Source organism: Nicotiana tomentosiformis, chromosome 1, assembly GCF_000390325.3.
Source record: "Nicotiana tomentosiformis chromosome 1, ASM39032v3, whole genome shotgun sequence".
Lineage (NCBI taxonomy): Eukaryota > Viridiplantae > Streptophyta > Magnoliopsida > Solanales > Solanaceae > Nicotiana > Nicotiana tomentosiformis.
The window spans coordinates 111,791,309-111,863,397 of NC_090812.1; the positions used below are offsets into that span (position 1 = coordinate 111,791,309).

Here is a 72,089-nt window from a genome sequence, read left to right on the forward strand (position 1 = left end):
ATGGTGTGGGGCGAAAGTCTCAAGAGGCGTACGCCCAGCAATTCAGATTGTACGCCCGGGCGTTCGCTAGGCATTCGGGGCGTGACTGTGAGCGTTTGTAACGACCCGGCCGGTCGTTTGAGCGTATTGGCCCCAATCCCTTATTTACTGTATTCCCCGTATCTGTTTCTACTTATGTGACTTGTCGGGAAGTCTTATTTTGGTTTCGGAGTGTTTTGGACACTTAGTCCCTAAAACGGAAGCTTAAGTCTTAGAATTTTTTACCATAGTCGGAATGATGTGAAGACGACTCCGGAATGGAGTTTTGTCGGTTCCGTTAGCTCCGTTGGATGATTTTTGAATTAGGAGCGTGTCCGGACTATGAATTTGAGGTCTGTAGCTAATTTAGACTTGAAATGGCGAAAGTCAAACTTTTGAGGAGTTTAACCGGTGGGTTGACTTTTTGATATCGAGGTCGGATTCCGATTCCAGAAGTTGGAGGAGGTCCGTAATAATGAATATGACTTGTGTGCAAAATTTAAGGTCAATCGGACGTGATTTGGTATGATTCGGCATCGTTTGTAGAATTTGAAAATTTCGAAGTCCATTAAGTTTGGATTGGAGAGTGATTCGTATTTTTGATGTTATTTGAGCTGGTTTGAGGATTCAACTAAGTTCGTATAGTATTTTGGGACTTAATGGTCTGTTTGGTTGAGGTCCCGAGGGCCTCAGGCGAGTTTCGAGTGGTTAACGGATAATTTTTGGACTTTGGTTGATGGTTGATATCTGTTGGTGTATATTTTCTGGTTTACTCTTACGCGTTCACGAAGGGTTAATGTGAGGTGGGAACATTTTTGTGCTTCGCGTTCGCGAAGAAGCAGACGTGAACGCGAAGGTGTGGTATGCGTGTGCATCGCGAACGCGTGAGTGATGTAGCGTTCGCAAAGAGAAGTGAGGCAGCTGGGGACCCCACGTCTTTGGTCTACGTGTTCGCGAGGTATGGCCGCATTCGCAGTGAGTTGAGCTTATAAAGCTTCGCGTTCGCGAAGCGTTGATCGCGTTCGCAAAAGGTAAACTGAGAGGCAGTCTGATTTGGCCTATGCGAACGCGAGAGGATGGTCACATTCACGATGAAGGAAATCTTGGCAAACGGTATTAATTTCAAAACGAGGGTTTGAACCCATTTTACATATTTTGAGCTATAGAACACGGAATTGGGCAATTCTTGAAGGGATTTTTGTGGAGTTGATTGGGGTAAGTGATTCCTACTTGGTTTTGGTTAAGTCCCATGATTTTATCTTTAATTTTATCATCTAATTTGTAATTTGAGGTGAGAAATTGGGGAAAAAGAGAAAGAACTCTTGAGTTAGAATTTTGAGGTTTTGAATGGGATTTTGTTATCGGATTTGAGTAATTTTGGTATGGTTAGGCTCGTGAGTGAATGCGCTTTCGGTTTTTGTGACTTTTATCGGATTTTGAGACGTAGGCCCGGGGGCCGGTTTGAGTCTATTTCGGATTTTGGCTTATACTTTCGTATTTTTCTGGTGGAATTGATTCTTTTAGCATATGTTAATTTTATCGTACTGCTTGTGGTTATATTCGGGGCGTTTGAAGATTTGATTCGAGGGGAAAAGGCATTGCGGAGGAGGATTTTGTGCGGTTTGAGGTAAGTAACAGTTTTAAATCTGGTCTTGAGGGTATGAAACCCCAGATTATTGTATTATGTGAGTATTTTGGAGGTGACGCACATGTTATGTGACGGGCGTGTGGGCGTGCAACGTGAGAATTGGGACCTGGTCCATTCCGTGAAACTGAAAAGTTGAATAAGCTTGTTAGCTATGTGCTCTTTTTGTGCTATAGAAATTTGACAGTGAATCATGTTAGAGATCATGCTTAGACTATGTGTTGGTGCTGTAAAAAACCCCAGCGGTCGTGATACCTATTGAACCTTCCTACTTATTATTACTTGTACTCAATCACAGTTTACTTATTTATTTTATCTCAATCTCTATTGTTCATTATTGATGCATCATATCATTGTTGTTTGGGCTGATTTCATAATTATTGAGATCCCGAGAGACTGGAGAGATTTATGACTTAGTGAGGCTGAGGGCCTTATTGTGAGATATTATATTATAGCACGTGAGTTGTCCGTGCGGATCCAGATATTATACTATAGCACATGTGTTGTCCGAGCAGCACGTGAGTTGTCCGTACGGATCCAGATATTGATACTATAGCACGTGAGTTGTCCGTGCGGATTATAACGCTTGGGTTATAGGAGCTCCTCCGGAGTCTGCACACCCCCAGTAAGCGCAAGTACCTATTGAGTGTGAGTACTGAGGTCTGAGAGCCGAGTAATTGAGTTGTTGTGACGAGTTGAGTAACTATTGTCTTGAGAGGTTGTACTTACTTTTTCATTTGTTGATGCACTTAGTTCTATCTGTCATTGTCGTGAAATTTTTGAAAGACTTTATATCCGGATTTACCTGCACTATAATAGTATAAAACTGATTTGATTTGAACTTTCGGATTTGAAATGATGTCTATTCTTTGGTGGAAATATTGATAATAAATTGTATTTGTATAGCTCGTCACTACCTTCTCAGTTCCTTATTTATTTCTATTACTTATTGAGTTGGTTGTACTCATGCTACACCATACACTTCATGTGCAGATCAAGGTGTGTACGGTTCTGGCGGTCGCTGAGTTCGTGCGCGAGCTGATTATCGGAGACTTACGAGGTAGCTACCGGCGTCCGCAGTCCTTGTTTCTCCTTTCTTACTATCTTTTCTCTCTTGTATTGGCATTTGGCACAGACTGTAGTAGACTCTGTTTCTAGATTAGTTGTTAGATGCTCATGACTCTGTGACACCCTGATGTCGGGCTATTTTTTCGCACTTATATTTTATTTGGCTTTTACCCCCATTTTTATGAAAAACTCCAGTTATTTTAAATGTCTGAATTCATTTTTGTTAAATTTTGAAAGTGTTTTGGAAAGTTCGTCTTGCCTAATATCATGATATGCGCCATCACGACGGGTTAGATTTCGGGTCGTGACAAGTTGGTATCAGAGCCTAGGTTACATAGGTCTCACGAGTCATAAGCAGGTTTAGTAGAGTCTTACGGAATCGGTACGGAGACGTATGTACTTATTTTCGAGAGGCTAGCGAACCATTAAGAAACTTCACATTCTTTAACTCTTGTCGTGCAAATCTTTTGATTCTGGTAACCAAATTTCTATTTTTCTCGTTCTCTCACAGATGGTGAGGACGCGTACTACAGGGCAGGATGGACAGCCACCAGTACAACCAGTCAGGGTCGCGGTAGAGGCCGCAGTAAGGGAAGAGGTGCAGCTCGCACCGCAGCTAGGGCAGCACTTACAGACCCACCAGTTGCCCCAGTTCAGGAGCAGGCTCCAGTTGTGGATGACCCTGTGGGACCAGCTCAGGCACCACCTGTGCCCATTGTGATTCCAGGCCTTTAGGAGGCCTTAGCTCAAATTCTGACCGCGTGTACCAGTCTTACTCAGGCGGTATCTGTTCCGACCGCAGCAGCCACTTCTCAGGGTGGGGGAGGCGCTCAGACTCCCGCCGCCTACACACTAAAGCAGGTGATACAGGGATTCCAAACATCGGGGGCACCACCAGCCCAGCCGGTTGCCGCTACTCATGATTATGTGGTTCCTTTTATGCCTGAGGATGAGCAGCGTAGATTGGAGAGGTTTGGGAGGCTCCAGCCTCTATCTTTAAGTGGTGCAGAGGGAGAGGATGCACAGGGTTTCATGGACAGAGGATACTCCGTACGGCAGGTATTCTAGAAACCAGTGGGGTCTCGTTCACTAATTTTCAGTTCTCTGGACCTGCCTTCAGTTTGTGGGAGGCTTACGAGAGGCGTAGGCTGGTTGGCGCATCACCCCTTACCTAGCAGCAGTTCTCCGTTCTCTTTCTAGAGAAGTTCGTGTGTCAGTTCCGCAGAGAAGAGCTGCGCAGACAGTTTGAGCAGCTTCGTCAGGGTGATATGTCTGTGACGCAGTATGAGATGAGATTTTCAGAGTTGGCCTGTCATGTTATCTGGTTGGTTCCCACAGACAGGGAGAGGATCAGGAGGTTTATAGATGGCCTCATTTTTCAGCTGCGATTGCTTATGACTAGAGAGAGTGTGCCTGGTGCTACTTTTGATGACGTTGTCGATATTGCCCGTCAAATTGAGATGGTTCGCAGCCAGGAGCGGGTCGCGAGGGAGGCCAACAGGACTTGTGGCCAGGGTGACTTCATCGGTGTTCCTTCCGGGGTCAGTTCCACCACGGTAGGGGTCGTCCTTTCAGACATGCTCAGACGGCTCGCCCAGTTCACCGTGGTGCATCATCTGGCCATGATTCACACAGTTATCAGCATGGTCAGTCTTCATTCAGTGCACTACTAGTGCAGAGTTCTCACCCTACCTCATCAGCTCAGGTGTCTACGGGTAGTTCTTCGGGGCACCACTCGGCCGATGGAACTATCACCAGCAGCCCCACCACCCGTCCAGCCAACTCGAGGTGGGGCTCAGTCAGCTAGGGGTCGCCCGAGAGAGGGAGGCCGATCAAGGGGTGGCCAGGCCCGTTTCTATGCTCTTCCTGCCAGACCAGATACCATTGTTTCAGATGCTGTGATTACATGTATTGTCTCAGTTTTCCACAGACATGCCTTTGTATTATTTGACCCTGATTCCACTTACTCATATGTGTCTTCGTATTTCGCTCATTATCTGGATATGCCCCGTGAGTCTCTAGTTGCATATGTTCGTGTATCCACTCCAGTGCGCGATACTGTCATTGTGGACTGTGTATATAGGTCATGTGTGGTGACTATTGGGAGTCTGGAGACTAGAGTAGATCTCTTATTGCTTTGTATGGTCAATTTAGATGTTATCTTGGGTATGGTGAGTTATCAGATGTTTTGTTATATGGCTTTGAGCCAAGTGGGGAGTCTGCTATCTATGATTTGATTGCACGATTTCGTACGGTATTAGTTTTTGTGCTGAGGCATATTTGTTGATTGGTTATGACTTGCAGAGGTTGATATCGGGAATGACTTGAGTAGAAAAATTTCTTGAATCATGAAATGATTAAATTGTTATTTTGAAGGATGTAGTGCGCACGGAGTGAATTTGATCGGTGGTGTTAAGGCAGGGTTACCCCCTTCGAGCGTTGCTGTGCTAATGAGGCACGTGTCTTTCAGTCCATTTGGGTGGTGCAATTTAGAGTCTGAGATTACATTTAATGGTGTCGGGATTTGCGGTAATCCTGTATGATTATGGATTTTATATTTTAGTATAATAAAGGTAAGAAGAATAATTTTAAAATTTACATAAGGCATTTTCAGAGTGAGCGTTACAGTTGTGATATTTATGGAGATACTTAAGAAGAGTGCAATGGCTTACAGGCCTTATGGTGGTGTGGTGTGGTGTTATGTTAGAATGTCTTATAGTGAGCTTTGGGTAAGGATCGTGGAGTTCTGACAAGGAGAAGTATCAAATTAAGGTCAGTTCATTCTTGAAGGCAAGTTCACGAATTCTGGGCAGAATGGTCAGTATTACATATTTAGATGAATGTTATAGTTGCTCGGTAATCCCTGAGAGGGGTACGCGATTGAAAGGGGCATTGTGTTTTTGATTTACAGATGTTCATTGGTATTGCAGTACTCTCCTGGTTGATCGACTGCTGATATTCAATTTTGCTACATGGAACGAAAGAATTTTAGAAGTATTCCTAGTGGGATGATCGTGTATGAAAGATGTGTTAGACCTTCTGACGGTTGAGTTAGGATCAGATATGGGATTCGGGTGTTATATGGATTTGGAGACTGGGAGTTCTCAAGAGCCGGTTATTTCCATGGTTGTGGACTGTGAAGTCATTGCCGAAGCTAGTTAGACGATAACATGTGTTATGATTCAGTAATTGTGGGCTTTGGGAGGGTTATTTATCCATGTGTGGGTGCCTGGAGTTGATTCGGATTTCGAGACGTAGGCCCAGGGGCCGGTTTGAGTATATTTTAGCTTATAATTTCATATTTTTCTTAGCCTATGTTAATTATATCGTACTGCTTGTGGTTAGATTCGGGGCATTTGGAGATTTGATTCGAGGGGAAAAGGAATTGCGGAGGAGGATTTTATGCGGTTTGAGGTAAGTAACAGTTTTAAATCTGGTTCTGAGGGTATGAAACCTCGGATTATTGTATTATGTGAGTATTTTGGAGGTGACGCACATGTTATGTGATGGGCGTGTGGGCGTGCAACGTGAGAATTGGGACCTGGTCCATTCCGTGAAACTGGAAAGTTGAATAAGCTTGTTAGCTATGTGCCCTTTCTGTGCTATAGAAATTTGATAGTGAATCATGTTAGAAATCATGCTTAGACTATGTGTTGGTGCTGTAAAAAACCCCAGCGGTCGTGATACCTATTGAACCTTCCTACTTATTGTTACTTGTACTCAATCACAGTTTACTTGTTTATTTTATCTCAGTCTCTATTGTTCATTATTGATGCATCATATCATTGTTGTTTGGGCTAATTTCATAATTATTGAGATCCCGAGAGACTGGAGAGATTTATGACTGAGTGAGGCTGAGGGCCTTATTGTGAGATATTATATTATAGCACGTGAGTTGTCCGTGCGAATCCAGATATTATACTATAGCACGTGAGTTGTCCGTGTGGATCCAGATATTGATACTATAGCACGTGAGTTATTGTGCCGCACGTGAGTTGTTGTGCAGATTATAGCGCTTGGGTTATAGGAGCCCCTCTGGAGTCTGCACACCCCAGTGAGCGCAAGTACCTATTGAGTGTGAGTACTGAGGACTGAGAGCCTAGTGATTGAGTTGTTATGACGAGTTGAGTGAGTATTGCCTTGAGAGGCTGTACTTGCTTTTTCATTTGTTGATGCACTTAGTTGCTATCTGTCATTGTCGTGAAATTTTTGAAAGATTCTATATCCGGATTTGCCTACACTGTAACTGTATAAAACTGATTTGATTTGAAATGCCGGTTTTGAAAGAATATCTATTCTTTGCTGGAAATATTGAAAATGAACTGTATTTGTATAGCTCGTCACTACCTTCACGGTTCCTTATTTATTTCTGTTAATTGTTGAGTTGGTTATACGCATGCTACACCCTGCACTTCATGTGGAGATCCAGGTGTGTACGATTCTGGCGGTTGCTGAGTTCGTCCGCAAGCTAACTATCGGAAACTTACGAGGTAGTTGTCGGTGTCCGTAGTCCTTGTTTCTCCGTTCTTACTATCTTTTCTCTTGTTTTGGCATTTGGCACAGACTGTAGTAGACTGTGTTTCTAGATTGGTTGTTAGATGCTCATGACTCAGTGACACCCCGATGTCGGGCTATTTTTCTACACTTATGTTTTATTTGGGTTTTACCCCCATTTTTATGAAAAACTCTAATTATTTTAAATATCTTAATTCATTTCTATTAAATTTTAAAAGTGTTTTGGAAAGGTCGACTTGCCTAGTATCACGATAGGCGCCATCACGACGGGTTAGGTTTTGGGTCGTGATAGCGTTTGAGGGGAATTTTTTTAGTGAGACGTAAGCCCCAGAAACGTTTTCAAATTAAAATAAAATTTGTTGAATAACTCCTTCATATAATACCCAAATTCTCAAAATTCGGCTTGGTAATTACTCAAAAGTTTTAAAAAGGAACTGAAATTTATTAAATTTAAAAGTCAAGACCTTTTTTATTGATTAAAGCTCTAATTCATGGTCTTTCCCAATTCTTTATCTTGTCCGCTAATCTGCTAATATCTCCCAAAAGCAACGAATATTTTATTTCTTTTTTACAAATACAAAAAGAACTACATTCTCTTTCATAGCAGCAAGTTCAAAGTTCAAATTGCAGGTTAGTCATCATTTCTGTTCCTCCGTGTATAAAACTTTATTCTTTTCGACTCAAGTTACTTGTGCTTCTAAGTAGCATATAATAGATTCTTTTGACTAGTTTTTTTGTGGGGATGAATTTATATATATATATATATATATATATATATATATATATATATATATATATATATTTCACATATTTATAAAAAAATTTAATTTTTATACAATTTTACATGTTTATAAATATTTACTGTAATTATATTATTTTATAAAATATTAAAAACTAAATACATATGGAGCTTACGCCTCGCTGAGGCATATGTAAAATGCCTCGCCTTACGCCCACACCTTTTAAAACACTGGTCCGAGATGGTCTAAGTGTGAGATTTAGTAGGAGAATGGTATGCTGTGCATGACGAAAATGTAATTATATTTCCCATATCCAGGACCTAAAGGAGGTAAAGGATCAGATTCCAATAAACTGTTCCTCAGCAAACAACTTAATCTAATAGCCTTTTGGCCAAGCTTCTCTCAAAGTCAAAAGTGCTTCTATTTTCTAACAAAAGTATTTTTTTCTCAATTTGAGGTGTTTGATCAAGCTTGTTAGGGAAAAAGCATTTTTTTGGAAAGAAGCAAAGACAGTTTAGAGTCTATATGGAAACAACTATGTAATAACTAGGCTATGTAATTGTTACACTAGTAATTACACAACCTAGTAATTATAGTATATAATAATTACAAAGTCAGGTTTGTTTGTCATAACATAATTACAATGTAATTACACATGTTATGGTTGATTCCACGAGTGTAATTACATAGTAAAATATTTTTTATTTAAAATAAAAGCTAAATTTAAAAGTTAATTTTTTTTTCCAGATGAACATATAAGTAAATTTTAACATGTAACAAATATATGCATATTTAATTATAAATTGGTAACTAGTATTGTGAAGAATAATCGGTATCCTTCATATAAATATTACTATATTAACATGAATATATTAAAACCCAACAAAAATCGAATATTTTACCAACTATATGTCTGAATATAATATGTAATTCATGATGTGTTGCACTTTTTAAATTTAAAAAAAAACATAAAAATTTATACTACTAATTAATACATTAGAAAATAAAATATTTATTTTAAAAAGTATAAACACTACTTATCAATCTAGCTACAACATAATTTATACTGAAACTTGTTATTATAAAGCTAATAAAATTTCAAATTATCAATAATCATCAATCAAAAAATTTCCGATTAACTAATTATTTCAACAAAATAAAAAATGATAGAAATAACAGTATAGCAGGCCATTGAGTTCATTACTATGATCAAGACATCAACCTACAAAGTACTCCAATTAGTAGTAGTATAATACGATTGCAGCAACAAAAGAAGAGATTTAAAAGGGAAGAAGAAAAATGTCAGGATATACCTCATACCAAACGACCCCTAAGAATATGGCTTCACGTTGAAACAGATTTGAGAAGATGACAGAAACGGAAGAGGTCTTAATAGATACATATTTGAAAAGAAAAAAAAAAGAAATATAAAAAATCATTTGGTAATTACATGGTGTAATTACCACCAATTCTCACATCTCCCTTGAGAATGAGAGATTGTAATTACTCCCTCTCAATTACACCTAATTTCACACTAACCGAGTAATTACTTGGCCAAATAAACAAGCCAAACTGTGTAATTACACCCAATGACACCCAAATCCAATTACATGGTGGCTTAACAAACATGCTCTTAGAGAAGCAAAAAAAAGTAAAGTCTCTCTGGTAGCTGACTTTTCTTCTTACCAAAAATACCCTTAGCAAAATATAGTACAATACACAGCATTAGAGATTATATTCTTGAGAACTCTCTTAATGTATAAATATTTCTTCTTATTTTTAGGATAGTTTTCTAATATATACTCCATCCGTTTTAATTTAAATGACACACTTTCTTTATTAGTCCGTTCCAAAAAGAATGACATGTTTCTATATTTAAAAACAATTTAACTTTGAACTTTACATTTTACCTACTTTACCCTTAATGAGAAGCTTTTATAAGAAGTTTTTATAGCCACACAAATATTATGGTCCTACAAAGCTTTTACTCCTTAACCTTTTAGGACCACATATTTCAAAAGTTTCTCTTCTTTCTTAAATTTTGTGTCAAGTCAAATTAACGCATCTACATTGAAACGGATGGAGTAGTAATTTTTAGTGTGAATACTTTTGTATTTGTTGAATGATATTTTGATATATTGAAATCATCTTGAAGGAATTAAAATACTTTTCAATTGTATTTTCTTATTTTACTTAAATAAAATGAAAAAACTTAACTATTATCTTTAATAATAAATATTTGAGATTATTTATTAATTCATATCATATTAACTATTAAGTAAATCTCTTCATGTCATTATTCGTAATTTGATACTTAAAAGCACTTTTTTAAAAAGTTTGGCCAAACACAAACTATTGCTCAAAAGTGCTTTTCAGATTGATAAGCCAAACACAAACTGCTTCACTTTCTCCACTAGTGTTTGTAACATCTTATGGTTCATCGCTTCAAAATCTCTACTAGATATTTAGTGTCACAACCCAAAAACACCAACCGATCGTGATGACGCCTAACGTACTTTTGAAAAAAACACTTTTCAAAAGAAGTGATTTTTTCAGCTTGGTCAAACAGGCTATAAAGCTTGTTACGTTTATTCCCAGAAGCCAGAGAGATAACAGACATACCAGTGCTCAGATAATGTAATATACCTAAGTTATTCTTGAAACATACATACTTGAATGCTGACAAATCAGCAGAGCATTATGCAGTTCCAAGCATTTTCTAGCACCATTCTGCAAGATGCTTGCTGCATTTAGAACAGCACCCACTGAAAAAGATTGACTTTTACAGCGTCCCGCTATCACACCTCCACCTCAACCCAAATCAAGGAATCTATCTGTCAATCAATGGGTTTCTATCTATAAGGATCCATATCCTTGTTCGATTGGATGGTCTTGATCTCTCTCTCTCTTTCCCCTCCTTATTTGACAGCGGAATTGGTTCTCTTATCTTAGTAGTCCATAGAATTTATTGAAGAGAGGGAAAAGAAAAAAGAAAAAATCATGTAAATCATGAGATGTCTCACTCATAATCGTAATCTTTCCTAACATAAACTTGCTATGCTGTCAGTTACAACGACGGCGACGCCTTAATTCCAAACAAGTTTAGGCCGACTCCATTGCTTTGTTGTCAGTTGCTAAATTAATATTTAACAAGAAGTACAAAGCATGTTGACGCATTCACATCAAGAGGATGCACATACAAATGCAAGTCCAAGAGACAACTTCTACTCTCTTCTTGGGTCCTTTTATCAAGTATTTTATGTCTTGATTGATATTGTAATCCATCTTTCGTCATATACCCCCACATTCTTGTTCAAGAATAAACAAGAAACATAAGTAAAGGCACAATGAACTAACAGATCTTCAGATTCAGGCATCCAACTCACAAGGTAATATCCATGAATACTTTAGCAACTGTATAACCAAATGCAATGGACATTTTCCAATACCCGGGGCCTAAAGGATCAATTCCAATCAAATGTTCATTGGCAAAATCCTGTTACCTTTAGTCAAGAGCCTGACAAATAATGGAGGACATTCCTGTGCTCAGATATGTAATATACCCATGTTAATCTTGAAAGGAACATACTTGAATTCTGATAAATCAGCATACAGCATTGTCAACTGAAGCAATTTCCGTCAGTACTATGCCAGATATTTAGCATATTTGAAACAAGCACCCATTAGAAAAGGCTGAATATTCCAAATGCAAATTCTCCTTACTGGAATAATAGAGCACTAACAAATGGAAAATGAGCATCTGAAGCACCTTTTACAGTGCTTCAGTCCTCCACCTCCACCTCTACCCAAATCAAGGAATATATCTATCTACAAATAGGTTATTCTATCTATGGATATCTATAAAATTATTCAAATTGAATGGCCTTATCTTCTCTATTTCTCTCCCTCCCCCTCTCTTCTGCTTATTTGACAGGAGTATTGATTCTCCCAACTTAGTTTCCCAAAGAACTTATGGCCCTAAGGTAGGAGGAGAATAACTAACTGACACATATGTATCTAGGAAAAAATTCCACAGACATCTAATTTAGAGGTCTCGTCATCACCTGAACAACCTCATCTCAAGAAATCTTTCTAAAATTCCTTGGTTTCACACGCTAAGATCATTTTTTTTTTTTGAAATGGTAACAGATTTCATTGATATATAAATAACAGATTTCACACAGTAAGCTCATGCCTTAGAGTTAGAAGAAACAAAAGTTCACAGATTCAACCTTCAGGCAATGCTAAGGACTATGCTATTGAAGTAAATAAAATTGATATTGATAGTACAGGGTCATTGCAATCTGTCAATAAACTTTAGGTTACTAAATTAGTGATCGTACTCCCTTCATTCCAAGTTATTTATACACTTGCCCTTTTGGGACATCTTGACATGTTTGGTATACATCAAGGAAAGCACAAAAACTCAAATTCTAAATTCTATTCATAGAAGTGGTATCAAAATGATCTTAATATTCAAACTACGAATTATCTGGCTCCAATATTAGTAGTTCATTTATTCACCCTAAGAAAAATTAAAGGCAGAGGTTGTGCATTGGCTTGTTTCTCAATTTAATTGTGAGAAGTAAAAGACCACGACATGACAGAGATTTAAAGTTTTATACTTTAAAATATAAGAAAGTCTGGCTAGGACCTATACTTTCAGTTTCAAGTAAAAGAGCAAATTCAGAACACAACAAATATCTTAATCATGTTGAATTAAATGAAGCAGAGAGCCATTACCGCGGATATTTGTAACTTCACTGCATTTTTCACTCTTGTTATGGACCACAAATACAAGCAAATGAAGCTTCAAAGTATAATTGATAAAAAATCAAAAGTACAAGATTAGCACTTCTCACCTTGAACTTCATTGGATACACCCAATTTTGAGTGGAAGTGCATAGAAATTCAGCTGAGATCCATTAAAAAGTAGATGGGAGATTTGCCACAAACAGCATTTTGTTCACTACGCATTTAACTTGCAGATTCTAACAGGACACCTTTTCCATCTCCTCTGGTTATAGCAGCTATAAATGTAAAAGGTTGGTTCCTGGTTCTAGAGAATGAAGACTAACTGGAGTGAACCAGATGCAAGGTTCAACTAGATCAGTTTGTTACTTATGATGAGACTGAAAAAGGAAATATTTTATACAGGGATAGACTATAGAGTGACAACTTGGAGCAAGTTCTAGGCTGCTAACACATAGTGTTGGTGGGAGGTAGAGGGCCTTTGACACAGACAGAGATTTGCCCATGGATGAGTAAAGCATAGTGGAATACAAGGGTGTACACCACTGAGTTATTAGCCTCTTGTGCCAGTGTGATGGTCTAATCTATTCCTATTTGGGAAGATATGTCATCAGAAAGCCATTTGCAGATTGCGTGGCTACTCCCTTTCTTTTACTGCATACTCAGGGGCGTAGAAATAAACACATCTACATAACAACATCTTATTAAAATATACAGTTCGAATCATATTTATTTTTAAAACATTCAAACTATTACTACAACTCTCCTCGTTAAGCTTTTATTTTTTAAGTTGAATTCGTTATTTTTTAATTTTATTTAATATCCTCATTAAAACATGACAACTATGGGACTAGCATCGTAAAAGTTATTATAAGAGTAATCTTTTAATAAATAGGGCACAAAATTTATAAAATAAACAACACATGCTGCTGCTAGGGCTTGAACCCACGACCTAGAGAAGCAAAAGAGCCGCTTGACCAGGTGAGCTAAGGAATTGTTTGCTCTAAGCACTGTCATTTCTTTATTATCTTTCTTAAGTTATTTCTGCATATTAATTACATATACCTATTTAGTACATTTTCCCGACGAAAGCCAAGGTGCATCCGCCCCTGTGCATACTCACTTCACTCTTCTCAATAGCGACACAGTTCTTTCCTGTTACTAAAAGATTATAATTAACTAGTGGTCCCCACATAAACCTCAAAGCTACCAATTCACACTTTAGAAGACATATAGATCATCTCATTGATTATCATATCGTGCCGCAGCAACTCAGGAAATTGAATTTGGATAAAGCAGTTTAAATTTTGGCAATTCACTGATGTAAGCACCAAAAATTACAAAAGAAAGGAAATTAAATAGAACTTTAGATAAAGCCTAAGAGTGCTAGTCATGGAGGAGTTAGATTTATTGTCTGATGTGTACACTTTCACATTGCAATACAGTGGGCACCTTATCTCTTCTCTATGTGCCTTGATTTTCTGCTCTTCAGGATGATCCTAATCTCATACAGTTCGTAAGTGAAATCTTCTTTGTATCCTCAAGTCTTTGCCGTATTATTCTGTCTAATTTAATAGACGAGGTGTACCTCCCCTTTCTTATCATGCATATAATCATTTCATTAGCCCTAAGAAGTTAATTAAGATTCGTGATAAGAAATACAATAACGTAAGCAGTTATTTTGGCTATTCGAAAATTATCATATCAGTTACATAACAAATATTACTCTGACTGAAATGGGTCACTAATATATTATTGAAAGCAAAAATGATTCTTTCAGCCAATCATCAGAACTAAAGATGATCTGAGTTCGAGCGACATCGCGTGATCAAAGATAACAAGAAAAACCCTAGCCGTATTCTAGCCTTTGTTAAAAATGGAACAGAAAAGTCACTCAAGTAAAATACTGTAATAGAAGGGTCAATGAGAACAAGAAGACAAGAAGTTACATTTCGATAATGTGATCAATTAATAATGATGTGAAATAATTGGCTTACTATTAACATTTGCTTAACAATGTAGCAGCCTCGTCTTGAAAAACTTTCCAAGCTGCAAGAATGTGCCTCTCTTCTGTTAGTGGGGCCCCTATTGCAAAACGTAGTACGTATCTATTTGAAAGAACCTGCACAACTTGTTGACAATCAGTAAGATATATATTATAAAAAAATTAATGAAGCAACCTATTTAATCCCCCAATTCTGAATCAAAAACAAGTTGCTCAGGAAATACTTGGCAAAATTCAAATATACCGTGTGTGAAATAAACAATTTCCCAGTTGAGTTAACAGCATCTAGCAGGTCATGGTTCAGATTGTTGGCATAATCTTCACTACTCTGGGGTGGTAGCAAGCGAAAGCAAACCAAAGAGAACTTCCGAGGGGTGACAATCTGCAGGCAATGAACTTCTCAGGGGACAGATTTCTTATATAAAAGAGATATTAGGACGCTTTAGATAAAAACAATAATAAGTGTCTATCATCCCCCAAAGAAGAAAAATGCTAAAAAATATGAATCAACAAAGGAGCATAATGCTGCACAACAATATTTGGTTTAGTCAAAAAACAGGAGGTCTCCATTGCACAATCATGTTTTCATTTAGTTAAAACCAGGAGTTCTCATTCTAATGATCATCGTTACAGCTTTCTTCACGTTGGTAAATAGAGAAGACCACCCAAAGTTTCTGTCATCCACATTCTGCATATACGGGATAAATTTGATAAGGATAGCAGCCCCATAAGTATTCCCGGACCCAAGATTTTAGTGAAGGGGATCCAAAGCTAACGAGGCTTGAAAACGAGATCTTATACAAAGTTTGAAACCCCGTAACCGTTATTGTAAAGATATTTCTTGTAGCAAAGCTGTTTGTGAGAAATAATACACGGGAAAAATATTCTATTATGATGTACCCTAACTATAATACAAGTACCCCTATTTATAACAATACACAATACCTACACTACTCCTATTCCAAGTAGGACTATGTTTATTTACATAACAACTAACTAACACTCCCTCTCAAGACGGTGCATACAAATCATATGTACCGAGTTTGTTACATGTATAACTAATACGAGGACCAGTGAGGGACTTGATGAAAATATTTGCAAGCTGATCATTCGATTTCACAAACTTTGTAACAATATCTCCTGAGAGTATCTTTTCTCTAACGAAGTGACAGTCAATCTCAATGTGTTTAGTTCTCTCATGAAGGGATGTGACGCAAAATGAAGGGCAGCTTGATTATCGCACACAAGTTCCATCTGGCTGATTTCACCAAATTTCAACTACTTGAGCAATTGTTTTATCCAAACTAGCTCACATATTGCCGTAGTCATTGCTCGATATTCTACTTCTGCACTAGACCGAGCAACTACATTCTGTTTCTTGCTCTTCCAAGACACCAATTTGCCTCCTACTAAAACACAATATCCAGAAGTAAAACATCTATCAGATGTGATCCTGTCCAATCAACATCAGAGTATCCAACCATCTACTCATGGCCTCGATCTTCAAACAATAACTCTTTTCCTGGAGCCGATTTTATATACCGAAGAATGCGGACAACTGCATCCCACTGCCTATCACAGGGTGATGAAATTGAGAAGAAGAGAAGGCTTCTTTGTATTGCAATGTATTTTACATCCTACTGATACATGCCTTTATACAAAAGTTCTATAGCTATTCGAGGAAAGTAAATAAATGAAAATAATGAGAGAATATTCAACTACAATACAATTTTCCTACAATCAAGCTATCCTACAATCAAGCTATTAATTACATATTTGATTCTCTGATTTTTCTCCTATAATTATGTTGGTCAACACTCCCCCTCAAGTTGGTGCAAAGATGTCGCACATGCCCAACTTGCAAACCAGTCTATGGAAAGTCCGTTTGTTGAGACCTTTAGTAAACACATCTGCTAGCTGCTTTTTAGATGACATATGGAACAAACTCAAGACACCACTTGTAACTTTTTCGTTGAAGAAGTGTCAATCAATTTCAACATGCTTTGTTCGGTCATGTTGGACTGAATTATGAGCTATACCAATGACAGCCTTGTTATCACAATACAAGGAAAGTTTCCTTTTTTCATACAGTCTCAATTCCTCTAGTAGCCTTTGTAACCACAAAAGTTCACATACACTCTGGGCCATAGCTCTGTATTCTGTCTCTGCACTTGATCTAGCGACTACATTCTGCTTTTTGCTTCTCCAAGTAACTAAGTTTCCTCCTACGAGTGTACAATAACCGAATGTAGATCTTTTGTCATCTAGAGATCCAGCCCAATCCGTATCTGTAAAGGCTTCTATATGGAGGTGGTTATGTTTGGAGTTCAACAGACCTTTTCCAAGAGCAGACTTCAAATACTGCAAAATGTGAAAGACAGCTTGCATATAAGGATCTCGGGGATCATGCATGAACTGACTCACCAGGCTGACTGAATAGGCTATGTCTGGTCTAGTGTGGGAGAGATAAATGAGTCTTCCAACCAGTCTTTGATATCTTTCCTTATCAACTGACTTTCCGCTTTGTAACTTGTGATTACCTTCAATGGGTGATTCAATCGGTTTGCAACCTGTCATACCCGTTTCTTTCAAGAGATCCAAAATATACTTCATTTGAGAAATAAAGATTCCTCTTTTTGATCTAGCAACCTCAATTCCCAAGAAGTATTGCAACTTCCCTAGATCTTTGATTTCAAATTCCTATGCCAACATCTTCTTCAATCGGGTCATCTCCTCTTTATTTTCTCCTGTCATTACTATGTCATCAACATAAACTATAAGAAGAGTGAGTTTACCCTTTTGATGTCTTATGAAGAGGATGTGATCAGCATTGCTTTGTTGGTAGCCGAATGAGATCATTGCTTTGCAGAATCTGTCAAACCAAGCTCTAGGAGATTGCTTCAGTCCATACAAGGCTTTCTTCAATCTGCACACTTTTCTTTGACTTTGTTCGGTATCAAATCCAGGCAGGATCCCATATACACCTCTTCTTCTAAGTCTCCATGAAGAAATGTGTGCTTCACATCAAACTGTTGTAAGTCCCAATCAAGTTAGTTGCGCAAGACAAAATGATTCTGATAGTGTTCATTTTGGCAACAGGGGCAAATGTCTCTTGATAATCTACTCCATAAGTTTGAGTGAATCCCTAAACCACCAATCTTGCTTTGAATCTTTCAATTGAGCCATCAGCTTTGTGCTTCACAGTGAAGACCCATTTGCAGCCAACCAACTTTTTGTCTGGTGGTGAAGTGACAAGTTCCCAAGTATTATTTTTTGATAAGGCCTTCATTTCTTCAATCATAGCTTGCTTCCATTTAGGATCTGCAAAAGCTTCCTTCCAATTCTGGGGAATAGACACAGAAGAAATAGACAAGGCAAAGGCTCTATAGGAGGGGGACAAAGAATTATAAGAGACAAAATTAGATAAAGGATGTTTGGTGGTGCAAGATCTGACTCCTTTTCTGTGAGCAATAGGTATATCTAACTTATTAGGAAATGTAGGTAATTCAGCTTCGGCACATTGCATGATGACTTCTTCTACTCTATTTTTCCTTGAGTAAGTTTTCAAATCAGGTCTATCCAAACGCCCAATAGTCTCCCCCTGTATTATGTCTTCAATTTTACTTTCCCCTCTGGTACTGTCAGTGGTTTCAACAATAGAACTCGCGAGAATCATCTCTTCCCTTTTATAGTTCTCCCCCTGAAAAGGTGATGATGTAATACTGAAATAGGGCTCAGATTCTCGAAAGGTAACATCCATGCTGACAAAGATTCTCCGAGAGGGAGGATGATAACATTTGTACCCTTTCTGCGTTGGAGAATACCCAATAAAGACACACTTAAAGGCTCTAGGATCAAGTTTCCCAGAGTTCCTTGTATGAACAAAGGAGACACACCCAAATACCTTCGGAGGAACAGTATAATCATTCTTACCCTTCAATACTTCCAGAGTAGTTTGAAAATTGAGGGTTTTTAGTGGCATTCTATTGATGAGATAGGTAGCTACTAAAATGACATCCCCCAGTAAGGTTTTGGTAGATTTGTGGTAAACATAAGAGATCTTGCCACTTCTAACAAATGCCTATTTTTCCTTTCTACAACCCCATTTTGTGCACTAGTATAAGGACTACTAGTTTGATGGATTATCTCATAAGACTCCAAATAAGCACCAAAATTTTTATCCATGTATTCTGTGCCATTATCAGTATGCAAGATTTTATCTTAGCCTCAAACTGAGTGCAAATCATCTTATAAAATGACTGAAACCAGGAGAAAGCTTCATTTTTGCCTTTAACAAATACAACCAAGTCATTCTAGTGCAACAATCAATAAAAGTAACAAACCACCTACTACCAGATAAAGAAACTGTTTGAGTAGGACCCCACATAGCAGAATGATTAGTCGAAAAATGAGTTAGAACTTTTATTACCACTCAAAGGATAAGAGTTTCTAGTACGCTTGGCAAATTCACAAGCATCACAAAACAAAGATTCAAACTCAGTTCTAAAAAATAAACTAGGATATAACTTCTTTAAAGCAAAAAATGATGGGTGCCTCAACCGTCTATGCCATTGTATTATTTCTCGGTTGACATCCTTATTTCCTCCAAAAAAGGCCTGACTAAAGTCTCGAATTTCATCAATCCAATATAAGTCATCATGCAATCCACCACTGCCAACCATCTTCCTTGTTTGAAGATCCTGAAAAACACAATGATCAGGAAAGAACTCGACACTACAGTTTAGTTTTTTGGTGATGGCGCCAACAAATAACAGGTTAACAATAAACTCAGGAACATGGAGAATATATGATAATGTAATATGAGGTGTACAAACAACAGAACTTGTTCCAGAGACAGGAGTTAGGGAGCCACTGGCTATTCTGACATAATCCCCTTTGGAACTGGGAGAGTAGTTTTTAAAGCCTTTAGAGGAGCTTGTCATGTGTTTATTCGCACCAGAATCAACAATCCAAGAATTAAGGTGAGCATTAAAGGCAATACCTGACTTCACGTAATTGGAAGTGGCAACATTGGAAGAGTCAAGTTTATTCAGGAGACGGCGAAGATGTTGAACTTCATCCGAAGACAAAGCATCTCCAGAAGCAGTTTCCTGAATGTCTCCACATTTTCTGCAATATTAGCCTGACCTCTAGTTGGTTTACCATGTAGTTTCCAGCATGTCTCCTTCGTATGCCTTGGCTTTCCACAGTAATCACAGTGCAGGTGATCTTTATCAGAAGTGAACGCCTTTGGTTGTTCATGAGACACAGCTAACCCAGACTTCTCTATTGGTGCTGAATAAAGCATGACCCCTCGTCGACTCTCTTCCTGTTGAACATAAGAGTATGCATCCTCAAGAGAAGGAAAAGGAACTTTACCGAGAACTTGAACCCTGATCTGATCATATTCTTGGTTCAAACCGGCCAGAAAATCATACACCCTTTCCTTTTCAACCGATCGTTGAAAGAGAACTGCATCATCAGTACACTTTGCTTGGAGATCCTGATAGTAGTCAATCTCCTGCCATAACCCGCTTAACTCGGAATAATAATCAGTGATAGTCAACTCACTTTGTTTAGTCGCAAGAATTTTATTTCAAATTTCAAAAATCTGGGCATCATTTCCCTTGCGAGAATAAGTGCGCTTGGCTGAATTCCAGATTTTTTCAGCAATGTCAAGCAATAAATATTGTTTAGAAATTCGATGGTGCATAGTATTCAAAATCCAAGTCATAACAAGGGAAATATCATAATCCCATTGACTATAAGTAGCATCAGTCACAACAGGTTGTTTCTTTTCTCCAGTAATATAACCAATCATCTTCCTAGATTTAATAAACAACAAACAAGCCCTTGACCACACAAGATACGAACCAGCACCATCCAATTTTACCATACTAATACCATGTGAAACAAAATTATTGTTATCTATTGTTTTTGAGTCCCCCATATTTTTGAACAATCTGAAGCACAAAAAGAAATTTCAGAATATAAATTTTAAACAGAAGAACCTGGTAACCCAAAAACAGCCTTCAGAATCTGAAAAAAAAAAGGCTTCTGGAGCTAACTGGTTACGCCGGACTTGTCTTCTAGTGTTTGGAAAAATCTTAAACTTGTTTGGGTAGGTCGTACAGTAGGTATAATCCTTCCAGTGATACCAGTTTTTGTACACAACTGGCGGAGGGTGAAAAAAAGGCTTCGGACAGAAACTTTAGCAAGAAAACTAAAAGAAAGAGGGAGAAAACTCAACCTATGGAACCCTAGTGTTGCAGAGGGAGAAAACTCACCTCAAAAGGGCAGCAATGGCTCTGATATCATGATGAAATTGAGAAGAAGAGAAGGCTTCTTTGTAAATCAATGTATTTTACATCATACTGATACATGCCTTTATACAAAAGTTCTATAGCTATTTTAGGAAAGTAAATAAATGAAAATAATGAGAGAATATTCAGCTACGATCAAGCTATCCTACAATCAAGCTATTATTACAGATCTGATTCTCTGATTTTTCTCCTATAATTAAGCTGGTCAACACAGAGAGAATCCATAAACTGACTTACATCTAGTATCCAACGATTTGCTCATGGCCTCGATCCTCAAACTATAACCTTTTTCCTGGAGCCGATTTTATATACCGAAGAATGCGGACAACTGCATCCCACTAACTATCACAGGGAGAATCCATAAACTGATTTACAACACTCCCAAAACTGACTTACAACACTCACAGGAAAGGAAATGTCAGGTCTAGTCACTGTGAGATAATTTAATTTACCAACCAGCCACCTATATCTTGCAGGATCGCTAAGCGGCTCCCCCTGTCTTGGCAGAAGTTTAGAATTCGGATCCATCGGAGTGTCAACAGGTCTACAGTCTGTCATTCCTGTCTCCTCAAGAATGTCTACGGCATACTTCCGTTGTGAGATCACAATACTTGAGCTAGACCGAGCGACCTCAATACCCAGAAAATACTTTAATCTGCCCATTGCCAGTAATAACAATATCGTCAACATAGGCCACCAAATAAATACAGAGACTTGAAGCAGAATGCCGATAAAACACGGAGTTATCAGCTTCACTCTGAGCCATGCCAAACTCCTAGATAAGTGTGCTGAACTTACCAAACCAGGCTCGAGAAGACTGCTGTAGACCATAAAGTGACCAGTGTAAGCGACATACAAGTCCACGAGACTCCCCTTGAGAAACAAAACCAGGTGGTTGCTCCATATAAACTTCATCCTCAAGGTCACAGTGAAGAAAAGCATTTTTAATGTCCAGCAGATAGAGAGGCCAATGGCGAACAACAGCCATGGATAGAAAAAGACGGACTGATGCTATTTTAGCCACGGGAGAGAAAGTATCACTGTAATCGAGCCCAAATATCTGAGTATATCCTTTGACAACAAAACGGGCCTTAAGTCGATCAACCTGGCCATCCGGACCAACTTTGACTGTATAAACCCAGCGACAACCAACATTAGATTTACCTGAAGGAAGAGGAACAAGCTCCCAAGTACCACTCATATGTAAAGCAGACATCTCATCAACAATAGCCTATCGCCATCCTGGATGAGACAATGTTTCACCTGTAGACTTACGGATGGAAACAGAGGACAAAGAAGATATAAAAGCATAATGGGGTGATGACACACGATGATAACTTAAACCGACATAATGGGGATTAGGATTTAAGTGTGGTCCGTATACCTTTCTGAAGTACAATCGGTGTACTAGGAAGAGACAATTTCGTAGTAGGAGCAGGGTCAGGTGCAGGACGTGAATCAGCATGGACTGATGCTGGGCGCGGACGACGATGATAAGTCAAGAGTGGTGTTCCTGTGGCTGGGGATCTAGGAAAAACAACACTAGACTTTTCAACGCTCTGTATGGGTAAGACTTCTATGGCTGAAGGTGGAGGAGGAGCAATAGTAAACTCCTCAAAGGTAGGTATAGGTAAGACGGTAAGACCTCAGATATATCAAGGTGGTCAGAAGAGGTAAAGAAAGGTTTAGACTCAAAAAATGTGACGTCAGCTGACATAAGGTACCCACGATAATCAGGTGAGTAACAACGATATCTCTTCTGAACACGAGAATAACCAAGGAGGACACACTTGAGAGCACGAGGAGCTAACTTATCTTTCCCAGGGGCTAAGTTATGAACGAAACATGTGCTCCCAAAAACACGAGGAAGAAGAGAACACAAGGGTGACTGGGGAAACAATACTAAATATGGAATTTGAATCTGGATGGGAGATGAACACATCCGATTAATCAAATAACAAGGTGTGAGAACTGCATCGCCCCAAAAATGCAACAGAACACGAGATTCAATGAGAAGTGTGCGAGCAGTCACAATGAGGTGCATATTCTCTCTCTGCAACCCCATTTTGTTGAGGGGTATAAGGACAAGATGTCTGATGAAGTCATAAACAGCTAAAACTGAGAGGATAAATATTCTAAGGCATTATCACTACGAAAAGTGCGAATAGAAGCACCAAATTGATTTGTGATTTCAGCACAAAAATTCTGGAATATAGAAAACAACTCAGAACGATCTTTCATTAAGAAAAGACAAGTACATCTTGAATAATCATAAATGAAACTAACAAAATAACGAAATCCCAAGGTTGAACTGACTCTACTAAGACCCCATATATCAGAATGAACTAAAGAGAAAATAGACTCTGCATGACTCTCGACACTAAGCGGAAAGGAAGATCGGGTATGTTTCCCAAGCTGACACGACTTACAATCTAATGTAGACAAACTAGACAAACTAGGCACCATCTTCTGAAGCTTGGATAAACTCGGATGTCCTAAACATCTGTGAATTAGGTCTGGAGGATCTGTAACTAGACATGTTGTGGAGCGATTGAGTGAGTCAAGGTAGTAAAGGCCTTCTGATTCACGCCCTGTGCCAATCGTTTGCCCCGCACTACGGTCCTGCATAATAAAAGAATCATCAATAAAATATATACCACAATGGAGGGCACGAGTCAAATGACTAACAGATGCAAGACTAAACGGATAGCCAGGGACATAAAGAGCGAAATCTAGAGTGACAGAAGATCGGAGATTAGCTTGTCCAACTCTTTTTGCTTTAGTTTGAAACCCATTGGCTAAAGTAACAGTGGGAAGAGACTGTGAATACACAATATTCGACAAAAGTGATTTATTACCACAGATATGATCAAAAGCGCCTGAGTCCATGACCCATGGTCTAAGAGTACCAGACTGGGAAACACAAGCAAAAGAATTAACAGCAACGGAAGTATCAATCTGAGCAACCGACGCTACTTGTGGAGATTTCTGCTTACTTGATACTGAAGGAACTCATTATATTCCCCTTCAGATAAAGAAAATCCATGTTTACCTGTCTCGGTCTGAGCAACATAAGCATTTTTAGATGGTCGACCATGTAAAGAATAGCACACTTCACGAGTGTGTCCAAGTTTATTACAATAAGAACACTTGGGTCTAGATCTTCCAAAACGACCTCCTTTTCCAGTGTCTGGGATACGAGAACAGAGGAGTCAAGTGTCTGTGATGAGATCATTGGGTGACCTGGTGCTACAGCAAGGCGAAGTAATCGAGAGAATAATTCATCAACTGTAGGGAAAGTGGGACTAGCCAAAATCTGGTCACGCACTGAATCAAGGTCATTAGGAAGTCCAGCGAGTGTAAGAACTAGAAATATCTTTTGCCGTTGCTCTTGTTGCTTTTCAACACTAGTAGAAACTGGCATCAATTTCTCAAATTCCTCCATGACTGCCTGTACTTGTCCCAAGTAAGTTGGCATATCCAATTCCTATTTCTTCAAATTCATCATCCGCGATATCACATCATAGAAACGAGATATGTCATTAGTATATAAAGTACGAGTCTTTTCCCAAACTAAATGACATGCCTAGAATGGACGAAACAAAGGCATCAATTTGGAATCAATAGATCGCCCTAAGATACTACATAACTGAGCATCGATCTTTTCCCATTGTGCTTTGGCCTTTTCATCTCCCTCACTAGCCTTTTTGGTTAAGTGATCTTGAACACCTTGACATTTACACCACAACTCCACAGACGAAGCCCAAGATAAATAATTTGAACTTCCAAGTAGGGTTCAGAAGTAATCATAAAGGCTGAATTTCCAACTCCACTGTTTTTGGAACCAAAAGCATCAAGTCCGAGAGACATGATTGGATCAAATAATTACGAAGTCACAAAATTGGTGGCAGAGTTGGTCCAAATTTGTGTTAGGTCACAGAAACAATTAAGAAGCAGCAGAAAAAATACACTGCAGCCGCCGGAAACTGGAACAGTTGCCGGAATATGCCAATAGTCGCCGGAAAATAAAAAACAATTGTCGGAATGTGATGAAACTTGAATGGGTAGAGTCAGAATTAGTAGATGAAGCAACTGTCCTGAAGGAACTTTTTCAAAAAAATGGCCTGAAGGGGTCATTCTCGCCAGCGCGTGGACTCACGCGCTCGCCGGGACCCTAGCTTCTGCCGGCACGTGAGGCTGCTTCTGCCGGAGAGGTTGAGTAGGGTTTGGTCGCCGAACGATGACGGATCTTGTGGTAGTGTTGGATTTTGCACAACACTGACGGAGAGAGAGATGACGCAAGACAGCCGTGAAAAGTCGCCGAAAAATTGAGGCACAGTGACTTTCTGCTGTATTCTGGTTCCCGGATGTGTTTCACCACCACGGCTCTGATACCATGTGAGAGATAATGCACAGGAAAAATATTCTACTATGATGTACCCTAACTATAATACAAGTACCCCTATTTATAACAATACACAATACCTACACTACTCCTATTCCATGTAGGACTATGTTTATTTACATAACAACTAACTAACTAACAGTGTTCAATAGCATAAATACATACATATTTTAAATTTTTCAACATGTAATTGGCATGTATAAAGAAATTTATCAATCAAGGGGAATCCCCTTTCTGAAAGGTAGATACGATCTGTGCCTGTAAACATCCTACTTCAGTTAGTCAAATATTCCTTATTGGTTACTTTGCATTGATATGAAATTTTTACCTCAAACCTCTGGTCTTGAGCAACGAGTTCCTCAAAATGCCTTGCTAGTTCTATATGGTTTCTTATGTAAGCTTGAAGCTTTTCCATCCCATAGAGTCTCAATACCATCCACAACTTCAATGATCTGGTTAATAAACTAAATTAGATATGAAAAAGTTCAACCCTAATGCTGCAGTAAGTCCATATGAACTTCCTAAAACAACGTTCTTTGAGTACCCAAAGCAAATTGAAATGATGTTGAATTACAGAAAATATGTAAGAATTCAAGCACTTTATCTTATGAACCATTAAGCTGGTATCGCTTTATTTTTTAAAGTCCAGGGTACTCCAAAAACCCTCTATGTCAAAATAACTTTCATGAGCCATCATACTATCTACATAAACAAGATGTACATGTAATTCTTTCACCCCCTGGATCAGTAACGCTTGTCAGCTCACAAGATCAGAGATGATGTCTTTTTCTCAGTGTCCATTGTTTCATATTAGTCATTCAGGTTTAAGACATGCTTTCACTGTCTTTCACATTATTTCTCGTTTCGCTTTAAGGCATGTTTCCACTTGTAACAGCTGTGTGGACTTAGTTGCAGACCTAACATAAATAAATAAATGCGTCTCCTCTATAACAACTTAAAATTTTAGAAGGGATGGCACACAATTAAACCGGCACCAACAGGGCACATGTCATAGTGCGATAACCTCGGCATCTAGCAAAATCAATATTTTCTAGCAAACTTTATACAACATTGATGGCATACCTGAACCTGCGTCCAAGGGGAATTTGCCAGTCCTTGTAATCCACAACCAATTTTCCTTGAGAAGCCTGGATTATCAAGTTTATCACTATAGGTGAGCCAAAATTTTCACAAGAAAACTGGTTATCATGCATAAGTAAACTATTCGACAATGTTAGTACCAAAAAGAAAACTCAACTTGTTGAAGTAACATTTACTTTCGAATAACTTCAAAGAAAAGAAGTTACCTATTGAACTCCAAAAACAGTTTATTTCATGCAATAAAAGGCATTTTAATCAGCAGTTTGGCTATCAGATCCCAAGAACTGATAGAGCTGATGCCTCAAAAGCACAAGATAACAACTTTACAAAACAAATTTTAGTTACAGATCTGCAGAGAAATCCATTCAGTCAAAGACAATGATATGCATAGCAAAGAACAATTTATAAAAAAAAGAGATCGAAGTTTGAAGCCGTCTCCGCAAGGGTGAAAGGGAGCTGTCACCAAACTCCTATCAAGTGACACAAGCACTGATCACTATTGTTTGGGGAAGTAAAAGTAACCTGATGCGTGATTACATTTCACAAATTCAATTTCCGTGCTCATGCTCTGATAAACAAGAAATAAGCCTTATTTTATCTGTGTTAGAAGGTGGAATACTACAATTGTTTCTGATATTATAGTTATTTATTCTACAGACAAAAACTGAAAATATGAGAATTGAACCTAAGGATACTTACTTTGTTTTTGAGAAATTCAGGATTTGTTGACAGTGACTGGATAAGTGCACTCCGATCCTGTTCAGATGCAAATACCATTAAGTCCAGTTTTCCAAACTATACAAAGTCATGTTAGCTCCGGTGTCTGGAAAAGTATGTGTCCAGTAAATGAACTATTAAAAAGATGAATTACCAAAGCAGCAACTCAAACAAAATCTGGCCAACTACAGAAGCTGTTTCCAGTATCGGTTAAGATGACATGTATTGCTATTCAGTCAGGAGTATTTGGAGATGTCCTAAGGTCACCGAGGTCCTCCCATAATAGTGGAATTGCATATACTTCTATTTAGTTTATGGAATGACACCAGAAGATAGCACTGTACCTTGACCCAGAGAGCTGAACAGTCAAAGTTTGTCAGGAACCACTTATGTGCATTCATGTTGAAAGAATCAGCTTCTTCTACACCATCAATATAGTGCCGGAATTCTGGACAGATACATGCACTTCCAGCGTAGGCAGCATCCACATGAAACCACATGCTATTACTCTGTCATATAGGCATGTGACTTAGCCTTGTTCCATATGGACTAAACACTGACTATATGGACTCACTAACGGTGATGCAAAGAACACGGTTCAGTACACTGCTAATAATTACGAGATATCTGATAAAACCCATTAATACATAAGAAACTAAGTTCAAGAATCAAAAGGTTCATTAAAAGGCTTACAGGAGCGGGATACAGAGAAGTATGAGATGCTTCCATAATCTACTCAACAACAAATGCAAGTTCTGTTTATGTTGCTTTGGGCATAACGTTTATGGTTTGTGCTTGACACCAGTGAGGCTTAACCCTATATCTTTACTGGTTATGGTTTAAATTTAGTGTGGTATCTTGAAGTGAAGTTCTGAATACTTGAGCTAGTAGTAAGCAACAAATACAGTGTTGCAAGTAGAGAAAATATCATATGTGTTTCTGTTTGGATTTATGTAAAGAAGTATATCAATCGCAATACAGGGAAAGTTCAGTGAGATCTAAATTTGTTGGACACTTAGCGTTGTTGTTTCATGGTTACAATTCAAAAGCAGCAATTTAGCTTCACTCTAGAGCATCCAAGTACCTTTGACCTTCAAAAATATAGAAGTTAATATCTGAGCTAGTGGTGAGTTATATGTAACCGGAAAACCTGGCTGGCCTGAAAACTTTGTTTTTTGATTCGACCTAGAGCAGAGAACTAAAGTTATGACGAACAGAATTAAAATATACATTTGATGTATATTAAAATTTATACATGAAATATGATGAATGGCACAATTAATGACTAAATATAGATAATAAGGGATATCTTAGGATTATATATCGATTCTTTTGGTCCACAAGGTATAATGAGGAAGCAGCAAAGAAGAAATTTAAACCCAAAGTAAAAATCCCAAGTTTCAACACTGAAAAACCCAACAGTCAATGATCCAAGTGAAAAGATTGAACTTCTCGGTTTGCCCATCTAAAAGCTGAAAACCGAGAAGGAATAAAACGACGCAGACTGAAATAACCAATGCGCAGCCCTAATTTGAGAAATGGTCATACTTCCTTTCTTCGCCTATAAGTTAAATAAATTATCCCTCGTAACAGATTCTCCCCTCATGATGTCCAAACCCCTTTTACCAGGCTTTACCTTGGCAATCTTTCCCAGGGCAAGCAAAGGATCCACAGCAGTGGAAGATGTTGTACCAATCTGTGAATGAATAGCAAAAGACTGCTTTAGCATTTTAGAATCCACAGCAAGGAAATTACATGTCAAAAACAAGCAAAAGAGATGTTAGAAGATTTCTAAATGTGGCATACTTTGATTTTACTACACATTCAATTTATGTATAAACTTTACTGTTTAATGCTTTCCACACATCTGAATAAATTCCTAAGGACTGATTACCAACAATTTGCATCCAATGCTGTAACCAAGTTTACACTTGTGATGTCTCACAATTTAAGCATCTCAAAGTGCTTATATCTCAACCAACTTACTGACACATAAACATTAGTAAAAGAAGACTTGTGCATGGAAAATCACCTAGATAAGTTTTACTTTTTTGTAAAAGAGAGAAAGGGTCCTTATTGATATTATCAACACACAAATCACTATATGCTAACTAGACAAGCCAATATAAATAGCTTCGCTGTTCACTGAAAGAAATGAATACAGAAAATGCATTTTCTTTTTTGAATGTAAAGAAATATGTAGGTTAAGACAACCTTAAAAAGTCTCAAACTCGAATTTAAGTTCAAGACGCCTATATCCTAACTTAGTAAAGTAATCACTATTTGAAGCCTTTAAAGTTTTGAGGTGGATTTAATGATCTTCTTTCTCTTTTCTAGAACAGGACTTTGCAGTAACTTATCTTGTCAGTGAGACCTAAGGGCTATGCAGAATCTTACCTGAAATGAAAGAGACCCAAAAAGTCAACCGAAGAAAATAGTTCTTTTGCTAATACATTGCAAGATATGGTTTGAAAAGATAGACATAGTATCTTCTTTTTTCTATTTTCCTTACAGTAGCACAAAAGAAGAAGGGTATTAAACCAGTGGCCAGGTCATGTGATACAGCTTCTGAAAGTGTGTCAGGAGAAAGAGCATAATCCTTGGATGGGTCTGCTTTCAGCATCCTAAAGTTCTCAGGATGAATTCCTCCTATCTGCCACAATACAGAAACTAAAAGTAACTGATCTCAAAGACGAAATGGGTTAGAAAAAAGAGACTTTTATTTGCAAAAAGGCATCCTTTTTCGTATGTTCGATGTAGATTAACATTGGTGAACCGAACATGAATTCCTGTCATCCTCAACTTTTCCTTGTTACCACTTTTGTTAAGTAAATTAGCAATAATGCACAACGTCAATCAATTTTGACATATACCTGGCAAGCTTTCTGTAAAGCAGAATGAGTTTGATCAGAACAATAGACCACCAATTTGCCAATTGCATCTTTTCCGACCTTTCTCAAGACCTTGTCCCGAGCAGCTAAAAGCACAACTAGAACAGCTTCACTTGCTGTTCCCTGTATAACTCCACCTCCTTGACCTGAAAGTCAATTTTTACAAAATGAAACCATTTTGTATGGCCAATCAACTCCCCCGTTTGACCTTAGCAAAGATATCTTTTGGAAAGAAAATACAGTGGACATATTTAAGTCGATCATCCATCTTTTATAAAGTAAGGTTCTATCTTCTCCCTCCTAATTTTTCGCTTAACTTATCTCAAATTTCTAGTACTTTTAACCAAAACTCAAAATAAAGTGTGCTCAAAGAGCACAAGTTGCCTGTAATTTCAAATTTTCATGTTGTTCCAATAAGAACCGAATAAAATATTCAAATTTACAAATATTTTCCACACAAATCCACAATTTGACTTTTTTCGAGAAAATCTGACTTTTTTCGAGCGCTGGAGTGGAAGACAAAGGTCATTACCTGTTGAAAGGAATTCATCAGGCAACTTAAGTTCTTTAGCAAGCCAATCCAGAACGATCATTTCGAGTTCTGTTGCTGCTGGAGAAGTTATCCAACTAAAACCAACCATGTTAATCCCGGCACTGAGCATCTCCCCCAAAAATCCAGCTACACTACTATTAGAAGGAAAATATGCAAAGTAATCTGGGCTCTGCCAATGAGTCACCCCTGGTAATATTTTTGTCTGTACATCTGGATCAAATGGCACAAGATCCAAATTACATGCCTGCTCATCAATGCCTTATCCTTTCTTTTTAAGACGGTGAGATATCAAATGATTCAATATTTCAATTACACACAAAATTACTAGATATTTCACCTTCAAGAACGTCTTGCAATGTCTCGGAATGAGCAGGTGCGGTTTCAGGAAGTAGCTTACGAAGATAACCGGGCTTCGCAAAGGCAAGGCGTGGAAACAATCAATAACTGAGGTCAAATTACTAGTAACAACTAAACAGAATTCTTAAGATGAACAATGATTTCTCATATGTTGACCAACTAGGATAGTAAGACATGTATGTATTGTAAAAAGAGTGAGCTTTACTAATATCATTCAAAATAGATTTGTTAATTTCTAGTAAACTCACCACAAGGTATTCAGATTCAGACGTCTTGGCGAGTAAAAGGACTGTGCATGGGAAATAATAAGGGGAAAGAAATTGAAGGGTAGTTATAGAAAAACCTGAACTTGACTGAGAACAGGGAAGTTCTCGATATTCTTGTAATAATCAGCAATGAAATCCACCATTTGGTGACCATACTCTCTCAGTTGCTCTGCATCCATGGGCTTCAATTCACCCTCCCTAAACATACCAAATAAAGAAAACCCCTAAGTTTATACACAAAATCATAGCAAACGTAATTCTAAGTCAGAATTTCATTTTTGCATAACTCCGAATTGGCACTTACATTTTCGTTCTAAGTTAATGTATGAACTCAGCGCAACAGATGAAAGCGAAAAATGAGAGTGAAGAGACTAGTGGTGTGGAGGGAGAATGAAACCGCAAGTTTCAGATACTACTTATTTGGTGTGCAGAGCAAATGACGCAGCAAAGGAACAACTGGAAGACGTCAATCTCCCACGTTACATTTACCAACTCCTCTTCTTTCAGATAAAGATGGGTTTTGAGTGCTATCTTCTTTTCTTAGGTAACTTTGATTTTATTTTATTCTATAGTTGAAGTGAATACTATTTATTTAATTAAACATGTATATATTTTATATTTTAACACTTACATATATAAACTTTGATTGCAATTTTATTTTATGTTAGAACATTTTTTGTGTAGGTCTTATGATTTAAGTGGTCTTACTTTTTGTTTTGCAAATAGGAAATATTACTATGCTTCTAACTAAAATTCAAAAATACAGCCAAAATACTATGCGGTCCTTTCTTATTATTCTTTTGTATCTCCTTATTATTTTTACACAATTGGCTCCTTTTAGTAAAATCTGACTTTGTGAATGACCAATTTGTGCGCATTGCGATTATTTGGTATGGCAACACATATTTGTATGCATTTCCTTTTTTTTTTATTCTTTCTTCTTCTTCTTTTTAAACTAAGCCTCCAGAGTAATTAATTAAAGTGAGTGCAATTAATATATGTTCTTTAAAGAAAAATAGTTCATTTTTTTCAGGCCAAAAGAAAATAATTCATTATTAGAAATAGTTTCATGAACCAACTAATTGTGAATCCGGAACTAAAATGTGGTTCTTTTGGACTCAAACGATCGAAATGTGTGGAGGAAAAAAGATGGTAACCAAAATATGTGTAACGCTCTTTTAAAGGGCGATATACCTTAACGGTCGTTTGCCCGTTAAGGTATAGCGCCCTTTAAAAGGGTGTTATACGTGAATTTGAAAAGACGGGAGGTATAGCGCCTTTTATTACCGCGCTATACGTATTTTGTGGGCCCACCAGTAATTCTTCTGGGCTTAACCGACATAACAATAATTCAACTTGGTATAGCGCCCTTATTTAAGGCGCTATACCTAAAATAATTGTACCTGGGGACTGGTTTTTGCACTATTTAAGCAGGTTAAGAATTTTCTAAAAATTCATTCATAAATATTCTCAAGTCTTCTGAAATATTTCTTCGTTAAGTTGTTTTGCATTTTGTCATAATGTCTAAAGAGCGAAAAGTAAGGGTTTTATTATATTGGGGATGAGTTTGTGGTGGCAAATAACTCAGTAACCTATAGTTTATCTCCATAGTGTCATGTTAAGTTGCCACTTACAATGGAGTACGATAAATTGATATCGTTGTTATATAAAAAATGAGTGTGAGAAAACGTTCAGTGAACCTTAACGTAACCGGAAGATAACCGTATTTTGTCACTCTGCAAGGGGTTGCTTGTTATGCTGAGTTTAACATCGAGGACGATGAAAACCTGAGAGATTTTTTGAGGACTTCGGATGAATACCGGGAATTTCTTGTGATAAAAATATTGGAAATATACGTCAATGTTGAAGACGTTCGCAATAATGAGGTTGCGCAAAGCGGGGATATCTCTCAGTCATCGGGTGGTTATTTTGGAGCAGTTTTAGCCGAACAGGTTCCGACTTAAAGAGTTTGGCCTGATCTAAACTTATCTCCACGGGCGAATGAGGAGCGAGGAAATAATTTCTCTCTTAGTTTACATAATCCACAAGACGAGTGGTAAAGTTCAATTTTCCTTTGTGTTACGATATTTATTTTTGTTGTATTGAATTTGTATTAACACTAATATATTCCACAGGGGGTACCGGCTAGATATGAATTTTACAAATTATGAACCAGCGTTCAGTTAGAATATGTCTATTTCTGGTGTGTTGGATCATGGTGGTCCATCCAGGAGTCATCACCAACAGGATAATGTCCATCATGGGATGTCAACACATTACGATTTATAAGTGAAGTGATATAGCTATATGTAAAGTATTTATCAATTTGAGTAACTCATTATTTTGTTGGTTGTGCAGTGAAAACGAGCATCCTGAAGGTCTTGTCCTCACTCAATTGCCCGAAGATGACATATTTAATCGGGATCTAGCAGATGCACAGAGTCAGGAAGAGAATAGTGATTATGACAACAATGCCGATAAGTCTGGAGATGACACACCCATCCCTGATGAGGGTGATGATGAGGAGGAAGAGAATTTTGAACCCGATTTGATGAGAGAGCAAGCTCCACCCCCCGTTAGACCAAGAGTGTACGAGTCCCACATGTCGTTTCATTCAAGGGAGATTCCATACCTTGATCATTTTTCAAGTATTCCGGATGTAGATACCCTCACAAGGGATAGTGACGAAATTCGGACAGCAATGTGAGATGAATTTAGAGCAACGGTGTTGCCAAAAGGCATGCTTTTTCTAGATAAAACGCGCCTAACTAAGGTGGTGCTAATGTACAACGTAAAAGAGTGTCGTAAGATCGCGGTACGAGAGTCATCTCCAGATGTATACAAGGTAGTCTGTCGTAGATGGTTTATGGGTTGTAATTGGATGCTGTGTGTGAGGAAGAAGAAAACAAATATGTGGGTTGTAGGTAAATACATTGGCACCCACAATTGTGAAATTGACACATTCAGTGAGAATCATTTTAACTTGAATGCTAATTTGATTTCTCTTGTCTTGATTCCATACATTGAAGCATCCATAAGGTACAAGATCAAAGAGTGTATAACATCCGTCCACCGGGAATATGGGTGCACCATTACCAAAATAAAGGCATTTCTCGGATGCAAACGTGCGTTTGAAATTATTTATGGTAACTGGGATAAGTCCATTGCATCTCTACCCAGGTGCATGGCTGCATTGCAACACTTTAACCCCGGGACTGTTGTTGAATGGAAGCTTGAGCGGAGTCCGGTAATACCAAAACATATATTCAAATATGTGTTCTGGGCATTTAAACCAGCAATTTATGATTTTCTGCATTGCCGGCTGAGTATAATATTAAGTTGTTGATCGTCGTTACAGTAGATGCTAATGGAAGTATATTTCCTTTAGATTTTTCTATTTGTGCCAATGAAAACCAAGAGATGTGGACACTATTTTTGAACCACTTGAAAGAGCATATTATCAAACAGCGTTCAGGTATTTATATAATATCTGATCGGCATAGTGGTATTTTAAGTTTTGTACAGAATTTGTGTGCATGGAAGGAACCGTATGCCTACCACAGTTACTGTGTGAGGCACCTGAAGGCCAATTTCCAAAAGGCATAGCCCAACAAGAATTTGCATGATTTAATGTAGATGGCTGCAACAAATCACCAAGACTGTAAATTCAGGAGGCGCATGGAATCTATCAGGCAGGAAGACGAGGGAGCCTATCGTTGGTTGATACAACATGAGCTTGACAAGTGGACTTTGCATGCGGATGGTGGCAGAAGATGGAGAATTCTAACTAAAAATGTGTCAGAGTCTTTCAAAGGGTTATTGAAGTCTACACGTGGATTGCCTATCACTGCCATGGTGCGGGTGTCATTCAAGCAGATGGCAGAGAGGTTTGTTGAAAGGGCTAGAGGTGCATCGTTATTGATGGAAATGGGTGTTGACTTTATGCAAATAACAATGAAAATATTTTAGAAATACAGGCGACGAGCCCATTGGCATTTATATTTATAGTATTACAATGAGCGAAATATTTTTGAAGTTCGCACCGCTATCGATCAAAATCGGGAGAATAATACACACACCATAAATGAAGCCAGAAGGTTATGCTCTTGTGGGAAATGGTCCATCTACCATATGTCGTGCTCACATGCCATCAAGTACTTTCAACATATAGGTTTAGGGGCAACCAATTACATTGATAAAGAATATAGTATTGTTGCATACTTAAACACCTATAGTGGGTAGTTGCAGCCATTAGGTGCTGAGCATTATTGGCCGCCAAAACCATTTAAAATAGTGTGTAACAAGGACTATGTACGTCAACGACAAGTGGAAAAAAGAACGCGTATACGAAACCAAATGGATGCTGGGGATATCGTTTATGTGCGCAAATGTGGCATATGCTCGCAAACAGGACACAACCGTCGTACATGTCCTTTAGCTGGTTTGGGTAGCGGTGGTAATCCAGCTTCTGGTGGAAGTTCATCTAATGTGCTCAACTATCAAGGATACACGTAGTGTTTTGTTTCCGTAATGTGGTCGTAATAAGTGTATGTACTTGTTTATCTTGCAGAATGTATGAAATAAAATTATGTTTCCATTGCTATTAAATCTTATTAATATTTATCATTAATACTTTAGTACAACAATCTAACATAAACCCATTTTTTTTTAAAAATAATTGTCTTGTCGACCTGAAAAAGTTGATTGCCTGCAAAAGCTATCTTCTGGAAAAGTTGTATTGTACCCGAAAGAATCTTTAACACGCGAAGCATAGCGCGGTGAAATACTACGTTATGTGGGTCGTCTTGTCGACGTAAAAAGTTGCTCGCCTGCAAAATCTAACTTTTGGAAAAGTTGTATTGTACCCGAAAGAATCTTTAACACGCGAAGCATAGCGCGGTGAAATACTACATTATGTGTGTTATCTTGTCGACCTGAAAAGCTGCTTGCCTGCAAAAGCTATCTTCTGGAAAAACTGTGTGTACCCGAAAGAATCTTTTAACACGCGAAGCATAGCGCGGTGAAATACTATGTTAGGTGGGTTGTCTTGCCTATAATTAACTAGCGCATTTTAGTTACTATCTGCGCTTAACCAAAACAAATAGCAAAACTTTCCATAAATTTTTCATTTTTCTTGCATTAACAAATGTCTGGACGCAATGACCAACCAATGTGCTATTGTGGAAAACGTGCGATTTTGAAGGCATGTTGGTCCTATGGTAATGTTGGGCGCAGATACTGGATGTGTCAACAATTGTTTGGACGCAATGACGGAAATCATTGTATGTTTGAGGAATGTTATGATGAACCTATTAACCAGGAATACTACAAATCATGTTTGCAGTATGTTTGGAATATGAACGGTGAATACCAACGCCAGATCTCTGAAATGCAACGAGAAATTGCGGCAGTGCAGGAGAAACTAAAAGAGGCGAAAGAAGAAAAAAATAAAATGCAAGAAAAATTTAAGTGATTGGAGCAGAGAATAATAGGCGGTAGTGTCTAAACAAATACATGTATGTGTTGAGTGTAGTATTTTATCTTTATATTTTTCGTGTTATGTATTTTCATTAGTTGTACTGAATTTAAATTATATTAAGTTGATATGTTTGTGTTTGTGTTGTAGTATTAAAATAATGAAGAACCGGAGAAACAAAAACATAATGCGCATATAATGTAAACAATAAAAATTGGTGTTATTATTTACTGAATGTCATATGTACATAAAATACAAAAACAATCAATGTGTTCCACATCCTGTATGCTTTAATGCAGCCATTGGCCTGAGGCGCATCCCATCCCGCTCGGCTACGCTATTAGGATCATCCTCATCACGTCGCCTCTTTATCGAAGGATGCGCTACAACATGCTCGTCAGTAGGGCTGGCAATCTCGGTAGAAGGGGTCGTCTGTCCAACAGTAACCTACAGAATAATAAGATATTTTAGTATATGAAATATATATTAGTAATGTACGTGTTAAGTCATAAAAATTTAAATTGTCTTACCATGGTCTCGTCGGGCTCCTGGATATAATCATCCATCGCAGCCAGGTCAGTATCTCACAATGTGGCCTCCGTGACGGGCAAGGATGAGGCCTTAATAAATAAATAAATAAATAATATTTATGGTTAATCAATGAGATAAAAATAAATTTAAATTTAATAGTAATGCAAACATACATGCGCCTGTGAAAGATCCCCAGCATCCCTCGATGATGAGCCATAACTCAGCCGGCGCCCACTATCCACATCTCGTGTCGGCCGATCATCAGCAACGGTCGATGGGCTTGGAAGAACAGGAAAATACTAATCTCAATCCTCTCGCGTAATGGCCATGCCCGCGATCAACAATGGAGCTGACAGGGTCACCTGCGAAGTCCCTAGAGTGAGCTGAAGCCGAAGGCTGAATGATGGCATGCTGTTGTGAGAGTGGTCTGGCTCATGGAGGTCACCCGGCTAATCAACTCCAACATCCTCAACAGGTGCCTCAATGCCCCCTTGCTGGGGACTACCTCTTCGCCGACCCCCACGACCTCGTGGGACACCGCTACCTCGTGTGACACCCCTACCTCGTGGGGCACACCTGCCACATCGACCATGTCCCGTCTCCACTAGTGTCCTACGACGGTACTACTCTGGTGCCACATAATCAGCATCGTATCCTAAGCGATCATCATCTCGGGCTCGCCTCAATGTCTGGGAAGCCAGATCGGTAACCTACCGGCCATACTCGTGCAAAGCGGTTGCTCCCTCTCCGATATACCGATGCATCTGCAGTCCCAACTGGTGGAACTGATGTAGGCCAATAGCCTGCACAACATGTAAAATATAAATTACGGAATGCTAGGTTAACGTTATAAGTAAGTATACCAAATAACATACTAGTGCTTCGTGCTTCCTAGAGTATGGAACGTACCGACCGCCAGTGCGATAAATGGGATTCCTGACGAAAAGTCAGGTAACGCTGCGGTATCAGCCCATATAGTCATGCTCACTATCTGTCCCGTCTGGTAGATGGGGGCAGAATCAGGTCAAGTCACTGGTCCCAAGTATCGATATGTTCCTCTAGCCATGTCATATATGTCTAGTCTACCTATACCCTGGAACGATCATCCCGCTGGTAATGTGTGATATGCCAGGCGAGCAGTGGCGGTACAAGTTGCGGGCGGCCAAACTGGCGAAATACTCGCTCGGTGGCATGATGCTCCACAATATCAAGGCACATCAACAGGACGGAAGAGCTCCACATAATTCGGTCGGCCGAGCAATAATCGGGCAAACCAACTATTATCCCGTCGATGTATGGCCTCCAAATGAACTATTAAGTAACAACAGAAAACGTGAGTATACGCAACACATATGAAGCCATGCCAAGTAAACTTAGGTATACATTTACCTGTCCGCCCCTCCAGCAAATCCAACAAATCCCTACACAAGGGGAGATTATGTCGAGCCTCGTACTCTTGTCCATATCCTCGCCTATCAACCCACCTCCTAGCTAGAGGGAGAAACAGAGGTGGTGCGCCAGAAGCTAAGGGTGGTAGAGGTGGATGCAACTGCAGGAACCGCTCCCAGACCCAAACCTAATATACAAAGTGGATGTAAAATTTAAGGTATGATTGTTGTTGTAATACTAATATTGCCCCCTTTTTGTCCTTTTTTTTTTTTGAGCCGAGGGTCTTTCGAAAACAGCTTCTCTACTCCTTCGGGGTAGGGGGTAAGGTCTGCATACATACTACCCTCCCCAGACCCTATTAGTGGGATTTTACTGGGTTGTTGTTGTTGTTATAATGAATACAATATTCGACTATGTTTTCACCTGTAGCAGCGGCAAAAATCCAGCAACGTCATGCTGGGTGCCCATGCTCACCCGGCATATCTACCTGTACAAGTAACCGAGAACAGCATCACCCCAGTTGTAATGATCTAAATCATCTAGCCGCTCAAGATGATGAAGAAATCTCAAGCTGTTCCCCGAAGTGTTCGGGAATAAAACCCCTCCAAACATAAGGAGCAGCAACAACCTCGTGTACCGGTGAATATGAAGTTCCGGTATATCATCTGTGATGTCAGCGTGCAATGCCTCCAAATGCTGCCGGACTGGCGTCAACTGCAGATGACTGGCCCCAACTAATGCAGTCTCATCCGGTGGCTGGAAACCGGTGAGCCGCTCCAGCATCTCTATGTAGTGCAAACCCGTATACTCTCTGATAGAATTAGGCAAAGCAACAAGGTGTCCATCAACGGGAAGCATAAATATGTAAATACTCCAAATACCATAAAGCCTATTAAAGTATGTGCCAAGATCTGGTATCACAAGTGTATAAGCACTAGTAGAATATACAAAACTCTAACTACTATCTAAAATAACATAGACAGAAAAGTAAGTACAAAAGAAAGACTATAAGTGCTACAAAACGACTCAGGATGCAGCTCACCACTAGGCCTCAGGGTAACGGGGGTGTGCGCCGGTATGTCCACCAGATGCACCCACCTCAGATCCTGCACGGTTAGTGCAGAAGTATCGCGTGAGTACATAAATAATATGTACCCAGTAAGTATCTAGTCTAACCTCGAAGAAGTAGTGACGAAATGTCGATATCGACACTTACTATGGGCCACCAATAAAAGTACAGAAGTTCTAAATAAGCATGGGTTATGTAATCAAATAATAACTAAATAACAAGCAGGAAGTAAAGAATTCTTTCACACATGGTAAGTCCCAAATTAATTCCATCATGTATACTTTTAACCTCTCAAGCCATGAATTGGTATCAAATATATAATTAAACTCTGAGTAATAACACAAACGATTATGACGAGGTTGTACGATCCGATCCAGAATAATGTGTACACTTCCGAGGGTCGAGCGGCACGAATCATAGATGCATCTATCTACTGTTGAGGCGTTCAGCCCACTCCACAAGAAGAGAGAATACTTTATAAGCATTTGACTTAAATGTTATTAAAGGCTAACACACAATGTAGTACAAACTCCATTAATGGGTTTTCACGATTCCTCTAACAAGTTCTAATATAATGTAGACACTTTAATTAACAAATAGGGTGTGACATTTCAAGTAATTCATGATTTGGGTCCTAAACTACCCAGACATAGCATAAATAGTAGCTACGCACGGACTCTCGTCACCTCGTACGTACGTAGCCCTCACAATTAGAGGCAAACATTAATCTAAATCACCTATAGGGTAAAATTCCCTCTTACAAGGTTAGACAAGAGACTTACCTCATCTCAAGCTCACTTTCCGGCCTCAAATTCACTCCAAAGCCTCAACTTGGTGTCGAACAATCCGAAACTAGTCAAATATTGTATAAATCAATCAATATATGTTCAAAAGTCCATATTCTAACTATTATAGTGATTACCCAACCCCAATTGAAGGATCCCTAAAATTCATCCTCGGGCCCACGTGCCCGGGTTTCAAAATATTTCGAAGAAAGTTGTTACCCATAACCTCACGAACTCAAATATATAGTTTTCACTCAATTCTATAACCATTTTGGTGGTTAAATCCCATTTTTATCAAAACCTAGGGTTATCCATCTAAACCCATAATTTTCACAAATTTTCATGTTAAAATCTACCCATGATCTATGTATTACACTCACGTTGCATAAAAATTACTTACTCAATTAGCTAGGTGGAAATCCCCCTCTTTAAAGCTCCAAAATCGCCCAAGTGTGTAATAAAATGAACTCAAAATAGCCTAAGTCCCGTTTTAAATAGACCACTCTTCCTCCAGCGATTTCGTACTTGCTGTCACTGGGCCGCATCTGCGGACTTGGCTGGATTTGATTCTACGGACGGGATCCCGCTTCTGCGCTTGCTTTCTCGCTTCTGCGGGCCACTGACCAAATGCCCAAAGCCGCTTCTGCGACCACAAGTTCGCATATGCGTCTCCGCATCTTCGGTCGCCTTGTCCGTATCTATGGTTTCAGGCTGCCCATGCTGGGCCATTTCTGCGACTGTTGGCTCGCTTCTGCGAACTCGCACCTGCGGTTGGCCCTCCGCAAGTGCGGTTACACCAGAAGCTGAGTTCAAGTATATATTTTTAGTTCCGTCACGACCCCAAATTCCCTTCGTAGGATATCATGACGACACCTAGCTAGTCTCTAAGACTAGGTAAGCCTAATCAATATGCGGAAACATTAAATAAGAGATTTAAAACTTGAACATCCTAACAATTTCATAAAAAGAATCTACCAAAACTCAATACGTAAGATCCCAAAACCTAGTGAGATATAAGTCACAAGCTCTAAATACAGTACCGAATAATCCTATACATCACTGTCTATCAAAATATAAAGAAATAAGGAAAGAACGGGATAGAAGGGGACTCCGAGGCTTGCGGATGCGGGTAGGTGTACCTTAAAGTCTCCAAAGCAGCAACACGACGCACTAATATCGAGGCTGATAGGATGCACCTGAATCTGCACAAAAATATGTGCAGAAGCGTAGTATCAACGGTACCCAGTAAGTGCCAAGCCTAACCTTGGTAGATTAGTGACGAGGCCAGGTCAGGGCCCTACTGAAAATAATAGGAAAAACAATGGCAAAGATATAATGACGTAATAAAATGATAGAGAAGTGTAACAATAGAAATTCACAGAAGATAACAACACGGAATCAAGAAGACAATTACAACACGTAAGGAAGCACAAATGTTACAAGTTAAGGAACAACAACAAAAACAACGCAACAATCAGAGAAAAACAACAAGGGCACTCCCAAGGTACCGCTGCCACGACCCAAAATCACACATGTCGTGACGACACCTATCTTAATACTAGGCAAGCCGACGACCTTAATAAATCACAATTTCTTTTAAGCTTGAAAATATAATATCTAAATTTAATAGAAAACCCCACCCATACTGATATAAATACACTCCTAAAACCCGGTGTCACCGAGTACATGAGCAACTAAATGATAATAAAGTCTGACTGATAAAAATACTATCTGAAATATATAACAATATAAAAACTGAAAGGAAAGAGAGTCAAGGTCTGCGGACGTCAAGCAGCTACCTCGATAGTCTCCAACAGATAAAGCTCCGAAAAACTAGCAACGGCCGTGTCCATAAGTACCTAGATCTGCACACGAGGTGCATGATGTAGTATGAGTACAACCAACTCAGCAAGTAACAATACTAAATAAAGAACTGAAAGTAGTGACGAGCTTCACAACTAAGTCCAATTACAGTAATTTTCAACATAAGAAGGTAGGCATGCTTTCAAGTTCAACATTTAAAACACAAATAGTAATTTCATATCAAATTCGACTGAAACTGAAGATAATGTCTTTCAGAATTCCCCCCCCCCCCAAAATAGTGATATATGACAAATGAAGTGTAGCAATAATGGAATTAATGCATCCTCTCAGAGTAACAGTCACTCAGTCCTCCCATTCACTCCAACCTCACAATCACTCTTTCCTCACAGTCACTCATTCCTCTTAGTCACTCGGCACTCGCACTCAGTAGGTACCTGCGTTCACTGGGGGTGTGTATAGACTTCGGAGGGGCTCCTTTAACCCAAGCTCTATAACAAGACAACCATGGCATAAATCAATGAAACATGCTGCGGTGTGCAGCCCGATCCCATAAATATCCTCACAATCAGGCCCTCGGCCTCACTTAGTCATTAACCTCTCTAGTCTCTCGGGCTCTCAGAAATCAGGATAAGCAGCCCAAATAGCAATGATATGATGCATAAATAATGAACAATAGAGACTGATATGTAATGTGCAAGTAAAACTGTGACTGAGTGCAAAGCAACAATTTAACAGATAATTTATATGTACACGACCTCTATGGGTCCATACAGTGTCAACACATGTCTTAAACATGATTTATAGTTCGATTTCTCAAATACGTGGAAAATGTACGAATATCAACAGATTATTCAACCACACAGTTACATGGAATTTATCAAGTCACAGGTCATACGGTGCACGCCCACACGCCTGTCACCTAGCATGTGCGTCACCTCAAAACCAATCACATATCATAGAATACGGGGTTTCATACCTCCATGACCAAATTTAGAACTATTACTTACCTCAAACCGTGCAATTCCTTACTCTGCTATGCCTTTGCCTTGCAAATCGGTCTCCAAACGCCTCGAATCTAGTCACAATTAATTTGATTCAGTCAACATAAATTATTGCAATTAATTCCATATGAAAATACTATTTTTCAATAAAATTCGAAATTATACTCAAAATCGCCCATGGGGCCCACGTCTTGGAACCCGACAAAAATTACAAAATATGAATGCCCATTCAACCACGGGTCCAACCATACCAAATTTACCAAATTTTGACATCAACTCGACCTTCAAATCTTAATTTCTTATTTTGAAATCACTAGGCCCAAATCCTCAATTTACACTTGAAAACATGTAATCTAGTCGGAATAATCGATGATAATTCAATATTATTGACTAACAATGATCATAAGTGACTTACCTCAAGATTTCTCTGTGAATTCTCTCTAAAAATAGCCCAAAAACCGTGCTTGAAAGTCCAAAAATGGTAAAACTCGAAACCCCTTCAAAATGTACACTGCCCGGGGGTTCTGCACCTGCGACTTACTTAGCCGCTTCTGCGGTCTCGCAGGTGCGAGAAACCAACTGCTTCTACAGTTTGCCAAGGCTGGCCTCCTTTCGCTTCTGCGGTCGTCTTCCCGCTTCTGCGAGGAGAAAGCCGCTTCTGCGATCATAGAGTCGCAAATGCGACGTCGCTTTTGCGGACCATTTACTCGCTTTTGCGACCTCTGCCTCATCCCATGCCTGGTCGCTTCTGCGATGAAGAACATGCTTCTGCGAGCTCGCACCTGCTATTGCATCAGATGGCAATAGGTTTCCAATTTTTGTTCTAAGTCCGAATTTGATCCGTCAACCATCCGAAACTCACCCGAGACCCTCGGGACCACAACCAAATACACCAACAAGTCCTAAAACATGATACGAACTTAGTCAAATCCTCAAATCACATCAAACAATGCTAAAATCATGAATCATACCCCAATTCAGGCTTAATGAAACTAAGAACTTTCAACTTCTATATTCGATGCCGAAACCTATCAAATCAAGTCTGATTGACCTTAAAGTTTGCACACAAATCATAAATGACATAATGTACTTATGAAAATTTTCAGAACTAGATTTTGATCCCGATATCAAAAAGTCAACTCCCCGGTCAAACTTTCAAACTTAAATTTAGTTTTAGCCATTTCAAGCCTAATTCAACTACGGACTTCCAAATAATTTTTCAGACATGCTCCAAAGTCCAAAATCACCATACAGAGCTATTGGAATCATCAAAACTCTATTCCGGGGTCGTTTACACATAAGTTGACATCCGACCAACTATTTTAACTTAAGCTCTAAATCTTGGAACCAATTGTTCCAATTCATTCCAAAACCTCTCCGGGGCCGAACCAATTACTCTGACAAGTCACATAATAATTATAAAGTATAAATTGAGTAGTAAATGGGGTAACATGGCTGTAATACTCAAAATAACCGGCCGGGTCGTTACAACCACCTCGTAGTCCCAAAAGTAAATATCTCACAACGGCATGGCAGAAACCTCGTACAAACAATAATAACTGCACGACAGAAACCTCGTGCCATAATAATACTCCGCACGACAGAAACCTCATGCCACAATAACACTCCACACGATAGAAACCTTGCGCCACTATAACACTCTGCACGGTAGAAACCTCATGCCACACTAACACTCCGCATGGCAGAAACCTAATTCCACAATAACACTCCGCACATCAGAAACCTTGTGCCACATCCAAACAGTTATCTCAACAAAAAACATGAAAACAACACATAACAAATGAAACAATGAGATTAAAAGCAAAGAATCCTATAGTTAAAGAATAAATACGAAATCAAAGAAACCAGGTAATTCAACTAAGCATGTCGCACAAATTGTAAGTAAGAGATAAGACACGTAGACATGTGACATTAGGCTAAACATGATGACTACACGTGCTAGAGTAACTCAATTAAGGAAATAAAAGGAACTACTTAGCAAAAAAACAAGTTTTTAACATTTAGCCCCAATACGCACTCGTCACCTAGTGTACACGGCCTTCACGTAATGTAATTTACCATAACAGTACCAAATCCTAAGGGAAATTCCCCACACAAGGATAGACAAGTCACTTACCTCAAACCTCGCTCAATTAATCAATAAGAAGGCCTTTCCCTTGATTTTCCAACTCCGATCGGCTCGAAGCTAGCCAAAACAATTACATACTATAAATATAACTATAAGAAACTAATTTAAATAATGAAACTCCGACTTTAGCAAAGATTGAAAAATCGCTCTAAAACGTCGACCCAGGCCCACGTCTCAGAATCCGACCAATATTACAAAAACCGAACATCCATTTGATATCGAGTTCAACCATACAAGAATTACTCAAATCCGACCTCAAATCGCCTTTCAAATCCCCAAATTTTAGCCTAAGAAGTCTTTCCAAATTTTCCCCAATTTCCAACTAAAAACACTGATTAAAAGATGGAAACAACAATAGATTCGTGGGAATTAAGAAAAAACGAGCCAAGAATCCTTACCCAAATGTTTCCTCTGAGAATCCCTCAAAATCTCGCCTCAATCCGAGCTCTCAAAATCCCAAAATAAAAATAAGATCAAACCCTCGTTTTCCCCTTTTTATGCCCAGTGAATTCGCATCTGCGAACCCACAACCGCATCTGCAGCTCCGCACCTGCGGAATTTTTCATTGCAAGTGTGGTTCTAACTCAAGCCCAGAAGACTCGCACCTGCGGACCCATTGCTACTTTTGCGGACACTGTCCGCTTCTACGATCCAAGGCCTCCCTGGGCTTATCCGCTTCTGCGATGCATTTCCCGCACCGGCGTGTACGTATCTGCGGCACATGAACCGCATATGCGGTCCCAGCTGGTCATGGAAAAACTCGCTTCTGCAGCTCGAGATCCGCTCTTGCGGCGCCGCACATGTGCCCCAAAATACGCAGGTGCGATTGCACCAGAAGCAGTAGTGCTTCAGCAATGCACCAAGTCTAATTTTTTATCCGGATTCAATCTGAATCATACTCGCCCTCCCGGGACCCCGTTCGAACATACAAACAAGTCCTTAAATATCATACGAACTTAGTCGAGCCTTCAAATCACAACAAACAATGCTAAAAACACGAATTACGCATCGATTCAAGCCTAATGAACTTTAGAACTTCTAACTTCTACATCCGATGCCGAAACCTATCAATTCACGTCCGATTGACCTCAAATTTTGCACACAAGTCATAATTAACATTACGGACCTACTTCAACTTCCAGAATCAAAATCTGACCCCGATATCAAATAGTTCACTCCCGGTCAAACCTTCTAAAATCTTCCAACTTTGCAACTTTTGCCAATTAATGCCGAAATGATCTACGGACCTACAAATTAACATTCGGACACGCTCATATGACCAAAATCACCCTACGGTGCTATTGGAACCATCAAAACTCCATTTTGGAGTCATCTTCACACAAATCAAACTATGGTCGACTCCTATAACTTAAACTTCCAATTTAGGGACTATGTGACCTATTCTATTTTGAAACTCCCTCGAATCCGACACCAAGCACCCTGGCAAGTCACAAAACCACAAAATGAAATAGAGGGAGCAATGAACAGGGGATTGGGGCTAATACTCTCAAAATGACTAGCCGGGCTGTTACATCCTCCCCCTCTTAAAACAAACGTTCGTCCTGTAACGAGTATAGAGACATACCTGAAGTGATGAAAAGATAAGGATAACGGCTACGCATATCCTTAACTGGATGACCCCTCCACTGATCCTTCACTGAAGCTATGCTCTTCGACCTCAACTTTTGAACCTGCCTGTCCAAAATGGCCACCGGCTCCTCAACATAAGATAGATCCTTGTCCAACTGGACTGAGCTGAAGTCTAACACATGGGTCGGATCGCCGTGATACTTCTGGAGCATGGAAACATGGGATACTAGATGAACTGCATAGAGACTAGGTGGTAGTGCAAGTCTGTAGGCCACTTATCCAACCCTCTCAAGGATCTCAAAAGGCCCGATATACCTAGGGCTCAACTTGCCCTTACTCCTGAACCCCATAACGCCCTTCATGGGCGAAACCCGGAGCAAGACACGCTCCCCAACCATGAATGCAATGTCGCAAACCTTCCGATCCGTATAACTCTTTTGTCTGGACTGGGCTATACAAAGTCGATACTGAATTAATTTAACCTTTTCCAAAGCATCATGAACCAAGTCTGTACCCAATAGTCTAGCCTCACCCAACTCAAACCAACCCACCGGGGACCCGCACCGCCTACCATACAAAGCCTCAAATGGTGCGATGTGAATGCTCGATTGATAACTATTGTTGTAGGCAAACTCTGCAAGTGGCAAGAAATGATCCCAAGCACCCCCAAAATCCATTACACACGCACGAAGCATATTCTTCAATATTTGAATAGTGTGCTCGGACTGTCCGCCTATCTGAGGGTGAAATGTTGTGTACTCAACTCCACCCGAGTAACCAATTCATGATGTACGACTCTCTAAAACCGCGATGTAAATTGCGTACCCTGATCAGAGATGATAGATACTAGCACGCCATGAAGCCTGAAAATCTTGCGAATGTAAACTTGAGCCAGCTACTCTGAAGAATTTGGAACCACAGGAATGAAATAAGCTGACTTGGTCAATCTATGCATAATCACCCAAACTGCATCGAACTTCCTCTAAGTCTGTGAAAGCCCAACAATGAAATCCATAGTAATTCGCTCCTATTTCCACTCCGGAATCTCTAGCTTCTGAAGCAATCTACCAGGCCGCTGATGCTAATACTTCACCTGTTGACAATTTAGGCACCGAGCTACATACTCCTCTATGTTCTTCTTCATTCCACTCCACCAATAATGCTGCCTCAAAATCTGATACATCTTCTCGACACCTGGGTGAATGAATTACTGCGAACTGTGAGCCTCCTAGAGATTCAACTCATGCAAACCATCTATATTAGGCACATATAGCCTGCCCTACATTCGTAATACACCATCATCTCCAATAGTGACCTTCTTGGTATTACCGTACTGAACCGTGTCCTTAAGGACAATCAGATGAGGGTCATCATACTGATGCTCTCTAATACAATGATAAAGAGAAGACTGAGAAACCACATAAGCCAAAACTCGGCTCGGCTCGGAATCATCCAATCTGACAAACTGGTTGTCCAAGGCATGAACATCCAATGCCAAAGGTCTTTCTGCTATCAGTAGATATGCTAAGCTGCCCAAACTCTCCGCCTTGTGACTCAAGGCATCGACCACCACATTGGCCTTCCCGGGATGATAGATAATGGTGATGTCATAGTCCTTAAGTAACTCCAGCCATCTCCGCTGCCGCAAGTTAAGATCCTTCTATTTTTAAACAGATGTTGTAGACTCCGGTGATCGGTGTAGACCTCACAAGGGACACCATACAAATAGTTCCGCTAGATCTTCAAGGCATGAACAATAACTGCTAACTTGAGATCATGGACATGATAGTTCTTCTCATGCACCTTCAAATTCCTAGATGCGTAGGCAATCACCCTACCATCCTGCATCAACATCGTGCCGAGACCAATGCGTGATGCATCATAATACACTGTATATGACTCTGAACCAGTAGGCAATACTAACACTAGAGCTGTCATCAAAGCAGTCTTTAGCTTTTGAAAGCGCTCCTCACACTTCTCGGTCCACCTGAACGGAACACCCTTTTGGGTCAATCTGGTCATAGGTGTTGCAATAGACGAGAAACCCTATACAAACTGACGATAATACCCCGCCAAGCCAAGAAAACTCTGGATCTCCATAGCTGAGGATGGTCTGGTCCAACTCTGCACTGCTTCAATCTTCTTCGGACCTACCTTGATCCCCTCACTCGATACTACATGACCCAAAAATGCCACTAAATCTAGCCAGGATTCACACTTTGAAAAATTCGCATATAACTTCTTTTCTCTCAAGGTCTGAAGCACAATCCTCAGGTGTTGCTCATGATCCTCCCGACTCCAGGAGTACACTAGAATGCCGTCAATGAACACATTGACGAACGAGTCAAAATAGGGATGAAATACACTATTTATCAAGTGCATGAATGTTGCTGGGGCGTTGGTCAGCCCAAAAGACATCACAAGGAACTCGTAATGATCATACCGAGTCCTTAAAACAGTCTTCGGGATATCTGGCTCCCGAATCTTCAATTGATAATAGCTTGAACGCAAGTCGATCTTAGAGAACACTCTAGCACCCTGAAGCTGATCAAATAGGTCATCAATATGTGGCAATAGATACCTATTCTTCACTATAACCTTGTTCAACTGACGGTAATCAATACACATTCGTATAGAACCATCCTTCTTCTTTACAAACAAGACAGGATCACCCCAAAGCGACACGCTGGGCCTAATGAATCCCTTATCAAGCAACGCTTGCAACTGTTCCTTTAACTATTTCAACTCTGTTGGGGCCATACGATAAGGTGGAATAGAAATGGACTGAGTGCCCGGTAACAAATCAATACCAAAGTCGATATCCTTATTGGGCGGCATGCCCGGAAGATCTGCCGGGAAAACATATGGATAGTCCCTTACTACCGGAACCGACTCAATGGTAGCAGTATCAACACTAACATCCCTCATATATGCCAGATACGTATCACACCCCTTCTCAATCATCCCCGATCCTTAAGAAATGAAACAACCCTGCTAGGAACATAATCTAAAGCACCTCTCCACTCTAACCACGATAGACCTAGCATAGCCAATGCCACCTTCTTGGCGTGGCAATCAAGGATAGCGTGATAGGGCACCAACTAGTCCATGCCCAAAATAACATGAAAATCCACCATACTAAGCAATAATAAATCGGCTCTGGTCTCAAAATCACTAAGAACAGCCAACCATGACTGATACACACAGTCAACAACAATAGAATCTCCTACGGGTGTAGACACAAAGATAGGAGAGCTCAAAGAATCATGGGATACACCCAAATATAGAGTAAAATAAGATGACACATAGGAATAAATGAAGCCTGGATAAAATAAGACAGATAAATCTCTATGACAGGCCGGAACAATACATGTGATGACAGAGTCGGATGCAACTACCTCCGTCCTACCAGACCAGATATCAGTGACCTAGTCCGTACGTAGGGACTTCGATGTAATGACCGACCGGTTGTTTTGAGAGTATTAGCCTTGATCCCTTGTTTATTGCTCCCTCTATTTTCATTTTGTGATTTTGTGACTTGCCAGGGTGCTTGGTTTCGGATTCGGGGGAGTTTCAGAGTGGAATGGGACACATAGTCCCTAAATTGGAAGTTTAAGTAATAGGAGTTGACCGTAGTCTGATTTGTGTGAAGACGACTCCAGAATGGAGTTTTAACGGTTCCAATAGCTCTGTAGGGCGATTTTGGTCTTAGGAGCGCATCCGGATGTTGATTTGGAGGTCCATAGGTCTTTTCAGCGTTAATTGGCGAAAGTTGGAAAGTTTTAAAGTTGGAAGATTTTGGAAGGTTTGACCGGGAGTAGACTTTTTGATATCGAGGTCAGATTCTGATTCTGGAAGTTGGAGTAGGTCTGCAATGTCAATTATGACTTGTGTGCAAAATTTTAGGTCAATCGGACGTGAATTGATAGGTTTAATCATCAGATGTAGAAGTTAGAAGTTCTAAAGTTCATTAGGCTTGAATCGATGCACAATTTGTGTTTTTAGCGTTGTTTGTTGTGATTTCAAGGCTTGACTAAGTTCATATGATGTTTTACTACTTGTTGGTATATTCGGACGGGGTCCCGGGGGCCCCAGGTATGATTCAGATTGAATCCGGATAAAAACATTAGACTTGGTGCATTGCTGAATCACTGTTGCTTCTGGTGTAATCGCACCTGCGCATTTTGGGTTGCAGGTGCGGCATCGTAAGAGCGGCCCTCGAACCGCAGAAGAGAGTTTTGCCATGACCAGCTGGGACCACATGCCATGTGCCACATAAGCGAACACGCCGATATGAAAAATGCATTGCAGAAGCGGATAAGGCCAGGGAGGCCTTGGATTACAGAAGCTGACAGTGTTCGCAGAAGCACTTGCGTAGAAGAACTAATGGGTCCGCATGTGCGAGTCTTCCGGGCTTGAGTTGGAACCGCACCTGCGATGGAAAATTCCGCAGGTGCAGATCCGCAGATGCGGCTGTGGGTTCGCAGATGCGAATTCACTGGGCGGAAAAAGGGGGAAAATGAAGGTTTGATCTTATTTTCATTTTGGGACTTTGAGAGCTTGGATTGAAGCTAGATTTTGAGGGATTCTCAAAGGAAACATTTGGGTAAGGATTCTTGACTCGTGTTTTTATTAATTCCCATGAATATATTGTTGTTTCCATCTTTTAATCAGTATTTTTAGTTGGAAATTGGGGGAAATTTGGAAAGACTTCTTAGGCCAAAATTTGGGGATTTAAAAGGCGATTTGAGGTCAGATTTGAGTAATTCTTATATAGTTGGACTTGTTATTGAATGGGTGTTAGGTTTTTGTAATTTTGGTCGGGTTCCAAGACGTGAGCCCGGGTCGATGTTATATTTATAGTATGTAATCAATTTGGCTAGATTCGAGCCTATCAGAGTTGGAAAATTTGTGGGAAGGCCTTCTTATTAATTGATTAAACGAGGTTTGAGGTAAGTGACTTGTCTAACCATGTGTGGGAGAATTCCTCTTAGGATTTGGTACTGTTATGGTAAGTTGCATTACGTGAAGGCCATATACGCGAGGTGACGAGTGTGTACTGAGGCTAAATGTTAAAGACCCGATTTTTGCTAAGCAGTTCCTTTTATTTACTCAATTCAGTTACTCTAGAACGTGTAGTCATCATGTTTAGCCTAATGTCACATGTCTACGTATCCTATATCTTACTTGCAATTTGTGCAACATGCTTAGTTGAATTACCTGATTTCTTTGATTCCTTATTCATTCTTTAACTGTAGGATTCTTTGCTTGTAATATCATTGTTTCATTTGGTATGTGTTGTTTACGTGATTTTTGTTGAGATAATTGTTTGGATGTGGCATGAGGTTTCTGTCGTGCGGAGTGTTATTATGCACGAGGTTTCTACTGTACGGAGTGTTAGTGTGGAACGATGCGGAGCGTTATTATGGTACATAGTTTTTGCTGTGCAGTTATTATTGTTTGCATGAGCTTTGTGCCATGCCGTTGTGAGATATTTACTTTTGGAACTACGAGGCGGTACCTCAAGAGTACCCTTGTTGTTTTCCTCTATTTGCTGTATTGTTGTTATTGTTATTGCTGTTGTTGTTCCTTAACATGTAAGATTCGTGCTTCCTTACGTGTTGTAATTGTCTTCTTGATTTCGTGTTGTTATCTTTTGTGAATTTCTATTGTTGCACTTCTCTGTCATTTCATTACATCATTATATCTTCTGCCTTATTTTTCCTATTATTTCTAGTAGGGCCCTAACCTGACCTTGTCACTACTCTACCAAGGTTAGACTTGACACTTACTGGGTACCGTTGTGGTGTACTCATACTACATATGTTTTTATGTAGATCCAGGTGCATCCTATCAGCCTCGATATTAGTGCGCTATGTTGCTGCTTTGGAGACTTCAAGGTACACCTGCCCATGTCCACAGGCCTTGAAGTCCCATTCTATCCCGTTCTTTCCTTATTTCTTTATATTTTGATAGATAGTGATGTATAGGATTATTCGGTACTGTATTTAGAGCTTGTGACTTATATCTCACCAGGTTTTGGGATCTTATGTATTGAGTTTTGGCAGATTCTTTTTATGAAATTGTTGGGATGTTCAAGTTTTAAATCTCTTATTTAATGTTTCCAATATTGATTAGGCTTACATAGTCTTAGAGACTATGTGCTGTAACGATATCCTACAGAGGGAATTTGGGGTCGTGACAAGTTGTTATCGGATCTCTAGGTTCATAGATGTTATGAGTCACAAGCAGGTTTAGTAGAGTTCGCGGATCGGTACAGAGACATCTGTACTTATCTTCGGGAGGCTATGGAACTGTTAGGAAAAGCTTCACTTGTTTGATTCCTTATCGTGCAAAATTTTGACTTCGGATTCTAAATTTTCTGTATTTCTATTCTCTCACAGATGGTGAGGACACGTACAACTGGATCGGATGGCCAGACACCTGCGCCTCCTGCTAGAGCTGTGAGAGGTCGGAGCCGTGGCCTGGGTAGAGGCTATGGACGTCCACGTGGTGCAACCAGAGCACCCACACTAGCTGCTATAGAGGAGCCACCAGTAGCTCCAGTTGGAGGGCAGACACCTGAGACGCATGTTATTGCACCAGCCCTCCAAGAGACTCTCGCCCAGTTTCTGAGCATGTTCAACACTTTGTCTCAGGCAGTGTTGATACCACTTGCTCCTGCCACATCTCAGGCCGGGGGAGGAGCACAGACTCCCGCCGCCCGTACCCTAGAGCAGCGGGTCCAAGTCGACTAGGTTCCAGAGGTCATACCATTGCAATTGGTAGCTCCAGTTCAGCCTGAGGTCAGGGCAACAATTTCTGAGGAGGAAAAGCTCAGACTCGAGAGGTACAAAAAGTACCACCCTCTTACTCTTAGTGGCTTGGAGTCAGAGGATGCCCAAAGTTTTCTTGAGGAGTGCCATTGTATCCTCCGTACTATAGGTGTTGCGGAGTGCAGTAGAGTTTCTTTCACCACCTTCCAGCTTAAAGGAGCGACGTATCAGTGGTGATGAGCATATGAGTTGGGTAGTCCGGACGAGGCAGCTTCACTCACTTGGACTCAGTTCTCGGATACATTCTTGAGGGAGTATGTTCCCCAGAGTTTTAGAGATGCATGGCGCGTAGAGTTTGAGTAGTTGCGATTGGGTTCTATGACCATGTTGGAGTATTCGGTCCGGTTCAGTGATTTGGCTAGGCATGCACCATCCTTGGTTGCTACTGTTCAAGAGAGGATTCGTCGATTTATCGAGGGGCTCAACCCAGTATCATATTTAGCATAGCCAGAGAGTTGGATATGGATATCGCATACCAGCAGGTAGTGTGGATTGCTAGGAGATTGGAGGGTATGCTGACTCGGGAGAGGGAGACGAGAGAGGCCAAGAGGTCTGGAGAGTCTGGCACATATAGTGGTACTCGTGCCCCAGCTGCAGCTTGTTAGGGTAGAGGCTATGGGAGTCGCCCTGTTCATTCAGCACTTCCAGCCGCCAGCGGTACTCCGGCCACTCCTAGGCCCCAGGCTCCCTTTTATGCACCGCCATTGTCTAGTGTACCTCCTGCACGAGGTGCTTTTAGTGGTCAGTCTAGCTGATCAGGCCTGAGCTAGCCACAACAGCCACATCCTCCGAGAGCTTGTTTTGAGTGTGGTGACACTCGTCATATGGTGAGAGATTGCCCCCGACTCAAGAGGGGTGCACCTCCACAGACCTCGGAGTCCCCCTCTATCTTTATTATGTTGTTTTCCTTATTCTCGTTAGACTCTGATGTATATAGATATTTAGTATTTCTCTTTAGATCTTGTGACTTGTATCTACCGGGTTTTTGGAGTTGTAATTACTTTGATTTGCAATTTTTATTTATTTCACATGTTGAGGTTTTGGGTTTCAGCTTAATATTCAATTATTCTACATAATTGTTAGGCTTACCTAGTCTTAGAGACTAGATACCATCATGACATCCTATGGAGGAAAATTGGGGTCGTGACAAGTTCTTTAATATTACTATTTTAACGATTAATTTGTTTCACCGAGAGGAGTGCAATTAATTGTTCAACTATAGTAATAATACATAAATATAATCGTTAGAGGCATTTATACATTTATGAGAAATAGAAAATAAAGGATAAATGTGTCTACTTTATAAATAAAATATTAAGTGAAGTCAGGATCCCAACATCTTTTTATTATATTTGTGAAAAATAAAATATTTTCTATTGCTCTATTCATGCATTTTTAGTTAGTTAATTTACAACTCAACTCTTTCTGATTTTCTCAAATAGTAATTAAAACAAGAAATATATGTAGAATAGATAAACCAATCTCTGTGGGTTTAACATCTTTTTATACTATTATTTGACAGAGTACGAGTTAGAATTTTACATACACTAGACACTCGTCAAATTTTTTTGCGCCGTTGCTAGGGATTGGCAAAGTCTACTACATATTAATTATTTTACTACTAATTTGAGATTTTATTTTATTATCTAATTATTTTAACTTTTGTGCAAAAATTTCAGGAAATGTATGACACGTTCCTCCTCAAGAGAACTACTTGAATACGATCCTGAAGTTGAAAAATCCTTGCAGTTGTTGCAAAAAGTACAAGTTTCATTATCTCAAATTTCTTCACAAGAAGAAATGGAGAACGAAGAACTTAACAACAACCAACTTCCGCCACATCAAGTAGAAGAACAGTTTGATGAGGTGGCACTACGACGTTATAAAAATACTCAGAGATTATGTAAGACCAGATCATTTTGAAGGAGAATCAAGTGTAGGGATACCACCAATTGCGGCAAATAACTTTGAAATCCGCACATGCTTGATTCAAACTATTCAGCAGTCATGTCAATTTACTAGAGATGCGAGTGAAGATCCTCACACCTATCTAATTGATTTTCTTGAATTAGTTGAAACTTGAAGGTATAATGGAGTCATAACAGACGCTATTAGGTTGCAACGCTTTCCTTTTTCATTAAAAGGTGAAGCCAAAATATGATTGTAAAGTCTGCTAAGAGGTTTAATCACTACATGGGACCAAATGACTCAAAATTTTCTTAATAAATATTTTTCACCTACATAAACATTTAAAATGAAGCAAGAAATCAATAATTTTATACATATAGATTCTGAATCTGTATACCAAGCATGGGAACGATTAAAAGCAATGTTAAGAAAATGCCCACACCATGGTATCCAAGATCCTGACATCTTATATTTTTTTATCATGGTCTTAAACCCTCTGCTGGAAATGTTATTGATGCAGCATCAGGAGGATCCAAAATGAGCAAAACTACTGCAGAAGCCACGCAATTTCTTAAAGAAATTTCAGAAAATGATATTCAATGGCCCTCCGACAAAATGATTGTTAAGAAAGCAGGAGGAGTCAATTAAGTTGAAGCTTGGAATTCATTAGCGCAAAAATTGTAACTCTGACACAAAAAGTTGAGGCCTTTCAGGTAAATACCAAATCATCATCTCAACATGAGAATGGTGACGCATGTGGAGGTAATTATCCAAATTATGAGTGCCAAGCTTCAATGCAAAATGAAGAACAAGTAAATGCTATTGGTTATAGAACTAGTTATCCACTCGGTAGTCCCGTGGCACAAAAACATCCGGGATTCCAATGGAGTAACCCAAATGGTGCTGAAAATCCTTAAAGATTTTTCGATCAAAGGCAGTATGTGCAGGGACCCCCTGGTTTTCAAAATCAAAATAGAGGGCAACAAGATTTTCAATAATATCAACAACACGCCCAAAGAGCTCATCAACAAAGCCTTGAAGACATGATGTACAAATTCATTAAAGCTACTGACGAGAAGGTTGAAAGTCAAACTTCAGCCATCAAGAATTTGGAAATCCAGATGAGCCAATTAGCAACCCTTATGTCTGGACAAATAAAAGGTAATTACCGAGAAAAATCCAAAAGAACACCTCAAAGCCATCTCTCTGCGGCCAGGTAAATTTTTTGATGATCCATACACAGATAAACAAGGAAAGCCACAAGAAGTGGAACATGTAAATGAAGGTGAGAATAAAAGAGGCTATGAACTTCTAATAGAACAAAAAAAATAAAGGAAACAAGGTACAAGAAAATGAATTGATGACAAATCCTCACTCTCTAACCCTCCCTTTTCCCCAAAAGCTAAAAAGAGAAAAGCTTGACAAATAATTCTCAAAGTTTTTAGAAAATTTAAAGTAGCTTACATTAACATACCTTTTAGATGCTTTGAAGCAAATGCTAAATTTATTAAAGAAATTTTGTCAAGTAAAAGAAAATTGGAAGAAGTTCAACGGTTAAGCTTACAGAAAAATATAGTGCTATACTTCAAAATAAGCTTCCAAAAAAACTTGGTGATCTAGGCCGTTTTATAGTTCCTTGTACTTTGGGAGGTGCTCATTTTGAAAAACCATTATGTGATTCAGGTGCTTCAATAAATCTAATGCCTTTTTCAATTTTCAAGAAATTAGAACTTGGTGAAATGAAGGACACTGGTGTGTATCTGTAATTAGCTGATCAAAGTACTAAAAAGCCGAAAGGAATACTTGAGAATGTCCTCGTTAGAGTTGATAAATTTATATTCCCTGTAGATTTTATAGTACTTGAAATAGAAGAAAATACTGAGGTACCATTGATTTTAGGCAGACCGTTTCTTGCAATAGGAAGAGCAATAATTGATGTCCATCAAGGACAATTAATTTTGCGAGTTGATGAGGAAACAATGATTTTTGATATGAAGAAAATATTGAAATATCTCGAGGATGAGTCATCATCATCTTGTTTTCAAATTGATTTGTTGAATGACCTTGCAAATGAATATAAAGATGATCAGTTGATTACTGATTCATTGGAAAGATGTATAGTAAAGTCAGGTACAACAAGTGATGATGACACCATAATCAGAAAAGAAGCTGAAATGCTGGAAAAGGATTCAGTAAATGAGAAAGTCTCACCAGAAAAAGTTCAACAAAAAATTGAACTCAAAACTCTTCCTTCTCATTTGAAATATATGTTTCTTGAGCCAAAATTATTTCCATTAATTATTTCATCTTCTTTGGCTATAGAACAAGAAATAAAACTAATTGGAGTTTTAAGAGAACACAAAAGAGCCTTAGGGCAGACTATAACTGACATCAAAGGAACCAGTCCAGCTATTTGCACGCATATGATACTTATGGAGGATACTTACAAGCCAATAGTCCAACCCCAAAGGAGACTGAACCCAACAATGCAAGAAGTCATCAAGAAAGAAGTAGTGAAACTTCTAGCAACATGTATCATCCATCCGATATCTGACAGTCCTTGGGTAAGTCCGGTGCATGTAGTACCAAATAAATAAGGTACGACAGTGATGAAAAATGAATATAACGAACTCATACCTACCAGAACAGTCACAGGATGGAGAGTATGTATTGATTATAGACGACTGAATGAGGCTACAAGAAAAGATCATTTTCCTTTACCTTTTATTGACCAAATGCTTGAAAGAGTTGCAGGTCATGGTTTTTACTGTTTTCTTAACGGATATTCTAGGTATAATCAGATAAATTTCTCCGGAGGATCAGGAGAAAACCACATTCACATGCCTCCAAGGTACGTGTCACGACCTTATTTCCCCTATAGGTCGTGATGGCACCCAACGTAGACGCTAGGCAAGCCAACGATGAACTAGCCATGTACTTATTCTTTTTAACATTTTAGAAATGGTTGATTTTAATTATTAAATAAGTGAGAGGTGAGAAATTGAATAAAAATAAAGTGTGAGCAATTATAAGGTCAAGTGTCGTGAAATAAATACCCAAATATTAGCAAATGTCTACTAGCATAATTCCAAGACCCGGTGTCATAATTGTATGAGCTACTAGTAGAATATACAAAACACTAACTACTGTCTGAAGTAGAGTAGACAGAAAGTAAATACAAAAGAGAGATTTCAGGTGCTGCAGAACGGACTCAGAAGCACCTCATCACTAAGTCTCGGAGTATCAGGGGTGCGCGCCGGGATGAATACCAGATTCACCTGCCTCAGGTCCTGCACGGTTAGTGCAGAAGTGTAGTATGAATACATAAACAACATGTACCCAGTAAGTATCCAGTCTAACCTAGAAGAAGTAGTGATGAGGGGTTGACATCGGCACTTACCATGGGCCAATAATAAAATGCAAGAATTATAAACAGGTATGGGACATGGAAATAATTATAATAATAATAACACAACAACAAACAGTGAATAAATGGTTCCTTAACGGATGATAAAATTCCAAGAATTCCTCTAGCCAACACCTACTAATCCCAATTCAATTTCTGTCATTAAATGAATTATATCCTCACAAGTCATGGAATAATGTTAAGTGTAATTGGGTTCCGAGTATTATCACGCACGCTTTATGCCAAGGTGATATGGCTCGATCCAAAAATATACTATGTGCACTGCCGAGGGTCGAACGACACAAATCATAGATTCATCTATTAACCTGCTGAGGCAAACAACCCGCTCCCATAAGAGTAGAGAAGTTTACCTCGCTCGCGGAATACTTGCGACGCGAGTGGACATGGACTTCTTAGAATTATTATATATATTCCTCAATTCTTCCCAAAAATATGAAATCTAAATTGGAGATTTTCAACCTTAAAATCCCAAATCTCAGCTTTAATTAAGACAATTAATAAGCAAAACAAATATGATAGTACAATCAAGGCATGGTGTAAGTCTAAGACTACCCGGACATCTCATGGAATATAGCTACGCATGGACTCTCGTCACCTAGTGCGTACGTAGCTCCCCGCACAAGTAATTCACAATGAAAATACACCTAAGGGGATGACTTCCCTCTTACAAGGTTATGCAAGAGACTTACCTCGTTCTCAAGCTCACTTTCGATCCACAAATATGCTTTAAATCCTCAACTCGGTGCCAAACAACCCGAAACTAGTCAAATATTATATAAATTAATCAATACATGTTCAAAAGTTCATAATTTAACTATTAGAGTAATTACCCAACCCAAATTAGAAGATTTCTAAAATTCACCTCCTGGCCCACATGTTCGGATTCTGAAATTTTTCAAAGATAGTTGTTACTCATAACCTCACGAACTCAAATATATAATTTTCATCCCATTCAATAGTCATTTTCGTGGTTAAATCTCATTTTTATCAAAACCTAGTTTTTTAAACTAAAACCACAATTTTAACAATTTTACAGGTTAAAATCTACCCATAATTTATGTATTTAACTTACATTGGATAGAAATTACTTACCTTCCATAGCTAGGTGAAAACCCCTCTCTAAGAAACTCCTAAATCGTCCAAGAAATGAAAGAAATGGACCAAAATCGCCTAAGTCCCATATTAAATGGACCTCACTGCCTCCAGCATTTTCGCTTTTACGGACCTCGGGCCACATCTGTGGAAAATCCATCGCAAGTGCGGTCCTAGCCCAGGCTGGCTGACTCCGCTTCTTAGGACGGGCTCCCGCTTCTACGGAGAATGGAGCGCTTCTATGGTCCAGGCCTAACCAGCCTCTTCTCGCACCTGCGGGCTTCTTATCGCAGAAGTGAGGCCGCTTTGCAGATGTTCCTCCACTTCTGCGGACCACTGGCCACATGCCTAAAGCTGCTTCTGCGGCCAAGAGCTCGCACCTGTGCCCAAAAGCTCCCAGGTGTAGGCACACCAGAACTGGTGCACCATCAGCCCCTTTCAAGCTCTAACTCGATCAGTGCATCGTCCGAGTAGCACCCGAGGCCAACGAGGCCTCGTCCAAATATATCAACAAGTTTGTAAACATGAGACGGGCTCGTTTGAACCCTCGAAATGCGGAAAACAACAACAAAACGAAGAATCATACCCCAAACCAAATTGAATCAACTTATTAACTTCAAGTTCTTCCAACTTGCTATGAACGCGCCGAATCATACTTAAACTGCTTGGAATGATACCAAATTTTGCGTGCAAGTCTTAAATCACCATATGGAACTATTCCCAGGCTCGAATCCCAAACGGACCTCGATAACTCCAACACCTACTCCAAACTAAATTTAAAGAATTTTAAAGCCTTCAATGCGCCAACTTTCAACTTTACCTGCCGAAACGTTCTCGGGTCATCCTAAATCTGATCCAAACATACACCCAAGTCCAAAATCATCATACGAACCTATTGGGACCGTCAAATTCCCGTTCCGAGGTCGTTTTCTAGAAATATTAACCAAAGTCAAACTTTCAATATTGAGGAGCTAAGTGTTCCGATTTCAACCCGAACCTTTCCAAACCCGAACTAACCATCCTCGCAAGTCACAAAATAGCAAACTCACATGCGACGAGTCTTATTTAGAGGAACGAGGATCTAGAAAGCAAAACGACTAATCGGGTCGTTACATTCTCCACTTTTAAAACAAACATTCTTCCTCGAACGGGTCTAGAATCATACCTGGAGTGCCAAATAAGTGTGGATATGTGCCCCACATGTCCTCCTCGACCTCCCATGTTGCCTCCTCGGCTGGTTGACCCCTTCACTGAACTTTTACTGAAGAAATCTTTTTGGACCTCAACTGGCGAACCAGCCTATCAACAATGGCAATTGGCTACTCCTTATAACCCAGGCTCTCATCTAGCTGAACCGTGCTGAAACATACGACCTGTCGGCATGATACCTCCGGAGCATAGACACGTGGAAAACCGGATGAACTCCCGATAGACTGGGAGGCAAGGCAAGCTCATAAGCAACCTCCACAACTCGTCTCAACACCTCAAATGGACCTATGAACCTTGGGCTCAACTTGCCCTTCTTCCCGAACCTCAGATTCCCTTCATCGGCGAGACTTTCAAGAGAACCTTCTCGTCCACCATAAATGATAAATCACGCTCCTTCTGATCCGTGTAACTCTTCTGTCTAGACTGTGCTGTGCAAAGTCGCTCCTGAATCAACTTTACCTTTTCCAAGGCATCCTTCACTAAATCAGTACCGTATAACTTAGCCTCACCGGTCACAAACTATCCGATGGGCGAACGACATCGCCGACCATATAAAGCCTCAAATAGAGCCATTTAGATGCTGGATTAATAACTGTTGTTGTAAGCAAACTCAGACAAAGGCAAGAATCGATCCCACTGCCCTCCAAAGTCAATCACACATGCTCTGAGTGTATCCTCCAAGATCTAAACCGTCCGCTCCGACTGCCCCTCGGTTTGCGGATGAAAGGCTGTGCTGAGCTCTACCCGGGTCTCCAACTCACTATGTACTGCCCTCCATAAATACGAAGTAAACTGAGAGCCTCTATCTGATATTTTGGAAACAGGCACACCATGCAACCGAACAATCTCTTAAATGTAAATCTGAGCCAATCTCTCTAAACAATACATGGTCACCACCGGAATGAAGTGTGCCGACTTGGTCAACCTATCGACAATGACCCAAATGGCATCAAACTTTCGCAAGGTCCGTGGCAACCCAACTACGAAATCCATAGTAATGCGCTTCCATTTCCACCCATGAATAACCATCTGCTAGAGTAGGCCACCTAGACTCTGATGCTCGTACTTAACCTGCTGGCAATTAAGGCACCTCGCTACATACTCAACTATGTCCTTCTTCATCCGCCGCCACCAATAGTGCTGCCTCATGTCGTGATACATCTTTGTAGCACCTGGGTGAATAGAATACCGCGAACTGTGTGCCTTCTCTAGAATCATTTCCCTCAATCCATCAACATTAGGGACACATAGACGACCCTGGAGTGGCAGAACACCATCCTTACCGATAGTAACCTGCTTGGCACCACCCTTTAGTACCGTCTCCCTGAGAACCAATAAGTGCGGATTGTCGTATTGGCAAGCCTTGATTTGCTCAAATAGTGAAGACTGGGAGACGACGCATGCAAGAACCCGGCTGGGCTCTGAAATATCCAACCTCACAAGTTTGTTAGCCAAGGATTGAATTTCCAAAGCTAATGGCCTCTCCTCTGCTGAAATGAATGCCAAACTACCCATACTCTCCTCCTTTCTGTTCAAGGCATCCACAACCATATTCGCCTTGCCCGGATGATTAAGGATTGTATTATCATAATCCTTTAGTAACTCAATCCACCTGCGCTGCCTCAAATTGAAATCCCTCTGCTTGAACAAATGCTGCAAGCTACGATGATAGTTGTAAACCTCATAGGACACCCCATAAAGATTATGCCTCAAGATCTTGAGAACATGAACAATCACGACAAACTCCAAATTCATGTATCGGGTAATTCTTCTCGTGGGGCTTCAGCTGGCGTGAAGCATATCTAATAACTCGTCCCTCCTGCATCAATACACAACCCAGGCCAACGTGTGAAGTGTCACAATACACAATGTACATACCTGAACCGGAAGACAACACTAACACCGGTACTGAAGTCAAGGCGGTCTTGAGCTTATGAAAGCTCGCCTCACAATCATCGGACCATCGAAACGGAGCACCCTTTCTGGGTTAATTGAGTCAAATGTGCTGCAATAGATGATAAGCCCTCCACAAACCGACGATAATAACCTGCTAACCCTAAGAAGTTCCTGATCTCGGTCGCCGTGGTAGGACGAGGCTAGCTCTAAACTGCCTCGATCTTTTTGGGATCTACCTTAATACCCCCGCTTGATACAACATGCCCCAAGAATGCCACATAATCTGACCAAAACTCACACTTGGAGAACTTAGCATATAGCTTATGTTCCCACAAGGTCTGAAGCACCACTCTCAAATGCTACTCGTGCTCCTCCATCCTATGTGAGTAGATCAAAATGTCATCAATGAAGACAATGACAAACGAATCAATATATGTCCTGAACACCCAGTTCATCAAATCCATAAATGCCGCCGGGGCATTAGTTAACCTGAAAGACATCACTAGAAACTCATAGTGGCCATATCTAGTCCGAAAAGCCGTCTTCGGAATGTCCAAATCATGAATCTTCAACTGATAGTACCCCGATCTCAAGTTGATCTTAGAGAACACCCTTGCACCCTGTAACTGATCAAGAAAATCATCAATACATGGAAACGAGTACTTGTTCTTAATGGTAACCTTGTTCAACTGGCGGTAATCAATGCACATCCACATAGTCCCATCTTTCTTCTTCACAAATAACACCGGTGCACCCCAAGGCAATACACTCGGTCTGACAAACCCCTTTGCTAGCAGCTTCTCAAGTTGTTCCTTCAACTCTTTCAACCCTTTCGGAGCCATGCGATACGGTGGAATAGAGATAGGCTGAGTACCTGGAGCCAAATCAATGCAGAAATAGATATCATGATCTGGTGGCATACCTGGAAGATGAGAAGGAAACATATCGGAGAACTCCGGGACCACGGGCACTGAATCAATCGCCGGAGTCTCTATAGTAGTATCCTGAACATAAGCTAGATAAGACAAACAACCCTTATCGACATATGTCGAGCCTTAAAAAAAGAGATAACCTGACTAGATGCATTGATAGACGAACCCTTCCACTCCAATCTAGGCAACTCTAGCATCGCCAAGATAACGATCTTTGTATGGCAATCAAGGATGGCGTGATATGGAGATAACTAGTCCAATGTCTACTAGCATAATTCCAAGACCTGGTGTCACAAGTATTTGAGCTACTAGTAGAATATACAAAACACTAACTACTGTCTAAAGTAAAGTAGACAGAAAGTAAATACAAAAGAGAGACTTTAGGTGGCTGCAGAATGGACTCAGAAGCAGCTCACCACTAAGTCTCGGAGTATCATGGGTGCACGCCGGGATGAATACCAGATGCACCTGCATCAAGTCTTGCACGGTTAGTGCAGAAGTGTAGCGTGAGTACATAAGCAGCATGTACCCAGTAAGTATCCAGTCTCACCTCGAAGAAGTAGTGACGAAGAATCGATATCGACACTTATTATGGGCCAATAATAAAATGCAAGAATTATAATAGGTATGGGACATGGAAATAATAATAATAATAATAACACAACAACAAACAGTGAATAAATGGTTCCTTAATGGATGATAAAAATCCAAGAAATCCTCTAGCTAAACACCTACTAATCCCATTTTAATTTCTGCCATTAAATGAATTATATCCTCATAAATCATGAAATAATATTAAGTGTAATCGGGTTCCGAGTATTATCACGCATGATTTATGCCGAGGTCGTACGGCCCGATAAAAAAAATATACTGTGTTCACTGCCAAGGGCCGAACAACACGAACCATAGATGTATCTATTAACTTTCCGAGGCGAACGAACCTCTCCCATGACAGTAGAGAAGTTTACCTAGCTAGCGGAATACTTGCAACGCGAGTGGACATGGACTTCTTAGAATTATTATATATATTCCTCAATTATTCCCAAAAATATGAAATCTAAATTGGAGAGTTTCAAACTTAAAATCCCAAATCTAAGCTTTAATTAAGACAATTAATAGGCATAACAAACATGACAGTACAATCAAGGCATACTGTAAATCTAAGACTACCCGAACATCTTATGGAATATTGCTACGCATGGATTCTCATCACCTAGTGCGTACGTAGCTACCCACACAAGTAATTCACAACAAAAATACACCTAAGGGGATTAGTTCCCTCTTATAAAGTTAGACAAGAGACTTACCTCGTTATCAAGCTCACTTTCGATCCACAAATATGTTTTAAATCCTCAACTCGGTGTCAAACAACCCGAAACTAGTCAAATATTATATAAATTAATCAATACATGTTCAAAACTTTATAATTTAACTATTAGAGTAATTACCCAACCAAAATTGGAAGATTCCTAAAATTCACCTCCAGGCCCACGTGTCCGGTTTCTGAAAATTTTCAAGGATAGTTGTTACCCATAACCTCACGAACTCAAATATATCATTTTCATCCCATTCCATAATCATTTTCATGGTTAAATCTTATTTTTATCAAAACCTAGATTTTTCAACTAAACCCACAATTTTCATAATTTTACATGTTAAAATCTACCAATAATCTATGTATTTAACTTACATCGGATAGAAATTACTTACCTTCAATATCTAGGTGAAAAACCCTCTCTAAGAAGCTCCAAAAATTGCCCAAGAAGTGAAAGAAATGAACCAAAATGGCCTAAGTCCCGTATTAAATGGACCTCACTGCCTCCAGCATTTTTCGCTTTTGCGGACCTGTGGTCGCATCTGTGGTGCCGCACCTGCAGAAAATCCTTTTCAGGTGCGGTCCTAGCCCAGGATGGTTGACTCTGCTTCTGCGGACGGGCTCCCGCATCTGCGGAGAGTGGAGCGCATATGCGGTCCAGGCCTGGCCAGCCTCTTCTCGCACCTGCGGATTCTCATCGTAGAAGCAAGGCCGCTTCTGCGGATGCTCCTCCGCTTCTACGGACCACTAGCCACATGCCCAAAGCTGCTTCTGCAGCCAAGAGCTCGCACCTGCAGGCTTGCACCTGTGGACAAAAGCTCGCAGGTGCGGGCACACCATAATTGGTGCACCAGCAGCCCTTTTAAGCTCTAACTCGATCCGTGCATCGTCCGAGTAGCACCCGAGGCCCACGAGGCCTTGTCCAAACATACCAACATGTTTGCAAACATGAGACGGACTTGCTCAAACCCTCAGAATACGGAAAACAAAAGCAAAACTAAGAATCACACCCAAACAAAATCGAATCAACTTATGAACTTCAAGTTCTTCCAACTTGCTCCGAACGCGCCGAATCATACTTAAACTACTCGAAATGGTACCAAATTTTGCGTGCAAGTTTTAAATCACCATACAGAACTATTCCCGGGCTCGGAATCTCAAATGGACCTCGATAACTCCAATACCTACTCCAAACCAAATTTATAAAACTTTAAAACCTTCAATGCACCAACTTTTAACTTTATGCGCCGAAACGCTCCCGGGTCATCCAAAACCCGATCCGAACATACGCCCAAGTCCAAAATCATCATACGAACTTATTGGGACAGTCAAATATCGGTTCCAAGATCGTTTACTAGAAATGTTGAACCAAGTCAAACTTAACCTTTTAAAGTCAATATTGAGGAACTAAGTGTTCTGATTTTAACCCGAACCCTTCCAAACCCAAACTAACCATCCCCGCAAGTCACAAAACAGCAAAAGAACATATGAGGAGTCTTATTTAGGGGAACGGGGATCTATAAAGAAATACGACCGGTTGGGTCATTATATTGTCCACCTCTTAAACAAATATTCGTACTCAAACGGGTCTAGAATCATACTTGGAGTGCCGAATAAGTGTGGATATCTGCCCCGCATGTCCTCCTTGGCCTCCCAAATCACCTTCCATCACGATTCCCAAACCGCTCTAAACTTTCTCAAGGCACGCGGCTATCCTTCCATAAATCCATATGCTAATCTGCCATTCTTAATTCGGTTAAACCATCTCCTTTCAGAAACTTCTCGACATTTTCTTTTCATACTTGACCTGCTAGCAATTCAACCACCACGAGAGACCTCCTGCCATGTCCTTCCTCGTCCTTCGCTGCCCAAATGATGCCTCAAATCAAAACCCATCTCTGTAGCATCTGAACTAATAAATTGCTACCAACTCTAAACCTCCTGGAAGATCATCTTTCTCGAGCCATCAACATTAGAATTACCAATTCGAAACGGAACCGCTATACACCGCTATCTCTGAAAACCGCTTCTTAGGCTCTATTTCACCACACTTTGCCTGAAGGCAAATCAAAGAAGACTATAACACCGATGAACCTTAATGCGTTCCAAATAGAACGACGATACCACATCACAAATGAGAATTCCACCATGATCAAAATACTGAGTCTCGTCACTTCATCAACCAAGGCCTGAACATCCATAGTCTGATTGCCTTTCCTTTGCTGGAATTGAATGCCAAACTTCTAAATCATGCACCGTGAAATCCTCTTTTCATGTCATTCACTGTCTCGACACATAGACATGCACCATAACCTCACACCAACACTGTGCAATAACAATGCATAGACATCATAGCAATCCGTGCACAGTCTCGAAACCATTAGGAAATATAGATGCTGAGCTGGAACAACAGAACATCCTTCCGCAAGGCGATGATAATAGCCTTCCAGAGCAAGTAGGGAAAACATCCGACACCACGTCTGTAGTACCACCACAACTACTCAACTCCCGATTGATAACAAGCACTTCACATCGTATAAGATTGAGTGGGAAAGAAATAAAGGCAAATGTCTCAAAGGAATCAAACTGCACAATGAGGAATCAAGAAGGGAAGTGCTCCTAACAGCCCTGTAGCCTCTCGAAGATAAGTACAGACGTCTCTGTACCAATCCACAAGACTCTACTAGACTTGCTCATGACTCGTGAGACCTAAGTTAACCTAACGCTCTGCTACCAAGCTGTCACGACCCAAAATCTACTAAAGACCGTGATGGCGCCTAACGCCGCCGTCAGGCAAGACAACAGTGATTGATCAACTTAATTACTCATTTTATTACTTTTGAAATCAAAATCTCTATTAATTAAATAGTATAAAATAGAATTTATAGGGTAAAATGATAATAACTACGTGAACTACAATAATGAACAACCAGTAGGAACCCCCAAAACCTGATGTCACAAGTGCATGAGTATTAACTAGGAAATATAATAAAATACAACATCTGTCTAGAATACAAGTTAGACAGGAGAATATAAATTACTCGGATGGAGACTCTGTATGTTGCGAATCGTAACATGGAATGCAACTCACCATAAAGTCCCCGCAAATGTCGCGCCTGTATGCCCAAATGACCACCAGAAACATATATATATAACAATAAGTATAACAAGTGTAGCATGAGCACGTAAATCAACGCTTATCCAATAAGTATCTAGCCTAACCCTAGAGAAGTAGTGACGAGTGGTCGACATCGACACTTACTAGTGGTCTAATAAGTTAATATAATAATTCAAAACAGATATGAAGTGCACTACAACAATGGGGTAAACCTGTAAATTTCATAATCCTCCAAATATTTCTTTTAAAGTATAAATTTCTCGATCTTGTATTCTACCTTAATAGCTTAGAAAATGCCAAGTATCAATATCAAATAAATTAGGAATACCATAAAATGCCGGGCATCAGTGGAAGGTTTATCTCGTGACTATTCAGACTAATAGCGATCTAACGCATGAATCTACCTAGGTCGTTCGACGCAATCCGGAATAATATGTACTCTGTCGAGGGTCGAGCGACACAAACCATAGATGCATCTATTATAGTGGCGAGGCGTTCGGCTCGCACCATAAGAAAGGAAGAAAGTTATCGAATTACGAGACACGTGTTTACAATATAGTACATGAGCACATAACGAATATAATCTTTACCGTTTCTCAAATAACTCACCCACAACTCAAAGTGTTAGGGCTCGGCCTAGAATACATATATTTATTCCTAAATCAATTTCAATTATAACTTCCATTAATTAAGCCAGCGGGAATGAGTTCAAATAATTTAAATATTATATGATAAGATCCTAAGTCTACCCGTACATAAACATACTTTAGCTACGTATGGACTCTCGTCATCTTATGCGTACGTAGCACCCACAACTAGTTGCAATAACAATGAATATCACCTAGGGGATAATTTCCTCCTCACAAGGTTAGACAGGAGACTTACCTAGCTCCGAAGTTCCAAAACCGGCTCCAACACTTCTCTAACTCTTCAATTCAAGCCAAACGATCCGAAAATAGTAAAATAATGTGCAACTCAGTCCAAATATACTCCAATGCTTATAATTAATCAATTCCTAACAATCCCCAATTCCGCTTTAAAAGTCATTAAAGTTAACTCTCGGTCCCATGTGCCCGGATTCTAAAACTTTTCGAAGATAAACATTACCCATAACATTACGAACTCAAATATATAATTTGTTCCTAATTCCATGTCCAAATTCATGGTAAAAATCCAAAAATACCAATCTCTAGGTTTTTCACCAAAATCCCAAATTTCTACAAATTGCGATTCTTAAATCCATATATAAACCATGTATTTAACTCACAATGTAAAGAAATCACTTACCCCATAATAGATGATGAAGATGGCACTCCAAAATTGCTCCAAAATCGGCTCCCATGGACGAAATGAAGTGAAAATGGCCAAACCCCGGTTTTAAAAGAACACACTAAGATGGATACTTCTTTTGTAAGAATTTGATCTTGAAATAAAAGATAGGAAAGGTTTAGAAAATCACGTGCCTGACCATTTATCACGTTTGGAAAATCCACCAACTGAAACAATAGATATCAAGGAGGAATTTTCTGATGAGTATGTTTATACAACCGCAACAGTTACAAATAATACACCTTGGTTTGGTGACATTGCCAACTACTTAGTTGGAGGATGGATCCTAAAAGATCTATCTTGCGAACAAAGAAAAAGGCTAAAAAAAGAGACAAGATATTATTTTTGGGAAGATCCTTACTTGTTTAAATTTTGTGCAGATGGTATGATCAGGATATGTGTACCAGAAACAGAGATGAATAGTATCCTAAGACACTGTCATGATGGAGCTGTAGGAGGACACTAGGGAGGAAGACAAACAACCGCAAAAGTGCTTGAAGTTGGTTTTTTCTGGCCCACTTTATTCAGAGATGCAAGAAATTATGTCGCCACTTGCGAAAAATGCCAGAGAAGCGGTAACATTTCAAAAAGGGATGAGATGCCTCTTAACTCTATCCTTGTGTGTGAAATATTTGATGTTTGGAGCATTGATTTTATGAGTCCTTTTCCTCCTTCAAATGGCTGTGAATATATTTTAGTTGTTGTTGATTATGTTTTAAAATGGGTAGAGGCAATGGATACTAGAAAAAATGATGCTCATGTTGTTTGTGCATTTCTCAAGAAAAATATATTCTCTAGATTTGTAACTCTACGAGTTATCATAAGTGATATAGGAACTCATTTTGTAAATAAATAATTTGCTAGTTTGTTGTCAAAATATGAAGTAACTCATAAAATAGGAACTCCATATCATGCTTAAACAAGCAGGCAAGTTGATGTATCCAATAGAGAATTAAATGGAATTTTAGAAAAACTACTGGTTCTTCTCGAAAAGATTGGTCTTTAAAGTTAGATGATGCTTTATGGGCATACAGAACTGCTTTCAAAACTCCCATAGGCACATCTCCTTATAGACTAGTTTTAGGAAAATCTTGTCATTTACCGGTGGAACTTTAACTTAAAGCATATTGGGTTATAAAGTTGTTAAATCTAAATTTTTCAGATGCAGGTAAAAATCGTTTGTTGCAGCTTGATGAATTTTAGGAGTTCAGACTTGAAGCATATGAAAATGCTAAATTGTACAAAGAAAAGACAAAAAATGGCATGATAACTTCATTCTCCATAAGGAGTTTACAATTGGAGATCAAGTTCTTTTGTACAATAGCCGGTTGAGATTATTCCCGGAAAAATTCAAGTCACGTTGGTCAGGATCGTACATTGTAACAGAAGTGACACCCTATGGTGCCATTGAAATACAACGTACAGATGGGGAGACAAATTCAAAGTAAACAATAATCGTTTGAATCCTTATATTAGCAGATTCTTCGATAAACAGGCTTCAATAATCCTTTTTGCCTAATTTTGAAAATAAGTCGAGCTGGCGACGTTAAACTCAGAACTATTTTCTTTCCCTCTCTTTAATCGTTTTAAGTAATTATTAGTAGTAACATATAATATTTCCGTTTTAGAAAATATATATAATAAAATTAGTTTTTTCTTATAAAAAAAGTAAAATAATAATAATAATTGCATGTTTGTATTATATATATATATATATATATATATATATATATATATATATATATATATATATATATATATATGTAGTATGTATTAGTATATTTTGCTATGATAAAGAATCACTCCCATGATTTCGACAATGAAAGTTTTTTTCTATCATGAAAAAGAACATTTTCT

The 72,089-nt window shown here is 39.5% G+C and overlaps 1 protein-coding gene, 1 long non-coding RNA gene and 1 other non-coding gene across 4 annotated transcripts; all 3 read right to left on the reverse strand.

Moving 5' to 3' along the window:
* Positions 1 to 11,327: 11,327 nt before the first annotated feature.
* Positions 11,328 to 31,861, reverse strand: LOC104121182 (tyrosine decarboxylase 2). Of its 2 annotated transcripts, XM_009633109.4 has the most exons (14): positions 31,661 to 31,861; positions 31,434 to 31,554; positions 31,071 to 31,143; positions 30,713 to 30,943; positions 30,163 to 30,326; positions 29,802 to 29,942; positions 28,926 to 28,985; positions 27,634 to 27,798; positions 27,272 to 27,328; positions 26,555 to 26,619; positions 25,800 to 25,923; positions 14,988 to 15,125; positions 14,736 to 14,860; positions 11,328 to 11,503 (listed from the first exon to the last, which is right to left on the reverse strand). In XM_009633109.4, coding segments are annotated over exons 1-13 (1,464 nt in total). In that variant the 5' UTR covers positions 31,663 to 31,861; the 3' UTR covers positions 11,328 to 11,503; positions 14,736 to 14,737. The 2 variants fall into 2 exon arrangements, with proteins under 2 accessions (XP_009631404.1, XP_009631403.1); XM_009633108.4 differs by lacking the exon at positions 11,328 to 11,503 and having other exon boundaries at positions 14,467 to 14,860; positions 31,661 to 31,860.
* LOC138901981 (uncharacterized) lies at positions 18,269 to 22,131 on the reverse strand. Its single transcript, XR_011412464.1, has 3 exons — positions 19,746 to 22,131; positions 18,407 to 19,443; positions 18,269 to 18,375 (listed from the first exon to the last, which is right to left on the reverse strand). It is a non-coding gene; the product is annotated as an uncharacterized lncRNA (long non-coding RNA).
* Positions 31,862 to 56,257: 24,396 nt separating the features above from the next.
* LOC117273629 (small nucleolar RNA R71) lies at positions 56,258 to 56,364 on the reverse strand. Its single transcript, XR_004503631.1, has one exon. It is a non-coding gene; the product is annotated as a small nucleolar RNA R71 (small nucleolar RNA).
* Positions 56,365 to 72,089: the final 15,725 nt, after the last annotated feature.

What these genes read in the sequence shown, in the direction of transcription:
- LOC104121182 (XM_009633109.4), bottom strand. An exon ending in CCCTGGGAAAGATTGCCAAG is followed by an intron (nt 27,799 to 28,925) that starts GTAAAGCCTGGT and finishes CCTATATGACAG; the next exon opens with AGTAATAGCATGTGGTTTCA. An exon ending in CCCCTTGGACGCAGGTTCAG is followed by an intron (nt 25,924 to 26,554) that starts GTATGCCATCAA and finishes TTTATTAACCAG; the next exon opens with ATCATTGAAGTTGTGGATGG.